Source organism: Xenopus laevis, chromosome 8L, assembly GCF_017654675.1.
Source record: "Xenopus laevis strain J_2021 chromosome 8L, Xenopus_laevis_v10.1, whole genome shotgun sequence".
Lineage (NCBI taxonomy): Eukaryota > Metazoa > Chordata > Amphibia > Anura > Pipidae > Xenopus > Xenopus laevis.
Window position 1 is genome coordinate 65,044,931 of NC_054385.1, and position 60,948 is coordinate 65,105,878.

General features: G+C 39.4%; 2 protein-coding genes and 1 long non-coding RNA gene across 7 annotated transcripts; 2 read left to right on the forward strand and 1 right to left on the reverse strand.

Annotated features, from left to right (window-relative positions):
• The first annotated feature begins 8,114 nt into the window (after positions 1 to 8,114).
• On the forward strand, positions 8,115 to 15,746 carry LOC121397048. The gene is made up of 6 exons (XR_005963385.1): positions 8,115 to 8,653; positions 8,780 to 8,870; positions 11,942 to 12,167; positions 12,281 to 12,483; positions 14,517 to 14,614; positions 14,811 to 15,746. It is a non-coding gene; the product is annotated as an uncharacterized LOC121397048 (long non-coding RNA).
• Positions 15,747 to 19,792: 4,046 nt separating this feature from the next.
• On the reverse strand, positions 19,793 to 33,836 carry LOC108698553. 3 transcript variants are annotated; one of them, XM_018230135.2, is made up of 5 exons: positions 33,686 to 33,836; positions 22,234 to 22,841; positions 21,999 to 22,125; positions 20,325 to 20,626; positions 19,793 to 20,175 (listed from the first exon to the last, which is right to left on the reverse strand). In XM_018230135.2, exons 2-5 carry the CDS (start codon positions 22,636 to 22,638, stop codon positions 20,032 to 20,034), a joined length of 978 nt encoding a protein of 325 aa, XP_018085624.1. In that variant the 5' UTR covers positions 22,639 to 22,841; positions 33,686 to 33,836; the 3' UTR covers positions 19,793 to 20,031. The 3 variants fall into 3 exon arrangements, with proteins under 3 accessions (XP_018085624.1, XP_018085623.1, XP_041428798.1); XM_018230134.2 differs by lacking the exon at positions 33,686 to 33,836 and adding an exon at positions 26,980 to 27,217; XM_041572864.1 differs by lacking the exon at positions 33,686 to 33,836 and adding an exon at positions 26,930 to 27,217.
• A 9,356-nt stretch (positions 33,837 to 43,192) lies between these two features.
• pbx2.L (pre-B-cell leukemia homeobox 2 L homeolog) lies at positions 43,193 to 60,677 on the forward strand. 3 transcript variants are annotated; one of them, XM_041572866.1, is made up of 9 exons: positions 43,193 to 43,949; positions 49,426 to 49,499; positions 53,414 to 53,658; positions 53,812 to 54,002; positions 54,159 to 54,294; positions 55,136 to 55,289; positions 55,892 to 55,951; positions 57,164 to 57,191; positions 57,730 to 57,976. In XM_041572866.1, the coding sequence occupies exons 1-9, from the start codon at positions 43,747 to 43,749 to the stop codon at positions 57,974 to 57,976; spliced, it is 1,338 nt and encodes a 445-aa protein (XP_041428800.1). In that variant the 5' UTR covers positions 43,193 to 43,746. The 3 variants fall into 3 exon arrangements, with proteins under 3 accessions (XP_041428800.1, XP_018084333.1, XP_018084332.1); XM_018228843.2 differs by having other exon boundaries at positions 43,212 to 43,949; positions 55,892 to 55,980; positions 57,108 to 57,191; positions 57,730 to 60,677; XM_018228844.2 differs by lacking the exon at positions 55,892 to 55,951 and having other exon boundaries at positions 43,209 to 43,949; positions 57,108 to 57,191; positions 57,730 to 57,870.
• The last annotated feature ends 271 nt before the right edge of the window (positions 60,678 to 60,948 follow it).

A 60,948-nucleotide genomic window follows, 5' to 3' on the forward strand; every position in this document is an offset into this window, starting at 1 on the left:
CACATTTGCATTTTGCCACATTTCACTTAAACCACAGCAACATTTTGGTTAAATTACAGCAAAAAATCATGATCAGGGTTTTTTTGTCGCAATAAAGTTTTTTTGTTGCAACAAAAAAATTATTGATTTTTTTTGCCACAATTTAAGCGATTGTTGAGCAAAACACAAACACTGAGAAATCTGCCCCTTACAGTAATGCACACTGAATATCTATTTTACAAGCAACTGCAAAGTTCAAAACTTCAAAACATGCACAGTAGCTCAATTCAAACATGTATTTGTGCAAATTCACCAATACCATTCAGCTCAACATTATGCAATTAAAACAATCCGCATAAAAATATTCACCCATACCCATATCACACCACATGGCAGTGTCTCCCCCCTGTCTGCATACCTCATGTCAGCCACTCCATCCTGATGCATTTTGAGCCATTGGGCACTTCATTAGAGAAGGTGTCAAAGTTCAAACTTGAATGCAATATAACATATTACTTCCTCACAATGCAACGTGTTGCCTGCAAAATAGAATTTTCCAATGCTGATACAAAACTGCCATTGATGTGTGTGTGAATTGCATGATTTCTCGGCTTGGCAAAGCTCAATGTGCCATTACATTTAGTAAATTAATTATTTTCTGCTACAAGCAAAAAAACTATTTAACAGATCAGCAAATCATCATTTGCTACGCTTAAAATAATGTAACTGTACACTTCACCAAGGGGCGCTTTGCCAATGAGGCAAGTTGAGGCTGTCGCCTGGTACTTTAAGAGGCGAATTTTCAGTTTTAAGAGCCGAATTTTCAATTTTCAGAAATTCGGCTCTTCTAGCGCAGAGAGCAGTTATGCTCTCTGCGCTAGTGTACTGGCCCTCTTTGCCACCCTTGTTGACCCCCCTGGACCCCCCCAGGTGCAAAAAAGTAAGTGCATGGGGGAGGGGGGCAGCAGCAACTGCTGCTGCCTCAGGCGGCAGAAGGGCCAGGATCGCCCCTGACTTCTCCTTAAATCCAGGTAGCTGTAGACTTTTGTTCTACTACTCCATGCCAAAATGGAGGGTCAGGTTCTCAAAGTGGGATTAGTTACAAGTGCCGCTGTGCTCCAGGGTGGATTGGGAGTCACTGTGAAACCCCACTGTTTGGTTGCAAGGTCAAAGCATCTCAAGATGGTAAATGTCAAAATCTCCTCTTTTGCTCTCTCTATCTTGCTTTCTGTTTGGAGGCAAGGAAATAATTAAAAAACACAGTACATGTTCAGCTCAGGTAGTTAAAGCACAACACAGCGAGAGAATCCTACCTATATCCTTAGACACACAGGTATAAGATATAACATTCAGTGTACCCAAAGGTTTCCAAGTATAGGGGTCTTTCCATACTCTCGAGCACCATCTATTAGAACATATTTAGATCTATAGGACACAGAGCTCATTGTAGACTTTTGTTCCATCATGTTTTTCATGAGCCTGGAAATGCCCCCTTATGCCATCCCACATGTGAGCACATTCTGCAGCACTGTATACACAACAGCAGAGATATACAGACAACCCCAGCCCACAAGTTCTTACAATCTAGAGGAATAAAAGCAAAATGCTTCCCAGTGCACCCAGGGGAATCTTAAGTACCAAGGGCTCAGTCACAATGAGAACATTAAATCGAGTCTCCAAATGATCTGTGAGTAGGAAGATGGCAATAACAATATTTGGAAAATGTTCCTCCACTGCCAGAAAGCAAAAGTATGTCTTTCATTTACACCCTATGTTACTCCAGCAACTTTTGCCTGCTAATCCTTTCCATGTTTCATCTATTTGCTCTATAAGTACATTTCTAATATTGCCTCTCTTTCTTCTCTGCTTTCATTCCCATGCTTTAAATTCCTTTTGTTAGGAGTCAACACCACAGCCCTCTGTAATGGGCATGGAATTTGTGTGTGTGGATTGTGGCCATTCCTACATCTGTCATTGCTTTCCTGGGTATACTGGGTCTCTGTGTGAAGTAAAGACTGGTTTCTGTCAGCCAAACCCATGCCAAAATGGTGCCCATTGTCAAGAGCAAGATGGATCATTCCTCTGCTAGGTAAGAGCATTCACATTTTTGGAATAAGTTCATAATAGATATGCAGAAAGCTGTATGTAAGGAGACAGGGCAAAATAAAGAACAAAGGCCAAGAAATGAATCAAATACTTTAAATTAATTCATTAATAACTAGTGAGACCTTGGTAATAAGTATAACATTGGACAAGCACATTAGGCTTCTATTTAAAAAAGGTAGTAGCAAGGTTCTGCACACCGGACTCGTTAGTTGAAAAGCCAAAATCTATATTTAGTCCAAATATAAAAAGCACACTACATGGCTAGCTTGACGCGTTTTGGGCACAGCTGCTCTTAATCATGAGCATAAAAACAACCACCGGGGTTACGATTTAAATAGTCATAACCCAAAGTGACACCCAATGGCAAGGATTGGTAATGAAATTACATAAAGGTTGAAAATAGCATTCAATGTATCCATAAGTTCAGACGGCTGAAACATCATTTCATATAAAATGAGAGATGTCAAAACTAGTGTTTAAACCAATCACCTGAAAATGAGGAAATAGTACTAGAGACCAGACTGGGCGATAACCTACTACCCAAAGTGGAAGATCTTCTAGAGGCCAACTTCAAATGACTGTTGGACAAAATCTTTTTCATTAGAGGGTCATTATACAGTACAGGAAGATGTCTGCATATTATTTTACAAATGTCATTAAACTCTAGACTATACTTTGTACTGAAATAAATTGAATTATTTTTATCCTTGTTATTACTGTTTTTACTATGTGACAAAGAAACATTATTTTTATTTTGTTTGTATTTTTGACGTGTTTCATACCTAAAAGAAGACTATTTCTATCACGTGAATGTCCTTTGAGATAGGCGGATTGAATTACATCCACATAATAGCCTCTATTAAAAAGCTTCTGTTTTAGCACAGTAGATTGTTCATCGTAGTCTTCCAAAGTAGAACAGTTGCGTCTGTACCGCAAAAATTGATCAAAGGGGATACTAGTTTTTGTATGCCTAGGGTGACAACTGTCAGCCTGTAAAATTGTATTGCCCGCTGATGGTTTAGTATAAACTTTAGTTTCAACCCTTTCCAGATCAGGCCTTCCTATAAGTAAAGTGTCCAAAAAGTCAATGCAATCTGGATTTTGATTGAAAGTAAACGTTAAATTCAAGGAATTAGTGTTAATATAATCCAAAAAAATGTTGAGACTAGTGGATGAGCCATTCCATATCAATATAAGATCATCAATGTAGAGACCGTACCAAACGATACAGTCGCTACAAGGATTATCATCTCCAAAAACATGGATGCGCTCCCACCAACCCATATAGAGGTTGGAGTAGGACAGTGAAAATGCAGCACCCTTGGCTGCTCCACGTTTTTGGAGATAATAAGATCAATTCCAAGCCAATTTGGAAAAACCACACACCTCACAAACCCCAGCAGAGTTTCCTGGTGCTCAGTGATGGGGGAATCGGCATGTTTGACAAAGGGGCGTGCCCCGAAACGTTGCACTGCATTCAATAAAATTGCAAGGGCTTGCCCTGCTTAACTAAACTCCTGTGTGCCGGTAATCCTTCTACGATAATAAGATCAATCAAAGTAAAAATAATTATGTGTCAAAAGAAATTCCAAAGCTGAAACTAAAAAGAAAATGCATTCATGAGAATAAAGACCTGAATCACGTAGCATGTTGTTAACAGCTTCTAAGCCCTATTTAAGAAATATCTGTGTTGGGGAAAATATCACCATTTTTTCAGCTTTTAACAAAAGTTCAACTGTGACAGAAACATCATCATTTTAATGCAACTTTGACACCACTTTATCCTAACCCTGTTTATAAATAACTCTGTCATCCTGTCCAGCTAAATAATTGCTGTTATTTGTTCTCCATCTCAGATCCGGTGATATCCCATCATTTCATATGGGAGGATGATGAACTCCTTCACCCCTTATTTGGCTATTTTACTGTTATATTTTACTATGTGTGGGTGTGTAATCAGGATATAACATAATTTAGGTTGCCACTGGTGGGACTGCTCTGAGTTAGATGTTATTTCCAATCCAGCCAAGCCAGAGACACACAATACACTCACAAATCTGTCAGTAGCAAAACACTGCTAATGTGACAATATGAGATGAAACACTGAAGCCAGAACTAGAACCTTTTCTACCAAAAGCAAAAACTCTTGTAGAAAAGCTGGCAAATTCAAAGCAAGGAAAGTAACAGAGCTATGGAACACAATTGGTGACTGGAGCCCAGGAGCAGGGGGAGATGTTAGGTCCATTTGTAGGTAATGGAGATAAAAAGAAACATGACAATACTTGGAAACTACAGTAAAGCATGATAAGACATGGTCTGTAATTCTGATAATTTCTAGCTTTTCTGCCTTAGACTTGTGCAACAAAAGTTGTAGTTGTGATAATATGTGTTAATGTCGGCACAACTAATTTCTGCTAACTCTCCAGAGCATGGTTGTTTTATTAATCAGATGGGTGTGTCTGAGATGCACAAGCACTTACATGTCCCAGATTGGACTGGATTGGACTGGAAAGACATTAGTTTTTGAACACTATAAAGATACACACTCCAAATAATTTCCTGTACCCTGTGACTTTTAAGGAACACTAATTTAATTGTAAATATAAATAATTAAACTACATTTCTTATTTTACCACGGTGCCTTCCGGGGTTTCTTGGGCAGACTTGTGCAGAGAGGGATCCATGCCTGTCAAGGACATGATTTCCACAATAGGGTGTATTTTCCTTCTCTGCTCAGCACTCACACGCCATACAGGTCATTGAGGTCCAAGGAACCATCCAGCATGTACAGACCCCACCACTACTCTTCTCTTCTGTGTGTTGTACTAACTAACTAACTAACTAGAGCATTGTGTCCTACAGTGTGTTTATTTGCAATGAATCTTGAATGTTTCTGTTTATTCTAAAGTCGTATCTGTTTATTACAGGAAACCACTGTGAGATTAATCCAGATGACTTTGCTACTATATCCTCTGAAGCAAAGTGCTTCTATGGTGGGGCATGTAGGGATGAAATTAGTGGCTTCTCCTGCATGTGCCTCCCAGGATTTGTTGGTAGGAGGTGGGAAGGAGATGTGAGTGAACGAGTGTTTCTTTCAATAGGAACAGAAATCTGTGTGCAACTGAATAATGCTTACAAGTGTGATCATCTATACACAGGAGAAAAACTTGCTGCTCAATTAAAGGAACTAAAATACTCTCTTCAAAATAAAAAAGGTTATTTGTGCATTAAAACAATTCATATTGTCTAGGAGAAAGGATAAAAAATGTGATTCAAAAGATTTAAATTTATATTAATTGTTATTAATATGACACTGCCTTTGACAAGCAGGAACAGGATAGAACTGAAGGACCAGTGATTTTCATGTTCTCCACTAGTTCCTCTGTGAAAATGAAACTGTACTATATAGGTCTGTTTACAATCATGGAACGGCTGCAGCAGGAGACACCCATTATTGCGCTAAAGATTGAGGAGGCGGAACGCAAAGTACAGGCTACAGTTTCGGCGGAACAGTATCAAGCTGCACAAGGTAAACTGAATGAGAGCCTACGGCAGTTCCGCCTCAAGCTAGAGTCGCGGAAACGGCAAAAGTTTCTCCGCGATGAATCCGACTATGCGGAGAACCGGGTCTACAGGTGGGCCCCGCGAGAGGGATATCGCACTAGGAACCAACGGAAGCCGGAACGGGGACCAGGCACAAACGTGGAAGGTACACGTGGAGACTCCCGGGCTGATCCAGAAGTTTCAGACACAGCGTCCTCTTCTTCTTCTTTTTTATATGGCTCTCAAGAAAGCATTGGTTCCAACAAGGCAGGCGGAGAAGGGGAGGCAGGAAGCACCACCAAAAGAAAGCAGCCATATCACAGGAAGAAACTGCGGTGGTAAACATCTCATCGATACAGCTTACACAAAATGAGACTAAGGTACTTTCTAAAGGGTTGGGCTTTGCAATTACTACATTCCCTGATTTTTTTCAAATAGATCTGGAGGCCTTCTTTCGGAGAATACGATTATCAGCCGAGCTAAATGACAATGTGGAGATGGCTAACACTGAAACAGATCACTATTGTAATACTTTTTTCTTACAGGATTGGGGCCTTTACAATTCAAGTACATATATGCCTGCAAAATCTAATGCTGTGGTTGAAACATATATTAAGGGGGTGAAATATGAGATGTCATTACTTGAAAATAGATATAAAAAGGGTGAAATAAAATTACCTAAAGAAAATATTACCCTAGAAGAAAGACGTGCACTTTTGTCTTTACAAAATAATAAAAGTTTGGTAATTAAACCAGCGGACAAGGGGGGAGCGGTGGTAGTGATGGATAAGGAATTTTATATAAATACAATTATTACAATGTTAGATGATACAACTACCTACCAGAAACTTACCACCAATCCCCTCTTCTCTATACAGAGGGCTATTAAAGATTGCGTTGAAAATGCCTTACAATTGGAGATCATTGATAATAAATTAGCGGCCTATTTGATACAAACTAATCCAATTACACCTGTTTTATACATACTCCCTAAGATACATAAAAACATGGACAAACCCCCGGGAAGGCCGATTGTAGCTGGGGTTGATTCAGTATTTTGTCCCCTAGCAAAATTTCTTTAACACAAAATCTTTTATTAGAGATACTGGAGATTTCATTAATAAGATCAATACGATTGATGGTTTAACAGCTGATGCCATTTTGGTTACCCTTGATGTTGAGAGCCTCTACACCTCCATCCCCCATGATGGAGGTGTGGAGGCTGTCGGCCACCATCTGGATAAGGATGAAACACTTGATGGGGCCCAGAAGAAATTTTTGTTGACACTATTACAAATTGTTCTGTGTAAAAATTATTTCCTGTTTCAGGATGTTTTTTTCCTACAAACCAAGGGCACAGCAATGGGCTCGAATGTCGCCCCGTCCTATCCAAATCTTTTTATGGATGTATTTGAAAACCATTTTGTATACAATAATTGCCAATTTTTGAAGAACTGTAAATGCTGGTATCGCTATATAGACGATATCTTCATGATTTGGACGGGTAGACATTCTGAGCTCATTGGTTTCATAGATGGATTGAATAAATGCTCCCCTTTTATTAGTTTCACTATGCATTGTGATATGATCAGTATACCCTATTTGGATGTGTTGGTCAAAAATACCATGAATGGCCGTTTAGATACCGATTTATTTGTTAAACAAACTGACAGGAATACGCTACTGCGATTTGATTCCTTTCATCCTTCACACATAAAAAAATCTTTACCTAAATCCCAAGTGATGAGAGTGAAACGCATTGTCCAAAATGAACAACAACAAGCAGATAGAGTTGAGGAAATGAAGGATAAATTTAGAACGAGGGGTTATCCATCTAAAATCCTGGATGGAATGGATAGGGTGACTGAAGGGGAATCAGCAAACAGTGAACGTCAAACAAAGCGAATTTCGAAAAGAATACCATTTGTTAATCAATATAATGTACTGAGTGGGGAAATCTCTAAGATAGTAAGGAAGGAATGGAGTTTATTAACCAGAAATTTTCCAGACAAAATGATATTCCGATCCCCACCGGTGATGTCCTATTCAAAGGCAGAAACAATAGGAACTAAGTTGGTAAAGGCAGATTTAGGTCCATCAACAAAATATGTACAGACCCACTTGAAAACCCCTAAAAATGGAACTTTTCCATGTTGTGGATGCAGTCATTGTAGCAATGTACTAAAAGGAGAATGGATTTATCATCCCTTACAAGGCACCCGCATTCCCATCAGGGTTTTTTTTACTTGTATGTCCACATTTGTGGTATACAGTATTAAATGCCCCTGTGGGAAAATATATGTGGGAAAAACTATTCGCTGTCTAAGGGATAGACTTACCGAGCACAAGTCAGCTATTAGGAATAAATTAAACCAGCCTATTGCGAAACATTTCAATGAAAGTGGCCACACTATTAGTCAGTTACGCTTCCAAGTCTTAGATACAGTTCCACGAAGGAGACGTGGGGGCAATCGGGACAAAGAATTATTACGTAAGGAAGCTCAGTGGATCAGGAGGTTGGGGACTCTATCCCCACATGGGTTGAACCATGAGTATGACCTGAACCCATTTTTATTGAAATAGTTTTTAATGTGCTACTGATCTTATTTATTTATAGGTTATTACATGGACATTTGTATCCGCTTCCTGGGAGTGGGATGTAACTACGATATTCTTCAATGATTTAGTGTTTGATGGATACATTGAAAGATAAGTACAGCTGGAAGTTATTTGGATACATATGAAAAGCTTTTAATCACTAAAAGTATGTTATGTATTTATGTCTTGACACAAGGGGGCACTGTGATACATTGTATTTAAGGTCAGGTGGTGATGTGTGTTTTTTATACTTGACAAAGAGTGGAGTGCCACTCGAAACGTTGTAATTTTATGCTGCTGTCCCATACACAATAAAGACGGTTTTACGAAAACTGGAGTGCTGTCTACTGGGAGAGAATTAATACAACAATGGAGCCTTGATGAACAGGCCATTTGACGTGCACCCGATGATACATTGGTCTATTCAGTAAGTGCGGTCTAATTGGAATTGTCTCTACAATTAGAATTTTATAAAGACAAAATGTGATATTTTTTCTATATTTCATTACATTTTCTATGGCCTGTTGCTAACTTTTTAATATTGTTTCCATAGGTCAGAAATGTGAGCAGCTAATTAATTTCTGTGTAAATAATGTGCAGTTACAGCCAATACCCCACTTGGGTTCACCTGCAGCTGTCCAAAGGTAATTATTTTAATAACATTGGCATAAGTTATGATTTTTAACAGTTGGTTCAATAAAATACTGGTCAGATAGACACATAGGTTGCTGCATCAGATTTGTTTATAGTATGCTATGATTATGGAGCCACCTAGTGGTCAATACCTGTAATGTAGCTTGCAGATTTCTAACTCATTAAGTCCACATTTACCCAAATATATATATGACAGAGGAACTGGAAATTCAATCATATTATTTGCAATTTACTGATCTGATCACCAACAGAAAATTACCATAATTTAAACCAGCATGAAGCACACAGAGTCTCTAAAAAAGTTTTAAAAGTTTATTGACATTGCAAAATGGTCTTTTGTATTTATTGCCTTAAGAGGCAGTAACGCATTGGCAAAGAGTTCACCCCAGAACCTTCTGTTCTTTAAAGGTATATGAATCAATAAATAGATACATTCTCAGGTATACTGGGCTGATTTGAAAGCAATCATGCTGGATACAGGTGTTCTACACTTCACTGCACCTTACACAGAACACCATTGAATTAAGTGGCAGAGGGGAAACTGGTGATTAGTTTTCAGGGTCCCCTGTTGGCTAAGCAGGAACTAAAGGCATCTTTAAGGGCAGTGAGTATGAAACTGACATACCACCAGCAAAACTTGAGAAATTGTACTTCACAATAAGAACCGGTAGCATTAGCAGGGATCAGTTTCACTCAACATTGTTATGACAAACATAAATGAAAAAAGGTGTATAATTCAACAGTGGTGTTCATTCTACCAGTGAAAACAGCTTACTGTGCCATGTCCTGATCTTTAGTTGAACAATAATCTAAAATAGGGTAGAAATGCAATCTTACAAAATTGGTTGGTGGGAGGGAAAACTTAACTGCTTCTGCATCTAAAGGATATAAGATAGATTTAGAACAGTTAATTGATAGACCTAAATATTCCCTAAAAAAAGCAATCTATAATATTTATTAAGGCAGAGCAACTTTGTGGGGAACACAGTTTCTCAATGAATTATAATCATGTATGTACTTAATCAGGAAAGTGCAGTTACATGCTTAAGTTTCCTTCCTTTCTGCAAAAAGTCCTGGCATTTTTAGTCTTTTCTTTTTCAAATTAGTAGAGACAACTGAAAGTGCCATGGGTGCCATCAGACATACATACATACATATATATAAGTATGAGAATATTTGGGGGCAAGTGAAGTGAATTAGAGGGAATTTTCGAAGTTAAAAGATTCAAAATTCAAAGTAATTTTTTTATTCGACCATCAAATAGGCCAAATTCCACTTCGACTTTGTTTCGAAGTAAAAACGTTCGACTATTCGACCATTTGATGATCGAAGTACTGTCTCTTTAAAAAAACTTCGACTTCAATACTTTGCCAAATTAAACCTGCTGAAGTGCTATGTTAGCCTATGGGGACCTTCTAGGGCATTTTTCTTCGTTTTTTGAATTCGAAGGAAAATCGTAAGATCGTACGATAAAATCGTTAGATTCGAAGTACGATAGTATAGATTGTACAGGAACAATTTTCTGCATACCGAACAGTTTTTCTGTTAGCATTTGTTATTATATTCTCCCAATAAAGAGCAATTTGATACATTTTTTTTTTTTTTAAAGATTTTATTTTTGCTTTTAACAGACAGGTAGATAGAAACAACAAAGAAGAACCATCACATTTTAATGAAGGCAAGACTAGAAAATTTCTTGAGCATTAATCATTCAGAAATGCAATAGAGCCTGGTCAGTGCAGCGCAGTGGGCGTTTAGTATAACCAGTGCAATTTGAGGGGGCATTGAATTGAACTAAGGGCTATAGATCACCCCAGCAGGGCTAGATCGCCAGATCCGCTGAGTTCACCTCCAACCACGGGGCCCAGATCTTCTCGAATTTCTGCGGGCATCCTCTTCCCTCATATGTGAGCTTGAACAAGGGCAGTATTTTGTTAATCATGTTTCTCCAAGCCTGGATCGTGGGAGGTTGGGCCGCCATCCATTTCATCATCAGCAGTTTCTTTGCATAAAATAATAGTATTCTGAGTAGCGATCTGGTTTTATTCAGGGGGAGGAGGTCATCCACTATGCCAAGAAGACAAACTTAATTTGATACATTTTTATCTTGGATGCGGGTGGGGTAAAAAAAAAAGAGGGTTTGAAATGAACAAAGATCACATTGGGGGGTCATAATTGAAGAGAAGTAGTGAGGTGCAGAAATAAAAAAAAGCTTAGTTAGACAAAAGAATCAACCCAATAGCAAAATTTATAAACTTGGATATGTTTGCAGGGCCGGAATTACATAGTGGGTGCCCCTAGGCCCACTACCATTCATCGCCCCTGTCCCCTCCAGGGGGACAGGAGCAATGGGGATTGGTGCACGGGAAATTTAAAAAATGAATTTATCTCTAGTGCATCCCCAGTGTTTCTGAACCAATGTGGGTGTGGTTGGGCAGCATGCCGCCCCCCTAAAATTCTGCCTAGATTACAGCTATTTTATGACAGTAACTGCCTCCTTCTTGTAAAACAAGTCATGTCTGCCAATAATCTGCAATTGTATAACTGATCCTGCTTATGAATGCATATATAATTCTTTAACTGGACAGCTTGTAACTGGTGTAGCAGGTATTTCTTGGTTAGAGAACATTGGGGAACCTTGCCCATTATTTTCCAATACATTCCTCTAGCCTAAGAACATCTATCCCTGCTCGGTAAATCTGTAAATATGAAAAAATATCTCCTTTATTGCAGATATTGCAGATAATTGCCTATCAGTAAAGAAATAATAATTGCAACATACAACCAACATAAATGTGTGCAAAACTAGTTGTACAATGTTCCTGGATTCACGTGTGCATCTCCCAGATTTCCCAGAAAATGATAAAATGTTCTTCCATAATTAGTAAAAGATAATATCCTGGCCTTCCCACCATGGCTGCAAATAATGGCACTGTTGAAATCCTTTAGATGGAAATGGAACAGATTTGGGTTACAATGAGCACATTTTCTCATTTTTGCCTATTTTTTTGTTATATTGATGCTGATAGCTGTTTCCTATAATTCTTCTTCTCTCCCATAGTCTCTTTATAACAATTATTGCCTGGATCACTTTGCCAATGGTCACTGTAAGAAAGGATGTCACAATGCTGAGTCTGGTTGGGATGGAGGAGATTGTTCAGATGAAGAAAGAAAGAAATCTCTGTGCTTTATCAAAGAGAAATAAACACTCTCCTACACAATCTGTCAATGCTAATGTGAGCACGAGTGAGACTTCAGAAAGACAGCAGTGGAAATATGTTGTTCAGGTACTGGAAAAGTGACAGCCTATCCTTTATTTTTTTATTTTTATCTTTGTGTCATTTGTTTAACTTACCATTTAATTTACTTCTTGTTTCTCACCGATATGAAAAACACACAGGTGGTCACTCAGCTGTAGTGGCCTTTGGTTTGGGCATCTGTTGCTGTTGCCGTGGCTCTGGTCTTAGGAGGATTTATTGGTGTCCAGCTCAGAAGAAAACATCAACATGGGGTAGTATGGCTTCCTTCAGGATTCAGTTGGCATAGATCAGGAGAGGGTATCAGGAGAAGGAAACCTGTAGGAGAAGATGCCACAGGACTCAGGTAGGTTCATTAGTTGTTACATTATATATACATAATATTAAACATAGGATAATGCAAAAAAATCAGCAAAGTCAAACAAAGGTCAGTTAGATTTGCTTGTGCTGCTAAACATTCTAGGAAAGATGAACCTACAGTCAGATTGCAACCACCACAATTGTGCCTGATGCGCAGAAACAAATGCGACTGCAGTGTGTTGTTTCAAATCGGTCACAAGTCCTTGAGTGGGAGTTGTACCATTTCTGTTTCTTGGTGTTAAAATGATGTATGTGTATGATTCACTGGGAGCAAATCTGTTGCCTATTAACTGTGGAAATGCTGGAAATACCACTGAAGTTAGTGTGATAGTAGCTCCAGGTCATATGCATCAATGGGAGCACTTGCACCAGATTCAGTAAAACAGACAGGATGGATGCAGTTTGTACTATATGTGTAAATGCCACTGTAGCAGCTATTCTACAAGAAAAAATGGAACATGAAGAACCATGCTAACCATGGCTGTTTTCCATATTGCTTATAATAGCTTTAGTCATCCTAGTTCTTCTGAAAGGATTTGCAGCAAAATCAGATTTAAATTACTTTCCATGTGATAAGCTGGACAAGGTTTATGCTGGAAAATTTCTAGGAGTTATTTTGGAATTCAGCATTTTTGCAGCATTGGGATTTAGTCAAAACCTTTGTATTGAGCTGAACTGAATAATGCAGCTTTATCTTATCAATATTCACTAGGTATATCCCTGAAATATCTTTCTGTTCCAAAATGATAAAATGATTAATAAATGCTTAGGCCCTCTAGTGTACCAATACAGCTGCTCCATCAGCCCAGCTATATCTGCCGCAGCTGGACACAGAGAATGGCATTATGGGCCAAACTGAGATATACTGAGTGTGTGTAGCATGATGAGATACAGCAAGATGAAATCTGGGTTAAATCATAGCAGCTTTTGTGTTTTGTCCTTAGTGATAACATTATGAAACTGTCACTGTTTCTGTCATGCATGTCTTTGAAGACCTTATTGAGGTGCTGTCAAACTGATGCTCGAATGAATTATGTATCTACTCCGCTTATGTTAGCGGCTCAGTTACCTGTACAGAACATGGTGGAGGAACTTGTGTCGTGTGGGGCTGACCTTGGAGCAGCAGATACCCGAGGCGGGTTCATCTATTGCTGTAGTCCCTCTAGTAACTAAAGTCATAACAGATTTGGCACTTTGAAATAAAAAAAATTAAAGGGATACTGTCATGGGAAAAAATGTTTTTTTCAAAACGCACCAGTTAATTGTGCTGCTCCAGAATTCTTCGCTGAAATCCATTTGATGTTTTTATATTTAATATTGAAATTTGTCATGGGGCTAGACATATTGTCAGTTTCCAGGAGCCCTCAGGTCATGTGACTTGTGCTCTGATAAACTTCAGTCACTCTTCACACTGCAAGATGGAGTGATATCACCCCCTCCCTACGCTCCCCAGCAGCCCATCAGCAGCCTGTCAACAGAACAATGGGCAGATAACCAGATAGCATCTAACTGACACCTCTGCTGAAGGATTTGCTTGCATTGCTAGCCCCACCAAATGGTAGACATGGGAATAGCACCACAACCCATGTCGTGCGTATACTAAAATGGGAAGGGGAGAAACAATAGCTGTCTCAGCAATTCTATCCTGAAGGGCTGGCTCTTTCTCAAAGCTCAGAATTAGGCACAGTGCGAATTAGGCACAGTGCACTGAGATTGCTGCCTCCACACCAGTATTACAGCTAAAAAAAAAACATATGTTGGTTCAAGAATAAAATTTTAAATACTGGAGTGAATTGTTTGCAATGTAAACAGTGTAATATAGACATACAAAGTAAACCATAATAATCATGACAAAATCCCTTTAAGTTTTTTTTTATGCGTGGCCTGTTGCACCCTGGTATTCAGAATTAAAAGTTGTGCCATCTTCTTTGCTTGATGAACCTGAATCCAAATATTGCTTGCTGTTGTTAGTCAGTTAGTTTAATACATTACATGCCTGTAATCTCTGTTGCTTTTCAGGTAAATCTGCACTACACTGGGCTGCAGCTATGAATAATGCAGCAGCTGTGAAACCCCTTCTCTGCAATGGGGCAAATAAGGACATTCAAGATAAGAGGGTAAGAGCAAGGCAACATGTTTAGATCTTGGGCTATCCCCTGCATTTACTAGAGTATCTACACATTTCTCTTTTGCATTCCATTTTTTGCATTTTATTTTATTTTGTGTTATTTCTTTACTTTTCTAAATCTTCCCTTTGTATAGCTGTATCATTGCCCTATAGGTAACCTTCTCATTATTTCTTATGTTAACCAGGATGAAACTCCCCTTTTCCTTGCTCCTTCTTGAGCACCAAGTAGATCAGGACCTCTGCAATCACACTGGATGACAGCCAAGACATTTAGCCCAAGAACGAGGCCACAGAGACATTTAGAGGCTTCTGGAAGAGTGTTGCCCTGCTGTTCCCAGGAATACATCTGTAGTAACTCCTTCTGCTGGGGCACAAGCTAAGCGGACCCACAGATCTCGGACCAAGGAACATGCAAAACCTACCCCTTATCTCACCATCCCCAGGCTCCAACATGCTAGACCCAACCATCTGGCTATTGTCCAACTCCAGCCTTGGAGCAGACTGCCCCCAAAGACCTGCCTTGTACACCCAATGACCAATTTGGGAACAGCATATATTTAACCCTTCCCCAGCTAGGCCAGAGGAAACATCTCAGACACAAACTTGCATGCACCACCACCCCTTCTGAGCCCCCTCTCCCGAGTCTAGGAACCCCGGCCCTGGGTGTTTGCATTTAGCTAAAGATTTTCAATTAATGTATATTAGACAGTTTTGTAGTTATGTTCCCTTCTGTATGCAAATTTGGGGTGTTTACACAAATAGTGCAAAATATGGAACAACTTACTAACAACTTCTATATAAGATTTCATTATTTGAATAAGCCATAATGCTCTTCCTATAAATGTGATTCAGTATGTTTGGTTTATATTTTGCAACTTACTTGGTTGTACAGTACTTGGTAAATCAGAACAGGAAACAATGAAAGTAAGAACACTAGTGTTTGCAGTCAGAATATTTCAGTTAATTTATGCAAAACATGTTTTGAAAACTCCACCATTTCATGAGCACGGTGCATTTTCTGGGAACTCTTTGTACCATATCATACTGTTGTGGTTGTTGGGCCCTGGGGATGCTTTCTAGGTGTGTGTAGACAATGTGAGCAGGCTATAGAGTGAAAGCAGTTCAGAACTGCTACGAGGTGAAGATTATGTGAATGTTATGAATTATAGGATAATGTATGTGTAATGAATACTGGTAGAGTGTGCTGTCAGCCTTTGATAGGGTGGAGGGATGTGTAACGGGAAAATATGTGATATATTAGGTTTAAGGCAGCAGTAGGTTTAAGTTAAAGGGATACTGTCATGGGAAAACATGTTTTTTTTCAAAACACATCAGTTAATAGTGCTACTCCAGCAGACTTCTGCACTGAAATCCAATTCTCAAAAGAGCAAACAGATTTTTTTATATTAAATTTTGAAATCTGACATGGGGCTAGACATATTGTCAGTTTCCCAGCTGCCCCAGTCATGTGGCTTGTGCCTGCACTTTAGTATGGAACTACTTTCTGGCAGGCTGTTATTTCTCCTAATGTAACTGAATCAGTCTCAGTGTGACTTGGCTTTTACTATTGAGTGCTGTTCTTAGATCTACCAGGGACCTGTTGTCTTGTGTTAGGGAGCTGCTATCTTGTTACCTTTCCATTGTTCTTTTGTTAAGCTGCTGGGGGTGAAAGGGAGGAGGGTGATATCACTCCAACTTTAAGTACAGTAGTAAAGAGTGACTGAAGTTGATCAGAGCACAAAAAAATCAAACGAATTTGATTCCACCAAGGCCAACTAGAACCCAGAGAAGCTCCCAGCTTTTTGATTGAAAACATTTTGCTGTAAATATGTGTGAAAAACAGGTAACTGGAAATAAGACTATTTTCAGGTTAACTACAGTGTTGTGAATTTCTCTTGCAGTTTAATCAATAAACCCCACTGGGCTACAAATCTATTCATGAGAGTGCATAAGCCACTCAACTATGCAGCGATCACACCTAGGGGCACATTTACTTTGCTCTAGTGAAGGATTAGAATGAAAAATACTTTGAATTTCGAAGTTTTTTTTGGCTACTTCGACCATCGAATTGGCTACTTCGACCTTCGACTACGATTTTGAATCGAACGGTTCGAACTAAAAATCATTCGACTATTCTACCATTCGATAGTCGAAGTACTGTCTCTTTAAAAAAAACTCTGACCACCTACTTCGCCACCTAAAACCTACCGAGCACCAATGTTAGCCTATGGGGAAGGTCAAAAATTTTTCCTTCGATCGTTAGATCACACGAATTGCGGTAAATCCTTTCGACTTCAATAGTCGAATATCGAAGGTTAATTAACCCTCGATATTCGACCCATAGTAAATGTGCCCCCTACTGTCTGTATCAATTTTCAAGCGTGTGACCATCTTTTAGGATTAGGCTAAAAATTGTATCCTTTATGCAGTATAAATATATATGTACTCACTTGGAATCTATGGCCCCTTGCTGGAGACATAACTGGCCTTGAACAGAGTACTGATTTTCAGTGGAGCATACCAACATCAGCACAGATCATATAGCACAGATTATAAATTGGGTTGCCACCTGCCCAGTATTTTACCGGCCTGGCCGGTAAAAATTAAGCTTGATCCTAATGTTATTGATAGGGGAAATGCATAAAGGAAGGCCGGTATGTTTTTGGAAGAAAATGTGGCAACCCTTATCATAAGAGCAATGTGTAGTGCCACCAGCAGCCACTAGAGAGCCCACAATGAACAGGAAGATGCAAGACTCTTTGCAGTCAATACTATATACCGTATATATATATATATATATATATATATATATATATATATATATATATATAATATATATCTCGTAATATTCAAGAGAACCATATATGAAAAAATTCTCATTTATTTCTGTTGTATCAATGTCCAACATTTCGGTCCATTACGTTATATATATCCTAACCGTGCACCCCAGCTGTACAAGCCACAACAGTGTGTGCCTTGGAGTGCGAATACTCATTGGTCTGTTTTCCATAGTATATATACCTCTCCCCTTTTCCCCATGCCATAGGAAAAAGTTAGGTAATAATAATCATTAATAAGAAAGTATGGCCAATAAATAATGTGAGAAAAACAAAATATAAATAATTCAAACACAATTCTTCCCCAAAATGCAGAGGCAGCACCCCCAAATCCCTTTGTCCAGCATTGCACATCAAAGTATTGTGGCTCCTGCCAGTAGGTGGCACTGTGGGTCATTGAAGCCAGGACTCGAACACTGGTTAACACATCTTAACACTGGTTAAATTTGCAGCTACTCACTAATGGCTTACCATGAGTTATTGGCCAGATGCAAACTTGATCTTGGTCACACCACTTAAGGTGGCCATACACAGGGCAATAAAAGCTGCCGACAGACCGTGTCGGCAGCTTATTGGCCCGTGTATGGGGCCCCCCGACGGGCTTCACTGATCGAGATCTGGCCGAAAGTCGGCCAGATCTCGATCGGATGGGACAGAAAATCCCGTCGGATCGCGGCCGCATCTATTCGTTGATGCGGTCCCACGATCCAACCGCCCATTTAGGCATCGTTAGAATCCAATCTTTGGGCCCTAGGGCCACGATCGGATCAACCCGATATTGCCCACCTCAAGGTGGGCATATCGGAGGGAGATCCGCTCGTTTGGTGACATCGCCAAACGAGCAGATCTCTCCATGTATGGGCACCTTTACTTGAGAATTCTCAAAGGACCAGGAGGAAAAAGTATTGGGTCTTTTGGCATCAAGAACACATTGGTGTCTGATTTGCTCAATTTGTACAATTCAGTTACTCCCTAGGGGAACCATTTAATTCAACACAGGTACAGGCTGGCAAAGAATAATTAATTCATTTTCATTTTTTATTATTTGTGGTTATTTAGCTTTTTATTCAGCAGCTCTCCAGATTGCAATTTCAGTAATCTGGTTGCTAGGGTCCAAATTACCTTAGCAACCATGCACTGATTTAAATAATAAACTGGAATATGAATAGGAAGATAACTAAAGAAAGATAACTAATAAAATGTAACAATAACTACACATTTTCAGCCTTACAGACCATTTTTTATTTTGATGGGGTCAGTGACCCCCATTTGAAAGCTGGAAAGAGTCAGAAGAGGAAAGCAAATAATTAAAAAACTTTAAAAAAGAAATAATGATGACCAATTGAAAAGTTGCTTAGAATTGGCCATTCTATAACATACAAAAAGTTAACTTAAAGGTGGACCGCCTGTTTCATCCATGACAAACAAACTGCTAATTTAATAAAGTTAAATAGCAGAACACTTTTAAGCTTGTGTAAACCAATAAATGGGGGACCTACTGTATGTGACGAGTTTATTCAGCTTTTCTACAAAACTGGAACCTTGCTCCCTGTGACACGCAGCATTGGACTTCTTTGTATTTGTGCAATAAGTGTTTTGTCTCCATAACAGAAGTGTCTTCTGTCTAGCAAAAAGGGAAAGTGCTTGTATTGGACATACTTTCTGCCTATTATTATAAATACATTTTCAACTCAAAATGTATTTATTTAACATACTATAAGCATAAATATAGTCCTTAAAGTGGGAATTTGATCTCTTTCATTCTCCCTGAGATGACTGTGGGAATCACAACACCAAAGTACCCTCTCTGTTTTATGGAACCAATAAAAGTTCATGTTGCAGTTTTCAGTATAATATGAATAGTACTCATGGAAAAATGAAAAAAAAAAAAACACCTTACCGTTGTACACGATTATTGTTTCCACTGGAATCAATAAGTAAACTAAGGACATATGCATACAATATCGTTATGTAGCCAACTTTAAATATATTTTTTGCTGATTATCTCAATTCAAGGGAAATAAGGCAACATGTAACCGTGCTAACAAGCACATTTTAAAGCTAGAGTTTTTGATAAAGAATTTTAAGATATTTCATTTAAAACAAGGTTTATAAAAAACAATGCAGCAAAAGGTGCCACTGCAGGAAAGAGATTTTACAGCAGTAAAAAATTGTGTCAAATCACATGTCCTCTTAGGGGCAATGGCACTTACTACAAGGCAACGATTCCTTGATGGCATCCTGCACACCCACTTCCCCTTCACATCATTGATTCACTAAACCTAAATTGAAACCACTTTTGCTGACAAGAAAATCAGCTCTATTATGAATTAACATACTGAGTAATGTATTTATTATACAATTCATCCGTAATGGGAAATTGTATAAAACAGTTATTCTATTCAATATATCATCCTGTTTATCTGTATCCTCACATCAGTTCTTATTAATTTTCCAACATTCTGTATTTAATGATTTATTTCTTTCCAGAGCCCTATCTTGCAGACAGGCTAGGGAATGCTGCCAGAAGGAAAAATGGGGAAGCATAAGTTTCATTCATCTTTACTGATCAGCAGGCACCCCCAAGTGGTGAAGGCATTTCCACTCTCTGTTCATCCAAACGATTCCCTTGAACACGAAATAACATCTCAAATAGGTCAGCAGCCCCCTGTGGGAGTGGAGGAGAACAACGCTGGTCTTCCATCCTCTGAGCCTAAAATTAAACAGGATTGCGGGATCATTAATAAACTTTCAGGAAAGTATCATATCATTAGGCCACTAAGTTTAATATGTACAAATTTATTTTCAAATGATAATTTTTCTTAAAACAAATATTGATTAATGAAAAGAATATCCCCTGACCTGATGCCCTATAATGGTGGTGTACAACTCCTCTTGAGCTGGTATTTTTAAAGGTGCTGGCTTTTTTCTGAGACTCCGCCCAGTCCATGATCCCCTCCTCCTGCGGTGGAGCTCTAAGAGTAGCCCTTTTTCATCTGAAAGAAGGGATAGGTTACGTGTTGTGGGCAAAGAAAAGTGGCGCTTGGCCCGGGGACGTGATGGAGGCAGCTCTGCTCTCTGTTCTTCTAAGCGCCTTGTTTGGGCAGTGGAGAGAAGGTCAAGGAATTGTTCAGTGTGGAGAGACAGAAGTGACGCAGATAAACCTGGAGGGAGATAAAGAAAATTAAGAAATAAAAAACCATAAAGCAAGAGGAAGCACAAGAGGGAACAGTAGATACCATATGGGAAAAGGGAAGTAGGGACATTTGCCCAGGAGGAATATCAGATTGCCTGGCTTGTGCAAAAGTCAAACTTTTATGAAAATACAGCTTTTTCACTCTACTGTGCATGTATTGGCCCTGGTGCTATCGAAGAAAGAAGAAGAGGATGGCTCTGTTATGTTCACTCAGAAGTATACTGGGCAGGTGCAGTTTTCTAATGGGAGCACTGGCCCAGGGTATCGGGTAAGTGATTATTATCACTGGGGGGTGCCTAACATTTAACTGGCCTTCTCCTTTAGGTGTAATATGTGTAATAGATATGTTGCCAATTCCCAGCCAAACTGTGATCAGGAAAGCTGATGTTTTGACCATTAACCAATAAGCTGCAGACTCTCTATGGTGTGCCATGTTGGAAGTGGGTGTTGGCTTGTGTAAGACCTGTGTTAATCCAAGATCACTGCTATGAGTTCATCTAACAGGGGAATCAAACACAATTGGTTTGAGGCATTGCTGCTAAATGGCATATTAAAGCAGAATGCTCTTTAAAATTTAACATGTTTTTTAAACTTGATGCCATACCAGGCAAATAAACATTTAACAATGTAGGAGGTAAAATGAATATGACACAAAAGTGGCAGAGAATTTTCTTAAAAACAAATCTGATACTATGAAATAAAAACAGAATGCAGTTATTTAGCAAGCACAGAGATTGGAAAGGGCTCTTAAAGTCCAAGTCCTACCACAATATGATAACCGGGTGCTAAGCCTAAAGCTGGCCATAGATGCAAAGATCCGATTGTTCGAATCCTCGAATAATGGACTTCCCCATCTCCCGACCTGCCACTAACCATTCCGATCAAATAAAGAAGAAAAGAACGATGTTCTGCCCCTGACAGCAATCGTATGAAAGTTTATGTCGACAAAGCTAGTGACAGTCTCCCACTGAAAATCGTCAGATCGGCAATACATGCAGAGATATTATCGGCAGCCGACAGAAATCTTTTAACCTGTCTGATTGACCAAACGACAGATCTCCGTGGGATGAAAAATGTCGGGACTCTTCACACACGGTCTGAAAAATGTACGAATCAAGGATTCGTACAATCAGATCTTTGCGTCTATGGCCAGCTTAAGGCAATGGATCAGGAAGCTTCTAACAATATCCTTTATTAAATTATTAATTATTTGTTTAACTGGAAGTCCTTTATCTCTATTGCTCTATCTCACTTTTAATCAATATGACTTCAGAGAGATATTGGACAAAAGCTGGACTGAGGTTTATATACTGTTTTAAAGAAAATAATATGTATACAACCTCGTCTCTCACTGATAGGTGAAGGAGGAGCAGATCTCCAGGTTCTGGACCTCCCCTCTAGACCATCTGTAGGTGCTTCTGCATTATCTTGAAAAACACCTTCATTTTCAGCAGCCATAGGAAGTTCCTAAAGACAAAGATCCAAGTCAACTAGAAATAGATGAAATGTTGCTTAATGATGCAGACAATGCCACCCCCTCATCCACTGACCTGTCCCTCTATGTCATGAACTCACCTGGTCATGTGGCTCTTTGTTCCCTGGTTCAGATGCTTCATCTTGCACAAAGTATGCCTCCCCTGTCACTTTTTCTGTGTCCATCTGATCTGATGTCTCATCTCGCACAGTGAATGTCTCTTCTGATGTCTCATCTCGCAAAGTGAATGTCTCTTCTGATGTCTCATCTGGCCCAATAAATGTCCCTACAAACACTTTTGCTGTGTCTCGCTGTTCTGATGTCTCATATCGTGCACTAAATGTTTCTGCAGTCTGATTTTCTGAATTAGTTCTTTCTAAGCTTCGACCCTGCACAATGAATGTTTCTGTAGACTCTTCCCCTGCACATCTGTGTTCTGATGTCTCACTTTGCACATGGAATGCCCCTTCAGACTCTCTCCTGGTAGTTTGATCTTGATCAGTCATCCTGTTCCCACTCCCAACTCGTTAATTTTCCTCTACATATATATATGTTTTGTGACTTATATCTTCTTGTGCTTTCTTTCTTCTCTTCACTCGTATTCTCTCAGCAGCACAGTCTCTTTAGCTTTCCCACACTATTATATTCTCACTTTGGCTTCCTGTCCTAGCTTCCTTGTTTTGGCTTCTCCTGTTCCTTGTTTTTCAACCTGTGAAAATAAAAGGAATAACAAGAAGCAGGTGACGTATGTGTATGAATTTGTATAGTGCCACCAAATCTTAACAACGTCTAGCAAAGCCAACAGTTAGATTAAAGTAAAATCAACCTGTAAAAGAAAGGGAAATTGCTGATTTTTGTAATTATTAAAATGGATACAAAGCATGTAATAGTACAGTGTAATTTAAGATACTGTGAAATATGAATATTATTGATAAACATCTTTAAAGATTTTTCTTTCATCCTAACATGGGCACTAATCTGCACAATTGCTGTAGATCATAGCAATAATCTGACATTTAGGGGGTAATTTACTAAACTCCGGTCTGGCTTTTTGGGGAAAACTCAAATTTTGTTTTTGTTTTTTTTAAAACACTAAATTTTTGAAATGCATTTAAGTCCAATGCAGCAAAAAGCTCAATTCCGAAAATCTGCCATCTCTGACCTGCCAAGGTTGTGTATAAGTCAATGGCAGAGGTCCCTATCCTATTTTGACGTTTCTGTGGTCTGTTCTGGATTTAGCCTGAAAACCGACCTCTTCTGGGGTTTCGGGGAAAAATTTTTAAAAAGAAAATCGAAATATTTACTGGGTTTTTACCATACCAATTAAATAGATCAAATTGTGGGTCTTAGTTTGGTTGGACTTTTTTTTATATAAATAATGAGAAAAAAATTGACTTTAGTAAATAACCCTCTAAATTATCATCTTGCAAGGTTGTCCTTTTAGAGGTCTAAAGCATAGTAAAAGAACTCATCAGATTCATTTGAACACTGTAATACAAATTATTGACAAAGTAGCCTGTTCACTCAAAAGATCATACAGTTCTTTTTTAAGGGCTCCAAAACTTTGCAAAAGGTGACCTGTTTCACCAACTCTAATGCCTAACACAGGGGGGCAGATTTATCAAAGGTCAAAGTGAATTTTCTATTTAAAAAAACTTTGAATTTTTAAGTAATTTTTAGGTACTTTGACCATCGAATAGGCCAAATTCGACTTTGATTCAAATTGAAAATACTTTCTCTTTAAAAAAACTTCGACACTTCGCCACCTTAAATCTGCCAAATTACTGGGTTAGCCTATGGGGACCTCCTAGAGCCTAGAAGTTTTGAGAAGTCAATCTTTTTTGTAAAATTGTACGATCATATGATTAAATCGTACAATTCGAAGTATGATTGTATGATCTTAAAAATCCTTAGACTTCGACTTCAAATGTCGGACTACCCTATTCGATGGTTGAATTTTGAAGTTTTTTTCACTTCGCAATTCGACCCTTGATAAATCTGCCCCAGTGTGTGTCCCATTGAAAGAAATTATATAAGCAGCAGGCTGCCCTTTATTTTTTTATCACTAAATTGCATCTGGCTCTGTGGGAAAATCTGGAATTGAATTAGGAGATAAGTCTTTGAATTTGGCCCATTGTGTGAAGACCACGGGGCTTATTTATCAAAATCCCATTTTATCTCAACATTTTCTGCTACAAACTCAAATCCGCTCTGTTTTTTTTACGCTTATTTACTATTACACTTTCCAGAAAATTAATTTTGCGGGGAAAACGTTGATTTCTTTTTTGCCCGAAAACTTCGGGGTATTGCAAAACACGCAGCGCACATCAAAAAATCATTGGGACTTCTCCCATTGAGTTATATGCAATCTCGACAGGTCTGAGATGCAGGATTTTCTTATTTGGACTTTTCCATCCTCTGGGTTTCTGAAAAATTTGTAAAATTTTTTTGAGTCAATTCTTAACATAGGTATGAGACCTGTTATCCAGAAGGCTTGGGGCCTGGGGGTTTCCTTTCATTTAAAGTTATGAAGTAGAAAGTATTGTTTTATTATTACTGAGAAATAATTAAGTCTTTTTTTTAAAAAAACAGATGGCCTATACCTGTACTTACAAATTTAGGTTAAATTTGCATACACACTTAGGGGCAGATTTATCAAGGGTCGAATTTCGAAGTTAAAAATACTTCGAAATCCAACCATCGAATTAAAATACTTTGAATTTGAATATCGAATTTGAACTTTTTTTCATCGAATTTGTGTATTCTGCGGTCGAAGTAAAATCGTTCGATCGAAAGATTAAATACTTTGAATCAAACGATTCTAACGGTTTTAACGTACGATCGAACGATTTTACTTAGACTTCAAAAAACTTAGAAAAATGCTGTAGAAGGTCCCCATAGGCTAACATAGCACTTCGGCATGTTTAATGTGGCGAAGTATTGAAGTCAAAGTTTTTTTTAAAGAGACAGTACTTCGATTATCGAATGGTTGAATTTTCAGACTATTTTACTTCGAAGTAAATTTGAAGTCGTATCCTATTTGCGAAGACCAAAAAATTGCTTTGCTTTCGAATTTTTTTGTAAAAAATTCCTCAAAATAACTTCCGACCTTGATAATCTGCCCCTTATACTATAGAATATATAGAATAGATAGATTTTAGCACATAAAAAAGTGCTCAGAGGTGCAGTTGTACATTTTTTACTTCAAATCTATTCTATATTCTCCTACCTATGCTTCCACTTTCTTTACGTCATCTACGTTGCATAAACTTATCACACATCGCGCGAGCTCACCGATACTGCTTTATCAACAACAGGATATACCTCGCGAGCATCTCCAGCAATAGACATAGAATTACTGAGCAGCTCATCACAACAACGCCATACAGCAATACAGAACCACGAACGTAATCGCAATAAACTCGCTCTACCAATTTCACTCGAGCATCCAGTATTCACGACCAGCGCTGGGTGCACTGTATCCAGATTCATAAAGCGCATATCAATACATTTCACGATTACATCTCAGTGACCACGCATAAATCTCCATAATATGCATCCGCTATCCAATTCTCTTATGACTGACTCCTACTTACTGTATGTGTATCACCACCTTGACTATGACTAAACCTGTCGCACATACCTTACCATGTACACACACATACTAGAACACATCTACACCAGCCCTACATAGAATATCTAGCTTCGATGTCTTATCCACAGCTAGGTATTCGGATCTATCGCATTTACAATCACGATATCCATATTCCATTATAGCGATAAACTTCATAATGTCAGATCAGTCTACTGGATCTTGTTGACCATAATGTTATCAAAAACATCGTATAGTCAACTTACATCTCGCAGACTCTCCAATCATTATCACCAGAGAGTAGATAAGATAACATGTGTCATACTGTATAAACAGATCAGTGTCTCGAGCGCTGTCATAAAACTAGTATTCTTCCGACATTCGCTGCCATATATAATCATCCGCGCTTGATACTATGCACTATCAATTATCCCGGCGTCAATACTTCTCACCCAAGCCGGGCACTACACAATATCTAATAATATACGATCTGGCGGACCCTTACCAACCTTCAATGCTATATAACTCCCTCCTGTACAACAAAGATCATAACTAAGAAATGCTGCTTACATATATTGAACTGATAAGCAATCAGGCATTGTGGAGAGCTAACTACGAATACAGTGTTGGGATGGTATTCAAAGCAAGAAAAGGAAAGAATTGTATATTCTGCTTTTAGTAGCAATAGCAATTACAAAATAACTTTAAAATCATGAAACTTTTCTTAATGAATGTATACCGAAAAGTAGCTTATATTTTCTTTCATTATGCAAAAACAATATTTTCTGTGGAGTTTCCCATAATGCAAACTATGAAATACGTTTCCTTACTGAATTGTGGGTTCCAATATTATTTTCCTGTGTGCTAATTCAAAGTAGGAACTAAGTAAGATTGCTGCATATGTTTATATTCCCTTGCATGGAGCCTTGTACTAATATAGTGCAAATCTCCTCCCATTATTAAAAGGGGAAGAAGAGTGTATGGTGATCTAGGGAGGGGGCTTGTGTTCTTTCCCACCTTCAGCTAGCTGCAAGCCTTCCATATATACAGTATGAAGATTTCTGAGTTCCACTAACATATGCATATCTTGGTACTACTTTGACAGCCTTGTGTCAAACACAAACAGAGGATGGAGTTACTCTAGTTACCCCAGCAATGCAGCAAGAGTTCAGTAATAGGAAACCAAAATTGACATAAATGGTTACCTGGCAGCTTCATGGCTTTCCCAGTGATAAACAGGTAAAAGTCTGCTCACCTTATATTCTGTATCTGTCGATCAGTTTGGGAGCTGTCCCGCTCTCACTCTCTAAACTGTATGTAAGCTGTCACTTCCCCTCACCGCCTCTCCTTCCGTTCATTCTCTTCCTCTTTTCTTCCTCTCTATGCTTCTCTTTCTATGCCCTGTCACTCTCACTGACCCCCACTTCTGTAACTACCTCTTGGCTATACACCTCTCTCCAACCAACTCCCCGCTTTTTTCAGAGTTCTGTTTCCCCCACTGACACTATTGCCTAAGTAACTTCTACCTTCTTATGTGAATATTGATATTATAACTATATATATATATATATATATAATATATATATATTATATATATATATCTATATATATATATATATATATATATATATATATAACTACTTAATGGCTTTATTTTTACTAGTTAAACCTTTTACTTTTTTCTGCTTAGAGTTCCCATCTCCACTATTAAACCCATTTCTTAGAATTTCCATCTATTTTCCACTTCATTCTCATTTATATTCTTGTAATCCTTTCTGATTTCTAAATATATAACCCCCACCACACACACACACTAAAACAAACACATACACAAACCCACACTCTGCTTGTTCCTGTCACTGTCAGGTCTTCGCAGGTTTATTGGTAGCACTGAATCTGCCACTTCCTGCCTACAGCTGAAGGCACATAACATTTCAAAGAAATCTAACCATATGACTAACGGACGCCCACAATAACGTTTCGTATACAATGATCAGAATGCTGACTATTACATTCACCGCCTCGCAACTTCATTTCATGCTACCATACGACAACCAATACTCTCTGTATTTAAAATCAGTTAACACCATCAACGAGCATAGACTTAGATGCCCACTAGTGAAATATCTTCTCTACCTATAAACTGCTCCGATCTAGTTTACGCAATAGTTATAAGTCTCCGCGTTATGCCTACATCACACGCGTAGTGTTACATACTATGCGCGAGTCGGCATGACCTCAGTCATGCGCAACCGAACGTACTCCTGCACTCGTCACATCAACTCGTGACATCAAATGAATCAATGCATGTACGATACCTAGATATGAAGCACTCGCTCGTCTTAAGTAACAAGACATATCAGCATCGTAGATGAAATGAATCTACCGACCTCGTCACGTGGCTCCTCATGTCACCGCGATCACCTTACTTTACAAGGCTGTGGATATCTGCATTGCTACAAGTGCTATTCGTACGCACCCATATTCTCCAGTAGGAATATGACATATAGTAACATCTATTGAATTAAAATCCACAACTTATCTCCACGAACGACATTGCCGAATTAAAAGGTTAAATAATAGCACATCTAAATAATGCCTTGTCCATCGATTTTCCGTCTACTAATCTTAGAGCTAAACTACCTGCAACATAGTACATATCCTCTACAGTGCGATCTCGCTACTTCTCTCACATACAAGAAAGACACCACATACCTAGTCGCAATTATACTATCTTTGTCCCTCTACTCCACAGCCCGACCATATAGCACAATAATACATCATTCTCTCATCCGATATACGCGCAAGCTGACTCACATCTCCTGCATCTGCGAGATAGAGACGTTATCACTCTGAACAAACGACTAATGCACACTACTCAGATCGAATTCAGACCACGTGAAGGTAAACATCGTCACTCTTTTCCGCTCACTCGTCGTCTCCTCACGATTCTATAGCCTGAACGAAGGCATCTCTCATCTACACGTGCCCAGAATCGATACGTCCAAGCATGCATATATGTACATTATCAACTGCATCGAATCGCCTCTACATCACTATCATACACAACAGACTACAGAGAACGATCGCATATGTAACTGAGCCCGTACAATAGCGACTCCATAGCAAATCATCCCTTCTGCCACCCCTTCGCTTCCTTATATAATATGATTTCTTTATTGGATCAGTGCGAGTGACGTAATCTGTACAATAACTCACTCCACTCTCTCGATCGAATAGGGTGTCATGCACTATCAGATCAGTCACTCACACTCATAATGAGTCCTTTTAGCGCATTCAGCGTCCATCCTCATCTCTATCCTGATCGACCACCCAGCACATCATATAGTGCAGTCGATCTAGTATTTATCGTCACATTCCTACATATCATAAAAGCGAAGACCATGTTTAGTGCTCATAATCTCTGCTAGATAGTCAACTAACATAGAGGCGAACCAGCAAGGATCTCCGAGTAAACTCGTCGATTCACCAAGTCAGTCATCTTTACAAAAATATGTGAACTAATAGTCTAATGCCAGCTTAGATATCATTACACATTGTATACATTTTATGCAGACCAATGGACTGATGTCCACTCGACCACTTCTTATGACCAATGACCGCACTGCCTTAAGGATTACACTGATCAAACGATTGTACAATGCAACACCCGCCACCAGCCAGCCACACCTCACGTCACATGAATATCCCCTGAATCTATATCCTTATCCTCAACATCCACATAAATCGCTAGCTGCACTATGTGTCCTGCTGCTTATATGCTTTATGTACAGCTACTCTTTATATGGTTTCTGATACATCTGCCGAGTGACAAGTATAGTAGAGAACTATATTAATCTTGATCAAAGTAGGCCACTCTACTGACTGCAAATTCGTATATATGAGAGTCTACCACCATCACTCTTATCAAGTTATCCAATGTCCTTAGCGCTCGACAAGCTGCAGATACAGTTAGAAACTGCAGAAGCATCAATGTACTAGCACCTCTCCCTACGACCGATCTCAGCAGACATCGCAGTCCTGCCGCGTCCAGCCCATATAATAGCACGCACGCCTATAGACATCTGAATATCGGAAGATATACAGCTAGAATATTTTGAGAGCTAACTGTGCTAGATGCCGCACTCAACTGTGACAGCACATGCACAGCGATACCACTCATGCTCACACAAACAGATTACACAGCAAGCACACACCTCCACTGCGTACGAATACACCATAACTGCGTCCGATCTAAACTAACGATACATACGTATGTCGGAAGCGCTCGACTGCGCACTATGACTCATCAACTGCCCCATCCTTCTACGTCGCTCGTCACAAATATCCAGACCTACCGCATATCAACAACTCGACAGTGAGAGATTACCAACATAGACAGTATGATAATCACACACTGTAACTACATCCTATATACAAAACATAAACTATATAACACCCTGTGTGCCTATACACACGAAATCTATCTACCGGCAATAGACGATCACCGCAACAATCCGTGTAACGGTTTTATCTGCTGGAGAATAAAGATTACGTTTTTTGATTTTACACCGATTTGATCCGTGGAGTCTGTGAGTGCTTGCCTAAAGCAGCTCTGCCAACGAGATATCTAGTGACGAGCTCCAGCGCGTGCGCATCAATCCGACACCTCATCCAGAGTAACTTTTTCCCCAAGCTACGGGTTCCCAGAGATATATTATGACCTGAGCCTCGTCTCGATCTATCACGCTCTCCTACACGAGCCACGAGCTGTCACACTCACACATGCACGACACATCTGGAGAAGGTCCGACCCCTGCTACTATGGAGTATCGTGATAACGTCCTTGAGCCTTATTCCACATAATCTACACATTACATCCACTCTGCGGCACACGCTCGAACGGCCACGCTTCTTGGCGAGTGCGATGTCACTCGACGCAACACCTCACCTAAGCATCCAGTTAGACACAACTGACAGACTTGACCACGCCTACTTGCTATGCATGCATATACCGCTGTTCTCTTACATCTCGCAGGCACGGCCTCGTACACATACGACACTACGGGTACCGTATCCTCAGTTAATACTTTCAGGCCACAACAAAAGAACTGGATGGTCACGCAATCATTATCGCATCGCGCACGCAGAGAGGGTCCCCTCGCAGAGTATCGCAGTCTGCTTCAATCGTGAGCATGGGCTGCAGACGCGTCTGAATCCTAACCCTCTGCCCGCCCCTTCTATTCTCGAACATAAGTAAGGTATCGTCGCGCCCGACTGCATGAGTTATATACCTCGTCGAATGCTAGAATTACAAATGGGTCAGACATACAACGCCTAACTCGCTGCCAAAGAATAGGAAGGAAGCGTATCCGTTACATCTCATCGTAGATCCAGCGCCTTACAACGTGCAACAATCGTCTTAATGCACCTCAACATGAACCCCTACAATCTACCGCAGCGAAGGGACAATGTATCTATAGCGACCACTCCATACCTGACGTGACAGATGATCAGTGACCGAGTAGACGATCCAACCTCACTCCTAGGCTAACCTCGCGAATGCATCTCTACAACGGAACCCGACGACACCGCTCTCCACTTGAGACCTGCTCATGAACCGCAATCGACAAGCCATTCCCATGCTGCATCGAGTTACGACGTGGATGCCAAGCCAGTCCGTATGTATCAAGGCAACGTCCAGACGTGGTGGCTCGGACATACTCCGTGCCAGGCACCTATGTACAGACAAGTCTCTAGTATTCGACTCTCACCCTAGACCTGCTTAGCCATCACAGCGTCGGACTCACTCGCATATGTACGACTAAGTTCGATGGGAGATCTTAATCGCGCTCGACTACTACGGGATACTATAAGTACAGCGTATACGCTCCTTCTTGTTGTAGCTTCTCTGCACAACCGTGCCAACATCTTCATGTATTCCCTCAAATTTCACCAGCAGATAAATATGTGTCACGCCAACTGTCCATAAGGTATGAATGCTCGTACGTAATCGAGTCAGTCACGACCACACCAACGCTCCAACAGACGACCGTCCTGCCCCAAAGGTTCCAGTCTACACTGCATCGTTAATAACTCTCGATGGCGAATACTCGCATCATCAGATACTACATTACTCAATAGACACTACTCCAACTAGAACTATAAAAGAAGTTTAAACCAGTCAGCCCCAACGAGCAGAGAGTCTCAACATGTAATATACCAAAAATACAATAACACTAAGCACCCACGCTATTCTAAAGCATAAGTCACTGATCTCATCCGACATAATCACATCCATGAGCACGTAGTAGACACAATGCACCGCTGCGCTCAACGAGATCGAGATATCGATACATGTCGCGACATTTCATACCTAGGCATTCGCATACGATCTCTCAACTTGCCAGCCATCATACACTGTGGAAAAACACAGAATACTGCATGATACAACCACATGTGGCTCATGTCATTAACTTCAATGCCATCCATCACTGCACACGAGATTGATATTGAACTGAAAATGCTAACTTGCAAAATGCTGGCGGAGAAAATGGCACAACTGAAACGCCCCCACACTGGTGTGGCTAGCTTGTAGAGAGCTTGTAAATTTAAAATTGCAATTTCAGATATTACTTTGCCACATATTTTAAGATTACAGTTTTGAGAAGCATTCACATGATTAGTATGGTCTGTAACAGCATGGACAGGATGGTTTTCCAATAATACCCATTTTGGGGGGTGGGAATATATATATATATATATATATATATATATATATATATATATATATACACACACAAAACATATAGTAAAAACATTAGGGAATTTCCAATAGAAACTGTATATATAATGGAACAATATAGCAGAAGCCAGCTGGACAGACCTCGAGGAACAACTTCTGCTATATTGTTTCGAAAATCCGAACCAAAGAAAAGAAAAGTATAAATACATACATTTATAGTTGAACCCCGTTTTTAAAAAAAAGAATGTTTGTATACCTGAAATTTGCTTAGAATTAGATTTTATTTTATTATGGCAAAATAATCTTTAAAGAGTAGTTTAAAAACAGATGCAAGAAAAACATGAAAAGAAAAAGGCAAGATGCACAAAGTAGCATAATAAAAACGACCACAAAAATGAAAGAGGTTGGTATCATCTCCCCATTTATCTTTGGGTAATTAGAGCCTAATTAAATGTCTGCTCCATTTAATTAGACATGCAGAAATAGAGAGCCCCCTCCTTCCCTGCTAATTAATATCTCAGCTTCAGCAAGGTGGCTAATGAAGTGTGCCAAGGGGGGGCGAAGAGTAAGAGTTAATGGAGCGAAGCTCTGCAGGATCTCTTTGAGCTCATGTGTAAATGGGACAAAGCTCCGTCAGGGCTCTCTGTAGGGAAAGGACTAATATATTGACACTTATCTCATGTATCTATTTAAAAGGGATGGATTTAAAACTGTCATTTTCTGCCATTTTCTTTCCAGGGTAACAATATAAAACAAGTCTTTTGTGCACTGATAGGTTAATATTTAGCTTATCCTTCCAAAAAGTGGTACATGGAATGAAAAATTTCGAAAGGGTTAATATTTTTGCTGCCAGAGCTTCTCTGCAGATCATTGCCTCTTTATCGTTTTCACTGCCAGAAATGACACAATGCTCAACAAAGGCTGTAGGGCATAGGAAGAGTTAATGCATATACTCATTTGCAAACTAAGCTCTGCACAATGTTTCAGGCATGGGAAAGGTTAAACATGAGTGTTTTGCAGGGTGTTCCTGGCTGGGGGTGAGATAATGAAGGACTGTTTTCTGAGGAAATGGGGGGATATTTAAAATAAATTGTCTGGGGATCTGAAACAGGGAATAATACTCAAGTAAATTACTTTAAGAGATGCTTTTGGCATTGATATGTTTAATGAAGCTATCCTTAGCAGTGGTTTTAGATTGTTTTTTTTACTAATTTACCTTTTTTTGAACACTGTTCATCCTCCCTTGTTGCCTTCCTCCTCCTCTTCACCTTTTTCTAATATGGGCCTTTGTTAGGTCAGCATCCCCCACGCAGTTAGTTTCTGCTGCTATCTCCTAATACATATTGCATCTCCCCTCCCCCTCCCTCTCATTACCTCTTTGTATAATATACCCAACTCCCTCCCCCACTCCTCAGGGGGCTCTACACTGAAGGCCAGGGGTCTTGAAAAGGACATATTGTGTGTGTGTGTATTCTACATGTACATATGCAAATATATCCAGGCACAGGCAGAACACATACAGACACACACAAAGGCCTATCTATTCTGCGTCCATAGAAATGTTGGCCATGGAAATGCATTTAGCCTTAGTTAATTGTAATTTACCCAAAACATAAGCAAATTAGATATCTTCTAAATGAAAGAAGATGGTTAAACTGAAAACTCGTTTAAATTGCAAGGACTCCAAGGTTGTCTTAAGTGGCAGTAGTAGCGACACTGCAAACCAAATATAATTTACGAAAAATGTAACATAACATCTTAAGTTTAAATCTTTATATGGCATTGGCTACATACACCTGGGCTCATGTAATTTGTTTTAAACAAGAAGGTTGAGTGTACAGCAATAATGGCATGGAACCTTTTGTATTCATTACTTAGGACAGGGTATAAATGTAGCTGTTGTGCCATACGTATAAAGGCTCTGACTTGATTTACATCATATCAAATACCCAAAACTAAGCTTTTAATTTTGGTTTTGTTTTTGAAAACTGTAAAAGAGAGAAAAGGAGGCAATAAAACAAAAATAAACAGAAGGAACGAACAGGTACAAGAAAGAAACTATTTCACTAGGACCTTTAGGACATTATTTTATGTTTTATGCCAACTGGAGCTTCCACTTTTTCTTGAAAAAAAAAGAAATAATTTGTTTTATCTCTTCTCTTTCTTCCCCGTGAATAAGATTTGCATCCAGCATAATTTTAACCTTTTGATTTGGTAAAATACCAGCCAAGCAGTAACCCTAATGGCAACTGTACAATTGTCAAGCAGTAAAAGGAGGAAACATTTTCACTGAAATGCAAATATAACCTTTGGTCTCATTATTCTATGGGAACTAAAGTTGTAGAAAAAGGCAGATTTCTTAACCCTTTAGTCCACATGCCACAGCATACACAGTTAAACCCTGGGTACTCTGCTGTATGCATCTGTGCTTATATATTGGCCGTGCTGCATGGGGCCAGTATTAATGAGGTGAGGTGGCAACCATTATGTCTTTATATATCTAGAATTCAACTTGCAGATATGGATTTTCCTTTGTCTCCTGTCTAACTGCACAGTTCTATTATCTGTTTACAGGTAAAGTTAATCAGCTGCTCCTTTAAAGGAGAACTAAAGCCTCATTAAAGAAGTAGAGAAGAAATGTTGTACATTATGTTCTGAGCTTCTGTACCAGCCCAAGGCAACCACAGCCCTTTAGCAGTAAAGATATGTGCCTTTGAATATGTCCCAGTAGCTCCCCATCTTCTTTTCTGCTGATGCCCTCACATGCTCTCTGCTGCTGTCACTTACTGAGCTTAGGGACCCTCTCACAATATACATTACATACAGAATATACATGTCAAATGTCACAGTATTAGGCCAATTAGTAATTAGTGTATTAGTAATTAATACAGATAATAACTACATGGCAGCACAGAAATCAGTGCAATTAGCATCACAATTTAATAATCAATCCTGTAGCATCACCTTAGATTACAGGCCAACCTCACTTTCTGCATGATATTTTGCAATGACCCCTAAGCTTAGCTTCTCAACAGCTGCTCAAAGGCCACTGAGCATGTGAGTGTCAGACACTTTCCATGATGGTGACCCCCTGTTTGAAGTCCTGGATCATTGCTGCTATTGATAAGCTGAAAATTTAAGCTGGTATCATAAGTTTAGTATAAAGAATATGGTGTTTTTAGCCATATTAATTTTAAGGGTTTAGTTCTCCTTTGACCAAAATTAAAAGATACAATGCATTAATTTAAGTGTTTTATATATAATGCTCAAAAACTCAAAATGATTCTATAGCAATCAGTGGCGTAACTAGATATTACTGGGCCCCACAGCAAATTATTTTTCAGGGCCCCAAAATGTTTACAGGTTGACTTGTTTCTCCAATATTTATTGAAATTGTATATGAATTAGGGCCTCATGGGGCCCCTATACCTCCTGGGCCCCCCTGCAGCTGCAGGGTCTGCTTCCTCTATAGTTACGCCCCTGATAGCAATTATAAATAGTAAACTTTTGTCAGACTGCTTGCAAACCCTGATGAGCAGAGATGACAGTTATCCAGAATGCCACAGAGGCAGTGGAGTTCTGCTAGAAAAGCTGCGACATTGGTTAAATGTTCACATCTGGCATAAACTTACAGGTATATAAAGGCTAACAGCAAGTAGAGATGACACTGAATGCTCCTCCAATGTTGACACTGTAGTGGTGAAATCAATTATACCCCACAATGTCGTTTGAACAGCAGGAATTGCAGTGTAAAATGCAGCATATTTATCACACTGTGTATTGATTTTATCCAATTGCAAAGTTAAGAATATTACAGGGCAAAAAGGAGAGGTCGCTTGAAAAATATGTAAAAATCACAATAATATTCTTAATGCTGTTTTTTATGCTGCTTCTTACACTGCACAATTTTTGCTGCTCGTTTATCGTAAACCTATGTCTGAGCTGGTGCAAAAAATTTATTTAACTAACAGCAACACAGTGGAATCAAAAAAATGAAACACACGTTTATAAATACTTCTGTTTTGTAATGTATTTCATAACGGATAGGTAAAATCATGTGTAGGGAGAAATATACAAATATATAAATATGCCATTTATTTTACAACACAGAGCATTTGTTTCTGCACTACCCTGCGGTGGAACACAGGAAGGATCAACTGCCGGGGGACGCAAGAACAAACGGTGTGCGCTGGTGGTCCTTACACTGTTTTCTGGTGTCCAAAATTTTGCACAAATGATCTATGTCAGAAAAGCCCCTCTATCTAAATCTGGTCATAGAAGCAAAGATAAAGTTTTGGATTGTGTGTGGATCGTCCCAACATTTTTCAGGCCATGGCAATTGGTCGTTGAGTCAATTGGACAGGTTAGATTTCTGTCGGCTAACCATAATGTCCCTGCATGTATTTGTAACTGACGACATCAATGGGTAACAATGGGTGACTGTCACTACTAATACTACCAATAGGAAAATTGTTCAAACTCTTGGAAAAGCACTATTTTTACTTTAAAGTTCTGTGGGAAAACCATGTTGAATATTAGTAAATCTGCCACTTGGCATTTTGGTCAAAATGCCTAGTTTCCCTTTTAGTTTTAGCCAAAATGCCTGCTCCTTGTACATTGTACCTAGCACCATTCCGCTAGTCAGCCTGCTCTAGGGATGTGTGGTTCAGGAAAAACTCAACCCACACCTGACCCAAATGCACATAACCTCAACTCGTGCCCTACCCTAACCCACGATGCACTTCTGATTCCTAGACAGGTAATCTTTGAGAGCAGAGGAGAAGTTCACTTCCCCATTCTGACCTGCACCAAACCTGAACACTACAACTATCTAACTGGAATGCTGGTTACGTGCACCGCGTGGTGTAGTGTGAGTATGTGCAGCTTTGCCCTTACCAACTGCTTCCCCCTGCCTTCACTTCTTGGGTAGAGAGCTGCACAATGCAGTCCAAAACAGTGCAGAGGCCTGTGGCAGCTGACACCGATGCAGGACATAATGTGCAACATGCAAAAAATAGTTTTTTTTTTCAAATTTGCATACTGTATCCTGCATTGATAACGACCCCTATAATATTCTTATATATTACAATAGGGGGTAGGTTATTCTCTCTCTCATATTGAAATTGCACATCAGTAAGGACCCCTGCTAGGACCCCCATACTCCTTGATCCCCAGCTGCCACTGAACCTCTGTTGTTTTGTCCCTGACTGTTTGGTCTCCCCAGGTTTTAACACAGATTCCTGAACAAGCTAGGGAGATGCCTTTCTCTCCCGCCTTTTCGTTTTCATTTGCCCTCCCCCTCGATCTGTTTTATTTCAAGTGTAAATCAGCAGTTGTGAGGGTCACTTCCCCCCTTCACACCACGACTGATTAAGCTAACATCTTGAAACCCTAAGGAAAATAAATGAGGAGATAACAGGGTTGACAGAGGGGAAAACTTATCTTCTAGATCATGCTCCGTCCTGTTAAGGAATAATCCAACAAACAAACAGCACTAATTCTGCCAATAGCCAATCATTACCTTATCATTATACAATAATCCTATATCTATTAGCAAAGAAAGAATAAACATGGTGGCATAGACAACAGAAAACAATATATGCGGATGTAAAGAACCAAACAAGGAAATTGCTGATATATTGAGCTCTAGCCGAAATTGTGAGGTTCTTTCAAAAGAATCAAACCAAAAAGTGGTTAAAAATCCAAATACATTTATTCGCTAGGCTTAACGCATTTCGTGCCTGTTGGGGCATTTACTCATAGGCTGAGCTCTACTACATTACAAATCTTATATCACTGATGGAATGTTTATATGGCAAAATCCTGTAAGACGTTCATTCATTTGTATAAAAGTATGTATATTTTAGGACCACAAGTGCACACAAGCCTAGCATCACCATGTGCAATCCTTAACACTAGGTGAAGAACTATTGCCATTGGACACTGTAGAACTCTAACTGCCTAAATGCATAATGCCAACTGTAATATCTGGTAGAGGACACATAATGGTCTAGGGACTGTATTTTTGTGGTTTGATCTAGAGGATAGATCCTTTACACTGAAACCAAGGTTCAACAGACACTGATTACACTGAATGCTACTATGCAGTAAGACTTTTTATACTATGGCCGAAAGGCAAACAAGTTAGGGACCGCCATGAGGGGTTTACCTTGATGTGGTATGGTGGCTTTTCAACTTTATGATCATAACTTTGTAACTAAAAACCCCTTGTTTTGTAAACTTTGAGACAGGGGACTAGGGAATGTGCATTAAAACTAGCACTTCAATTATACTTAAATATACTACTACTTAGCCTTTAGAGTGCTTCCACATCTTCATTTTTTTCATTTTTTTATGACCGGATTATGGCACTGAAATGCATGCTCACATGGTCCACTCCATGTACACAGTGTTTCCAGGTACAATCACCTTAGTCCTTTAAACAGGCATATTCACTGTGCAGTCCCTGCTGCCATAAACTCATTACAATGTAATTCCCATAAACTGCACAGGAATCGGGCTGTACACAGTGGAATTCCAAGACATATAGCAGGGGCTAACCGTTTACTTATCTTACAGTACAAAATCATGCAATTATTATTCAGTTTATTTTTGTCAAATAGTATATTTGTATTAAAGGCATAAAGCAACTTTAGAATTAAACACTTTTTACTGGTCAGACAATATGCATCAATTGGTTGTTTTTTGTGTTACTATGTACTTTGGGGAACAGTGCTGTTTGTTATTGTCAAGGATATTAGAAGTCACCTTGAATATCTATGACCCACATTAGGGAATTAATCTACTATGGCCTTGTGTATTGGAAAGGTCATCTGAAACTTTTGACTGCCTTATAATTTACTGTGAGATATACATGCCACATATACGGATACTATGAAATTCATTCTAGATTATATGGTGTTCTGCTAGAGGTTTTTTTTTAATACATGGTAATACTGTTTATAATATATACAATAATGTTAAAAAATGTTTTGTATATTGCACATAACAGAGCTAAATTATACAATTGACAGTTTACTTTTTTAGGCTTTGGAGATTTTCTGGAAAAGTTTGGTATCTTGTGTAAATATCACATTTTTATGTTCCAGTTAATTTGCTGCTCACTCCATTTATAATTCTAGTCTGTTGCAACATATGAAACTATACAAGGTAACTGTGACTGTCCCCAATACATGAAATCAATCTGTTACATTGTATTTGGAAAATGAGTGGAAAGAACAGAGGACTGTTCAGAGTTGGGCAGGATGCAGAGGGTAGGTGAATGAATGCAAAGGCAAAATAAAAAAGGAGTCAGAGAAATGCGTTGGTAGGGTCATACAATACAAAGCTGCAACAATCACAATTCTGGTAAGTGGTGAATGTTTTGATTCCTTTGCCTTAAATGAAGCGAGGTGGGCGGAGGTCATGGTAAATGATCACATTTCCAGAATGAACACCTGCTCTTTGCTACAATAGACCACTAGGCAGATGGAGCACATCATGGAAGTATGCCCCAGAGGCTCAACTGTTTACATTTGTAGGCCAAAGATGCTTTTTGTTGAAACAAATAGTAGCCATGTAACAAAGTCTTTGGATATTGTGCAAAGGCAATGATACAATGCTCTCAAATACTTTGGAGCCGTCTCCAAACAGGAGCAAAGCTGATAATCCAGCATGCTTCGTAATGTTATCTCTTACTGACTGCCCCAATAAAGCAAGGGAAGAAAGCTGTGCTGTGTAGGGGAGGCCTGAAATCCACACAACCCCTACATTTAATAACAGCCTAAAGCAAAATAAGTATAGGATATAGTAAAACTATATTTACCTTACAACTATACTGCATATTTTAACTACTTTATACCTTAACTACATATGTATATGTGGGATTCTATGCATGCCAATATCCTAATTATCAGTTTACCACCCTAAGGTGAAGGTCTGGAGTATGTGCACCTAGATCCCATGCCATACTTAGCATTCAAACACTAAGACCAGCATAATACTAAATAGGTATGGGATCCATTATCTGGAAACCCCTTATTCAGAAAGCTCCAAATTACAGAACGGCCAACTCCCATTATTTCCAAATAATCCAGATTTTCTTTTTCTCTGTAATTATAAAACAGTACCTTGTACTTGATCCAATCTAAGATATAATTAATTCTTATTGGAAGCAAAACCAGTTAATTGGGTTTGTTTTTCTAAGAGATTTAAGGTATGAAGATTCAAATTACGGAAATATACATTATTCAGAAAACCCCAGGTCCCAAGCATTCTGGATAACAGGTCCCATACCTGTATATGCTTATATATTTGCTCAGAATATAGCCCTATATATTCATATTAGCATTAGGACTCCAAGTCTACAAAGTTTTTTCTACACATCTAACACTTACATTGTAAAATAGTGCTCTATGAGGCCCAATGTGATCAGGGGTCATCTAGATTTTTTTCAATTATTATTTTTTCATATTTATTTTTATTTTCATTGCTGGGTCTGGTCTAGTGCATCTGCTGGTACATGAACCAGACCCAGTGTAGAGAGCTCAGGTGCACTCATGACTGGATCTGCACGCATTCCAACCCAGCAGTCGCCTAGAAGGGAGACCTGTGTGGATATAGCTAAGGACCCCACATGCAATTAATCCGCCAATGAATAGTGCTATCCAGCTGGAAGCATTTGGGCTGGATTTGGCATTCCAAGGGGCACTGGAATCATACATTTCTTCATATTTTATCAAAATCCTGGCCATGAACATTAGCCCGTATACTATATCACTCTACCACACATATATTCTTGCAAAAAGTTGGGGAGCACTAATTTTATATTTATAATCTATATTCTCATAAAATTGCAATTTCCAATGTCTTACTTTACTCTGTAAAATGTAGCCAAGTATGAGGGCAAATATGCCCATTTGCCATATTATCTATTCTGAGTAGGCTACCCAGGTCTATTCACACAGATGCACAAGATTTACTAATGTCACACGGACAGGAAGAAAAGTCACCCTGGAGGTAAGGACACAGATAAGAACATACTTTTTGCTCACCAGGATCTCTTTACCCAGTGCTTATTGTGGAGGGTCACTAGTCTTGCTTGACTTACTCTCCTACTACCAATTATTGTAGGTCAGGCTGTTCATACTTGCTTAGCTGCCTTAGCCTTCTAGAACCACTAGCATATTTCATGTTCCATAGTGCATGCAATAATAATACATGTTTGTGTCTGAGGCACAGATGTATTAATGGACTTGCTCAAGGCCACAAGGAGGAGCTGCAAGGATTACATATGGATTCCCTCTAGCCAGTGATTTGTCCAGAAAGGCAATCCATGTGGATGTCAAATTTGTGTATCACCCTGCAACTAGACTGACCACCCTAGGATTTGGGCAAATCTGCTGGCACAAGTTAGTAATACTATCACGATACACACGATGCATGCTGCACCCATTTGCTTTAGTGAGAAAAAATTAAGATGCTTATGCTTAATGCTTTGGTTATTCTGCTCCATTTATATCCTGCAGAATTGCATTACAAGAACAATATGTAGTTGTATGAGCAAAGTTTTCACTGTTAAATAGCTCAGTAAGACCAATCACATTGTGGTACTAGGCCAGATCATACTTGTGCACTGCAACTAGAACTGGGAGAAACTAGCCATACACGTCATTAACCATAGAAAGACCTCACCAGACTTTATTTATAAGATGTCACAAGTACAGTAGGGATTTGTATTGGTGTTCTATATGTGATTATAATTTACATAATATATACATTGTATATATTATGTACATTTTTAATTACTCCGCTGTGCTGACCTCAACTCAAACAAAGTGTATCCAAACAAATTGTATGCCACCAGAAACAAATGTATCAATATAATAACATTTTAAGGGCAGTTAAAGCTTGCAATGAACGATTCTTGTTTAATGTAAATCAGTTATGATCTACTGGGCACAGGCCTAGACTGGCAAACTGTGTAACAAAAAAAGTTGCATGAGTACAATATGTCGCACGTGTAAAATGTGTAGCGCATCAAAATAATTTTTGACGCCCACTGACTTTAATGCTTTTTGCAAATTTTTCGATGTCCTGCTAATTTTTGATTTGAATTTTTCAGAGAAGCGAAACGAGACAGATTCACTCATCACTAGTCAGCATGTTAGTGTTCTCAGTTGGCACCTATGGCAGTTCAGTGCACTGATCTCTACAGTAAGAATAGGCCAGAGTTAGAAATGCAGAGATATAGGGATTACAGTCAGAGGGGCATTTTCCACTTGGCCCCTGGAACTAGTGATCCATACATATAGGACAACAAGGAATAACAGGAATGCTACTCGTGGCCAGGTATTGGCAACTCCATGCATGCTGCTGCTGCTGCTCTTACCTATAAACTACACATGATGCTGGGAATTTAGTATATTCTTGTGGAGCAATAATGATGAATGGAGTATGTAGCTGTGAACAAGGCCCATCCACATAGATGAGATACAGTAGACAAAATAAACATTTATGTGACACTTGTAGTTTAAATCACTCAATTAAAACTTCACTGGACAATGGCCGGGTGGATCTTGTGAATGTCATTCATGTGAATAGATGACACAAGTAGGTAGCACGTGACACTGAGGCTGAAAGGGATTTGTGGGAGTTGTAGTTCAACATCGAAAGGGCCACGGGGGGTGCAAAGCGGCAAAAGGCAGTAAAAGACGAGGGAGTTGCTGAGAGGGGGCAGCAGTGAGCTATGATTCCCTAAGAAAGGGGAGAGGCAGGACAAGAACGTTTCTCCCTCCTCCTTCCCTTTCCCTCCCCCTCCCTAGTAATTCACCATTTTACACTCCTCTTTCCCAGCCTCAATACAGCGCTACTGGCTCTTTTTAGGGATCCCAGGAAAAAAGCGAAGCAGGATTGATCCCCATCCGGATAGAGGTGTCCGAGCTCTAGCGATTTAGCGGCCCAGCGCTGTGGAGAGCGCAACACAGAGCGATCTATCCGAGGAGCAGCCACTCGAGGAGAAAGGAAGCCTGGGCGCGAGGAGGGGAGCGATCTGTAGTCACTGGCCACAATCAGGGATTCATTGGCGCTGCTGGGAGACGAGGCGATTTCCTTGCGAGCAAATCGCATGTTGGAAGCAAAAAGCGATCAGTAGAGCAGGACGGGACTCGGAGGAGGAGAGTTCTATGAAGGACAGGGGGAGTTGTACAAGGAGACACAGCTGAGGGGACAACTGAGAAACACATAAAAACAGCAGAGCGATCCCTCGCTGCTGCTCAGATGGATGAACAAGGAAGGCTGATGCAGGCCAGGGGGGTGGGGATTCCAGGTCTCCCCATCCATGGGGGACCCCAAACTCTGACTCCTCATCCTATGCACGAGCCCCCGACGGACAATGGGGAGCCCAGGAAGCAGGATATCGGCGACATATTGCAACAGATCATGACTATCACTGACCAGAGCCTTGACGAAGCCCAAGCAAAGTGAGTACAAGAGGGAGGGGGGAACTCTAGGTGCTGGAGAAGAGGCCTTTGTGTGTGTGAGAGACTGCTCCTTGTGTCTGAGAGACTGCTCAAGTACAAAAGTATTTTAGTTCATTTAATAGAAAACCTTTTACTTGATTCTGTATAAAGTGGACATGTTATATCTTTATGGGCAACACAAGTTACTATAGAAGTGTAACCTTTATACACACTTCCTGCAGATTTCTCTAGCAGTCCTTTAAATCCCCTCTGTGATACTATGTATTAGGCCCAAACAACATCTATTCCTGCTGTAAAAGCACAGGCATTTACATGTTAGTTTCCAAAGTACAGCACGAGTTACATTGAATCATTCAGGCCTTGCCATTGCTTAGCACTAAACGCATGTAATAATGTGTCCAAAATGATTACAAACATTCTCTGTAGGCTTTAGCTTTGTGTTTGACAAATCCAAGCAGCTCCCATACCAGAGCTACTAGAATCTCTCTCCTGGCTATTTACATTAAAGATAGATATTTGTGTGCATGTATCTTTATGTTTATTTACAAGCTCCTCCCCCTTAGGCTGTTAAACAAGTATGTCTGCCTCCTAACTTTCTTCAAAAATGTATTCACTTATTTTAGCAACAGCTCCCTTTAAAATGTAAGCTCTTGTGAATAATTCATTCTGAGGCCATTGACTGTTTATATTATAAGGCACCTTTATGGTTTAAGTATACCACTGTGCTCTATAAATAGATGTCACTTGTATATACATCCTGGTGATTCCAATTTATAAATAGTCAATGGAAAAATATTGTATAATTTAATTTTTTAGTCTTTGTGAACAAATCTTGCATGCCCATAGGTGTCCTTGTTTGTTCAATGTGGTTTCTTTAACTTTTTGTAGACCGGAACCAAATTTTATATCTTTTAATTACAGCTGGTTTTCAGTGTAACCGTGGGGACTATGGAGACACACATACTGACTGACCCACTATTGTGTCCTAAACAGTGCTTTAAGAACCAGAGTATTGTCATAATTGTCAGTGTTGCTGTGTAGGGTAGGCCTAAATATATGCAGCCCACTTGTACTTTGTGTCCTATAATTCATTGTATGTACTACAACACTCAGAATGATGTGCTATGCTTTTTATTATTTATCCCACTTATAAATGAACAATTCTTACAGTATCACATGTCCATTTAAGTTTAGTTATTTCTAAAATAATCGGTAACCTTTGCAACATTAATTTTTTATTTCTCTCCATGTGCATTTGAAAAGTCTCTGCAATGTGCTGGATTCCCAGACCACTAACTTATCAGCAGCTGCAAAGCATTAGGCCCTTCATGGCACAGCTCTGGTTAAATAAACTCCTTTGTCTGCTTTAAGAATTCATAAGAGCACTTTGTACCTTCCTTTCTGCACTACTATATTCCCCCTGCATCACTTATAAATACAAAGCATAATCACTGCACCTAATCTACCCTATAAGATGCATCTTAATAAGAACATTGATTAGCTCATGACATGACCAGAATGATGTTATTTGCCCCATGCTGCTCACTAGGCCTTGCACTTCCATTACTCATAAGCTTGGATATATTTATTGTGTAATTGTACTTTATAAGTATAATACAAGCCAATAATTGAATCCTTTGCAATGCAAAAGGCTAAGTGTACAAATTGCCTGACTTTTAGGCTCTGTTGTTGACATTACACGAATAGAGAAAACATAGGCTTTTGTTATAATCTGCAATGTGCTTTTAAGGCTTTTGTGATTCTAATTGCACTGTGTGCTGCACACTGGGTATAATTTCATTTCTATTCTCCCTCTGAAAACAGAAAAGTTCAAAGGCCCTACAATTTGCTTTTTCTTCATGCATCCATCTTGCTACTCTGGTATTTACCACTCTGTCAGCCTATAAAATGTACAATTGCATGGATATTTGTTTTGCATTTTATGTAATGGTACAGTCATACTAATCCAATTAACTTCCTAGGAAAATGAAAAAAAAAAAACAGCCTATGCACCCTGTGCATGCCAACATACATTTACCATAACGGATATTTCTTGTATATTATAGCTGACATTTTTTGTTAATGGTTTCTATGATTTTCCCTTGAAATAGAGAAAAATGCATTGTCCTCTATCTGACTGTGTGCACAAAATTGCTCTTCTATTTTAATAGTTAATAGTACATGTATAATAACCTTTATCCATGCATTCCCCATAGACTTCAATTAAAGAGCATCATTGGTGCTCATGCAAAGATTATCGGTTTTAATGATTTATGTATAAAATGCGTGAGCTGAGGATATCAAGTGTGGTTGCTTTTTCCATTCATTTGAAGAAAACCTAGATACATAATTTAAAAAAAAAAATGTAGGCGTAAGGTAAAAAAAATACAGGTGCAAAGCTTCCCTCCTTCCATTATGCTTAGGGTAACGTTGAGTCATCCAAAAGATCTTGCTATTTAGCAACATTGTTACAAATGTATCATATTTGTTCTAATAGTTTAGAAGTAGTTGAAGAGGGGTGGATACAATCTTTTCTATTGGTTCTCAAAGTCCCTTGTCAAGGGAGCACATTATTTAAGCTGAGCTGCTGTACTTTGTATTCTGTTGTATGTCATGTTAACTGACATTGTTCCTTTCAGTTTCACCATGCACCAAGGCTCATTTCACGCAGGGCATGTATCTCTACCAGTGTACTGTAGTTGTTGGACAAATGTCCCACACTACTCAATTCATTGTTTTAAATAGGAACTGTTGTACAGAACCAGTAGTTTGTGACCTATAACTGCAACTGAGAAGTGCTCAGTGGTTTCCTAATTAAAGGAAGATTGCATTGAAGTGGCATTGTGGGATGTCGCCAGCTGAAATACTGACCTGTTTGACATGTGCCGTGGCACAAAGTGTTTTGGATGTCTGGTCACTGGTTTTGCATAGTGGCACTATTGCCAAAATTGCCTCCATCACCTTTGTTTCTTCTTATATTGATTGTGGGAAATTGCCAATACAATTTTTGTTTATGTTGTCATAACCATTTCCTTTCACAAATAAAGAGTGTACTGAATCTGTTTAGAGAGTAGGGCTGCTATAAGTGTGACCTATGTTTTATGTTGGCGAAAGGCTTACAGATATTGCTCTCTATCCTGATTGGTAACATTTTTTCCTGTATCGCTACTGGTAACCTATAAACAATATATACATATTTGGAAAGTGGTTTCAGCTGCATGTCTATGCTAAACACATGATGATACATGGGTGTGAATGTGTTTCTGAATGTTTGTGCTTGTAAAAGTTTATTAGGCTGGCAGACATTGGATGTGCCACTTCATCTTTATGGTGTTGTCATGGGTGTAGGTTTTATGATCACCAGTGTGAACAAGCAAGAACGAAAGGGAGATTTAATTCACACATGTTGGTGCTGAGCATACAGAAACAGTATATGAAATTAATGTCTGTATACTAAGCAAATGTCCCGAGTAAAATGTTGTCTATGTCAAAGCCAAACCTATGGGGTGTAACTACAGAGGAAGCAGACCATGCAGTTTCAGGGGAAGGCCCAGAAGTTAAAAGGACCCATTAAAGGAACCGTTCAGTTTGAAAATAAAAACTGGGTAAATAGGCTTGGTAAAATAAAAAATGTTCCTAATATAGTTAGTTAGGCAAAAATGTAATGTATACAGGCTGGAGTGACTGGATGTCTAACATAATAGCCACAACACAACTTCCTGCTTTTCAGCTGAGTTAGTCAGCGACTTGAAGGGGGCCACATGGTACATTTCTGTTCAGTGAGTTTGCAATTGATCCTCAGCATTCAGCTAAGATTCAAAAGCAACAGATGTGACCCATGTGGCCCCCTAAAGTTTCTGATTGGTTATGTTCTGGTTACCAGGGCAGCAAGTCAGTGGAAACCAAGAGAGCTGAAAAGCAGGAAGTAGAGCTCTGGCTATTATGTTACACATCCAGTCACTCCAGCCTTTATACATTACATTTTTGCCTAACTAACTATATTAGAAACATTTTTTATTTTGCACAGCCTATTTACCCAATTTTTATTTTTTCACTGAACAATTCCTTTAAGCCCCTAATTTATGAGCAATTTCTATATATCTTGTTAAAGTAGGTCAATTTACCTATGTTTTGGGGCCCTAACTTGAATTTGCTGTGGGGCCAAGTAACTTCTAGTTACACTTTAATCCCACCTCTTTTTCTGGCTCTGCAACATTTTAGCGGTGTCTGTGGCTTTGTTGGCATAGAGCTATCGTGCCCAGAGCCATAAAGGTGTTAGTGCATTCTTGCTGCTTATACTTAATTGTAATGCATGAGTTTCTACATAAGGGGCCCGTGCAGCACTTTGCCTTTAACCTATAAAGATGACAACCCAATAGAATTCTTTTGCCATCAACATAGCTCTTTGCTGGCTTTGTTACAAACAATTGTAAGCTATTTGAGTAATGGATTTAAATAACAGACTCTACCTGTACTACCTCCCTCAGTTGCTTGGTGAAGTTGCTGTAAATACAGTTTATTAAAATTCCTCTTCTCTTGAGGAAGGCCCCCCCTGCCTGTGTTGTAAAGATAAAACATGTAGGTGCGCTCATGTTGGGTGAACATTACGACATGCCCTTTCATGTTGGAACAAGTTGTATATTAGCATTCCTGCCTATTTCATACATTAATGGTGAATTTGAGACTATATGGTTTCATGTTATCACAATGCTCAATGGATCTCACTTAGTTTTTGCAGTCCTTACCTGTTTCCTAACTGAAAGCATTTATGGCCTACCCCTAACTGTGCCACCAGTAAGTGTAATGGTTGTACCCCAAGGGTACACCAAGGATAGAAAGAAACCTTTACAGATGGTCTCATAAGCCCCATGTATCAGACAACCAAAGTACTTTATATGATCATATACTTAATAGTAGTCAGATTGCTCAAACGTGCGCTCCTACTGTTTTCATGTGTGTTTACATCTTTTTTTTTTCCTTATGGAAAAACTTACTTTTGGATTTCCTAGATCATTGCACGTTGTCTACAGTTTGCATGGGCAGTTCAGTGTCCATAATTCTCTTACAGATATTTTCCCTACAACTTGAGCTTGGCTCACTTAATTGTCATGTGATCATTTAATTGCTCGCTGATATTTGTATGAAATTGTAATTATGCCCCTTAGAAATGCTGGGAGCTTGGCACCATAGCTCTCCCTGGCATATAAATGTGTTAAATACATATCACAGTAAGTGTTAATCACTGCTCACAATTTTCATAATTGCAGATTAGACCAACTTTGCTGGAATCAGAGGGGTGTCCTACAGCGCACACTGATAATAAACATGCTGGGCTGGATAATGAGTATCTATAATGATGTAGAGTATTCATACATTAATAACTGCAGCTCAACTCTATTATGATACAGTGATGTACATGTGGTATACTGTTCTCAGCTGAATTATTAAATACATGATTTCTCTTTCTTTTTTATAGGAAACATGCTTTAAACTGCCACAGGATGAAACCTGCACTTTTCAGCGTTCTTTGTGAAATTAAAGAGAAAACCGGTAGGTTTTCTGGATTAAAAGGGCTGTACACCTTCACATCTCTCTTATAGTTTTTGTTGAGAAAGGCAAGTAATGCTGTAGCCAGGTCCAGACTGAGAATTAAAATAGGCCCTGGCATTTCAGGTACACAGAAGCACAATCAGCCCACACAGCCCCCACCAGCCCACTAAATACTGACTTTCTATGGCACCTTATAGCCGCCCCTCTGGCATTTGCCAGAACCCACAGATTGCCAGTCCGGGCCTGGCTGTAGAATTGTTCAGGTGATGTATAAAAAACAGTTTTTCTGTTTCAAACCGTTTAATTTGGTATATGCTTGTGTATACATTCAAACCCCAATTTTACATTTTCCAAGAGACCAAGGGAAAAAACTAAAATCTGCAAACGGTAAAATGGGAATTTTCTGTAAAAACAGGGTCAACTACAGAAAAGCCTTTTAGGGCTAGTCCACACGGGGAGATAGCCATGCGTTTGCGGTCGTGGCGACAAAGCGCCGCGCCAGTCGCCGCGACCGGCGCAGGCGACAGTTTTGTATGGGCGCCTATGTAAAAACGCCTGTGCTAACCACACGAGGCGATGCGCTTTTCAACAGTCGCCTGAAAATGCCTCGCCAGGCTTTTTCAGGCGACTGTTGAAAAGCGCATCGCCTCGTGTGGTTAGCACAGGCGTTTTTACATAGGCGCCCATACAAAACTGTCGCCTGCGCCGGTCGCGGCGACTGGCGCGGCGCTTTGTCGCCGCGACCGCAAACGCGTGGCTATCTCCCCGTGTGGAATAGCCCTTAAGATACAGGAAAAGCCACATTCATAGGGAAAAGCAGGGGGCATAATTTGCCATTGTTTATATGCTGATTGCAATAGCATTACCATTTGCTTATCTGCTCAAAGGGTGTAAAGTGGGTTTGTATATAAATATATGTAGGGTATAGCTGAACGAAGGTTCCAGAGTAACATTTGAGTGGTTCTGTGTTAGCCGAGGACTTTTTAGCTGTAGTTTAAAGAGCACAAAGGTGGCATGTAGCTTTTGCAAGAGTATGGCAACAATGAAGAGGCAAACATATTCAGTGGAGTAGAAATAAAGGATTTTGTCTTGTGATTCTTTCTCCTTTAATAAGTATACACCCCCCCATCTCTCAGTGCGCGCGTGCATACACACACACACACACACACAGTGGCTGCTAATGGAAAGGGGGAGGAGGGCAGTGGCGGATCAAATGTCTGACACTGCACACACATACCATGGCTTCTGCATTCCATTTTGCTCTTCCTTCATTCTACTGTTTAGAACGTTCTCTTTTCTGCCGCTTTTTTTCCCTCCTTTTGTTTTTAATGAAGTTTCTCTTTAGTTCTGTGCAAGCTCCCTTCTCACCTTCTTCCCAGAACCCCCTTGCACAAGTCCCATGCTTAAATGTTATTCCCAGAAATCCTTTATGCCTGTCCCTGCTTTAGTGGGTGTATGTTTGTCTTGTTGCTATTTTAGTAATGGAAACCGCAAATCTCATTCTTTGGCAACTTGGTTTTGTTATCCCAAAGGCTGGTAGACTATACCGACCTGACCGAATCTTACAGAGAGGCCCAAGGCGCATAGCTGATGTGGTTTTTCCTTACCCTGCAGAATTTTTCTCTAGGGAGAACAATGTTGAGCTATTTGCTTGTGGCAAGTCGATCTTCCCTTTAATAAAACCGTTAGAATGGCTTTATTTGTTATATTTGTTAGCTCACAGAGCTGTGTGTCACACCACTGCCCAGCTTCCTCGTTAATATCTCTGTGTTAATTACATAGTTGTGATAGTGTTTGGCATAGAGGAGGAGGCTGGGGGGCAATGTAATTAGCTCATGAATCTGGTTCACCTAGGAGTGTAAACAACGAGGCTCGTTAATCACTGCTCATTAAGCAGAGGACAGCCCCTTGAATATTCAACAAAACCTTTACTGGAGGGTCACGGTCTTATAAGGCAAAAGAATATTGGTGGCAGTGACATGTCAGTCCCATTTGGAGCATTTATAAAATGTAGTCTCTTAATGAAGACATTCTAATGTCTGTGAAATAGTATTTTTAAAGACAAAGTAAAATTCAGTGTATGTTGTCACAGTTAACCCTTTAAGTTTTGCTTCCAGTAGATCCTGGCTTTTCAGGCAATTGGACGCGGCAGTAATTACTATTATATATTGCAGATTTATTATAGGGCATTTCATTGAATTCACAGATATACATATTTTAATACATGGATTGCATGTAAAGAAAATATATGCCTGCTTTGTTTTAGCAAGCTGCATGATTACAACTATTTGATTAAAAATACATTGCCAAAATAAATGTATAATTATACTATATTATCTTTGGTGCAAGTGTGGCTGCAGTTGCCCCCCCCCCCCATTGCCTATATTTGGTCATCACATGATCAATAACCTTCCGTGTCCACAATCCTGTGAAGTGATTCAATTGATCAGCCAGGAGACCATTTCAATAAATGGATGTACTTTAGCCATCTTTATGATATGCATGACCACATTACTGATATGTACGTTGTGTGTCTCATGTAACCTTCACTTACTGAAAATCAGAATTGTTGGATCAACATCCCAACTACAAACCTTATTCTATAGAATAAAAGTAAGCCAATTGATGGCTAAAATGATTCTTGGCGACTGTAATTTTGTGACTTTTGCAGAGTCCATAGCAGTATGACCACTCCATTTCTTTTGAACCAGAGTACTGTACATGTGTAAACAAAGAAAGCTATGCCTTCACACTTTTCAGGCTATTTAAAGAAAATATGTACTGTTTATCTTTCTCAAAATAGACAAAGGCCATGCAGCTTTGGCCCTCCAGCTGTTCAGCTTTATCTCTCAGCAGGTTTTGTTTCAACTGTATTTTCTTTTCCAACAATTTGGGCTTTTTCATTGTGTTTATTTTGTGAATGTAACGTTGGCCTTAATGTAGGCGTGGCCTTGGTAAGATAGTATGACGGAATGTTCTACTCTGACACACGTGCTGAACATCTTGTATTAAGTGTTACAGTATTGTAATATTATTGGTTTGCCTCGGCAGGAACTGCTCAGCCACATCCCTCTGTTTCTTTGTTAGCTACAGTTCCCAGCAGCCTGAGGCAGCCCAAGGAATCACAAGTCTCCCTTTATAATGCTAAATGTGCACGTGGGGGCTCTTGTCCATTGATATCAGACAGTTAGGAGTTTTCTACTTTAATTTTGAAGGTATAATCCAGTATATGGCCCATTCATGTGTATTGAATCACTCATGCTTTGCCCCTCTCCATTTGATCATTACTATCCACCCTCTTTCTCCCCCAATTTCTCTCTTATTTTCTCCCTCCCTCGTTGCTATGGCAGCCATGTTTCCTCTGTTGTTGCTGTGGCGGGAGAAAAGGTCGTCACTAGGTCATCTCCATGACGACAGTGGCTGGGAGCCTCTGCTTGTCTAAGGCTGTCCATTGGTGGAGAGGGGGAGGGGCTGGGTAAAGCGGGACTGGATAAAGAGGGAAATATGGAAATTTATATTAAGTGGCTCACATTTCTGCTAATCATTTTTCTTTACCATTATGTGTTTTTTTTTACTGTATTAGTCTCCATTTTACTGATTTTATTTCACATATATGTACTTTTTTTCTAAAGTAAACTCCCAAAAATCCTTTCTTTCTCTACCTCAAACCCATTTACACACAAGCTCCATAAAGGGTTTTACCAGTAACTAGAGCAAAAGCAGTAAAGTTCACCAGTAATTAGCCATAGAGCCACTGCACTACATAGATGCAGAATTCCCACACTCTATGCCTGTCCTCTCCATGCAATTACATTCCACCAAGCTTTTTCCATGTCGCCCTCTGGTTTCTGCTACCACTCCTTCATGTGTCTAAACTTGCTGTCAATTTCATATTTGCCTATTTACTCTTTCAGGATTGAGTATTCGTAACTCCCAAGAGGAAGAGCCTGTTGACCCTCAGCTAATGCGCTTAGACAACATGCTACTAGCAGAAGGTGTCGCAGGACCAGAGAAAGGTGGTGGATCAGCGGCAGCTGCTGCAGCAGCAGCTGCTTCAGGTGGAGTCTCTCCTGATAATTCCATTGAGCACTCAGATTACAGAAACAAACTTTCCCAAATCCGACAGATTTATCATGCTGAACTGGAGAAGTACGAGCAGGTAAGAGCTGGGAGAATGTGTTAAAAAGAAATTGTTAAAAGAATGTTTAAGAAATTGTAACATTGTATCTCTTTCTCCATTATTCCATGCTACTTTCTTCTCTCATTTATTCTTTCTCTCTGTTCCTCATTCTATCACCTTATAAAAAAAAAGGCCTGTAATGAGTTCACAACCCATGTAATGAACCTCCTGAGAGAGCAGAGCCGAACCAGACCTATCTCACCAAAGGAAATTGAGCGAATGGTTGGGATCATTCACCGAAAATTTAGCTCCATTCAGATGCAGCTCAAGCAGAGCACCTGTGAGGCCGTCATGATCCTTCGCTCCCGATTTCTGGATGCACGGTACGTAGTGTTTTTGATTTTTTGTTTGACACCAAAGTGGGGGTCCTTGCAAAGTGCAGTCTTTGTCAAAAAATAACCTTTTGTGTTCTTCATAACTTATATCCCATGTATATGTACTTAAGACTGATTATAAAATACATTCTGTTTACCTTGCAGGAGGAAGAGAAGAAATTTCAGTAAACAAGCTACTGAAGTCTTGAATGAATATTTCTACTCACATCTGAGTAACCCATACCCTAGTGAGGAGGCAAAGGAGGAGCTGGCAAAGAAGTGCAGCATAACGGTGTCACAGGTAATAACGTGCCCCCTGGGAATCTATTTCTTACTATCGGTGCCAACCTACAAAATGAGATACAAATTACATTGCCCCTTGTATTGTAATTTCTAGAAATGAACACTGGTCTTGACTGTATTATTTGACTTTGTACTGCTTTCCTGCAAGACGAGACAAAGATGCTGCAAAAGTGTTGGTGGATACTAGAGCTTATTTAAATATTTCCTAGACGTGTATGGGTTGGCCCTCACAATTACATTGGTTGTAATGATTGATCAAATGAGTAATTGTAATAATCTTGAACTATGCTCTATGTATGTTCCCTGAGTTTTGTTTTCACAAAGGGGGCCTTACATCTAAGGTGAATCTACAAGTGCTCTTTGACACTTTGTCAGAATGACCAAATCATTCAATATCTTCCTATGTATAGGTCTAAAGCGAGGTGCTGTGTGTATGGTCACCCTTAGTAGAAGGAAACTCTTTAACAAGAGCATTACTTCACAAGTTTAGTTCCCTATCTCCTTATTTATAATATGGTTCTTGTGTGTGCTTTGCTATACATAGGCATGTGTAGTGTATTACTGTGTTTTATCACTGCTATTAAAGGGGATGTCTTGAAAAAGGATCTGTTGTATCCGAAACGTCGCTATGTTATTGTTGGAATAAAAGCGGTTTTAATACCAAATTGGAGTGCTGCAATGGGATGTCCTCAGCGAGGATCACAGGGTTAAGTTATCTTTTTGCAATGTCCTATCATTCTGGTAGGACTTGGCAAAAATTTGGACAACCCTTTTAATACATTTGTGCATATTTAATGCCAAATATAAAAACGTGCATTCAAATATTTCTGACCCATCAGGTTTCAAACTGGTTTGGAAACAAGAGAATTCGGTACAAGAAGAACATTGGAAAGTTCCAGGAAGAGGCAAATATCTATGCTGTGAAGACGGCTGTTAGTGTGACACAGGGAGGACACAGCGGGGCCAATTCACCAACAACCCCTACCTCTGCAGGTAAATAACCTTCTGTACTGAAACAGAGCCACATTGACTATTCTTCTGACTCCTTACTCAGAGCTGCCAACCCATTCCCCAACTTACCCCAGCATAGTTATCTAACATCCTCCATCCGCTGCTGAATTATTAATTAATGTATCTCTAAGGGCAACTACCCTGTCTAATGGCTTTCTTCCTTTCTTCCTCCCCATCTCTTATTTTCTCCCTCCTTCTGTGTCTCAATGCTCCAATCTCTATCCTGTGTCCCTTTTCAATACACTTTTTTTTTTTTTTTTTTTTACAAAATTGCCCTTTATCTCTCCAATTCCTATACATTTCTTTGACTTTTCCTCTCGTGCCCGCTATGTGACAACTGTGCTTTCTCTAAATCTGTCTCCAACCCATTAACACTTGTCTTTTTTTCTCACACTTTTCCTGCTCTTTTCCTGCTCTCTTTCTGCCTTTTTTTGCTGATCCACTTGTCCACCTCTCACACACTCCGTTTTATTTTATATTTTTCCGTTTCTGTTATTAACCTCACTTTAATATCATTATTTTCCTCTTTTCACTATCTGCTCCATCCTTTTCGACTATCTTTCTCTCTTACCTCTCTCTCTCAGGTTCTGGTGGTTCATTCAACCTCTCTGGATCTAATGATATGTTCATGGCGATGCAGGGCTTAAATGGGGATTCTTATCCCCCTTCACAGGTCAGTTTCCCCTACTTCACACAGTTCTCTATTCTGTTGCATTTTAATTCCTTTTTTTTTTCAACTCTTCAACATTATTGCTCTTCAAGCTTAGTGATGCAACTTTCTGCCCTTTCTTTCTCAACTCCTATCCTTCTGGCATGCACTTTAAAATGTTCCACTTTCACCCGTCTTTCTTGCACTTCAAACAACTTCCCTTTCCTCTATTTTTGTTAAACATATACTTAACTAGTGGTGAGACGCCAGATCATAGAAATTCACCTTGCCGTTAACTTTAATAAATCCTGCCGGTCACTAGTAGTGACAGGAGGATCACTGCCTGAAAACAAACCATTGTTTGGCTCTCTTTGCCATTGGCTAAAAGTGGCAAACTGTAACCTCTGTTGGACATTGATTGTTTATATTTTGAGGATAAAAAAGCAAATGCCAAATTAGGACATAGATGTGATACTTGTGCAAAAGTATGACAATCCTAAAAACCTATATAAAGAAAAAAGGGCAGGCACTTGCAGACCAGTATTCTAGGCAGGCTTGTCAAAACATATAGTACAGTAGTTTATTGTAGAACTTAAGGATACAACTTTACCGCCTTACGTGTTTCATATCTCTCAGATACTTAATCATAGGCCGTTCATTTTAAATGTGCCCTCAATTACAGCACTGATTTTTATCTGATTGCATTCAGACCAGCTGCCAGTGCTGTCTGTCTTATCCAGCTGCTCTAGTGTTGGTAAACAATCACAACAATGAATCAAACTATATGGCCTGGATTCTCTTATTAAAGTTCTAGCACCTGCATCTAAAGAAGGTCTATGTGGTTGTGTCAAATACACTGAGAAGGTGGATCTCCTTGGGAGTACAGACAGCTGGTCCTGATTCTATCAGACCAACATCTATATTGTGAATTGTACCTGTAGAAGAGAGTTTGTGAGGAACTTTCTTACATTTATAGAATAAATGTAACTTTGCAGTGAGGACAGCCTGTGTATATTGAATGAGATTTGTAGAACAACATTATTGTTATAAAATATTACTTCATCTTATTACATTTTCGAACATTTTCTTGTCCTTCTTGTAACTGTTTTTCTTTTTTTTTTCTTCTTCTTCTCGTTTCCTTGGTTTCTCAGGTGGAGTCCTTGCGCCACACGATGGGCCCTGGCTACAGTGATAGTTTGTCAGCAAATCAGATGTACAGCCCGCGGGAGATCCGGGTATGAAACAAAGCTTTGTGTATGCCTATGTCTTTAGTATTGCTTTTGGTGTATGCCCATATTTTATATTCGCATAATGTTCTATTCTACTGTTACTGTATCCTGGCTAATGTATTATATGCTCCACAGTCTGGGTTTGGCACATACGTGTAAATACTATTCATAATCACAGAGTTATGTCACAAGATATTATGATCATTTATCATTTAATGTGTACCAGTGGGTGATGCAACACCATTATCTACCTTTCAGTCACTGGTAATAGGTCTTATTCCAAACAACTGCTATATTTGGGATTTTAGAAAAGTACATTTTTTTTGTTATTGTAAAAAACACTTGATTTGTAAAAATAAGTTGGCAATTAATGGGATGGTGACTAAACCAAGTCAGCCAATTATAGATACAAGTACCTGTATAGAAGATCCAAATCCTTTTTGATTTTTTTTTAATTCATAAAATATTGAGGGCATGTCTTTCTCTTTGACTGTTTTCTACATATAAAGAAATTAATAAAAAGTATATCCTTATTGCTTCATAGGCAAATGGAGGGTGGCAAGAAGCTGTCACCCCTTCGTCTGTCACCTCGCCCACAGAAGGACCTGGCAGTGTCCACTCTGACACCTCGAACTGAGCTCTTTATTCTCTGTGCTCCATCTGTCTACCAAACCAGGCTCTTTACATGGACTAAACCCCTTCCTCGACTAACTCCCATACTCTGGAACTATCAGGGAGAAGGATTGTGGAAGTCCACTCTCCCCTTACCACCCTCTCTTCCCTCAAACTGATCCTTTTAAAAAGCCCTTGGTTCTTCCATCTTTTGGAATGGCTGACAAATGGACAGTAAAGGTCTGCATTTTTTTTTTTAAAGAAAATAATGGGTTGAGGGCATAACACCCTATCCCTGTTTTAAGGGCAGAGACTATTGCCCAAATACTCCCAACCAAAGGATAGTAATTGACCACCATCAAGAAAAAATCCAAATGAATATCTTGTAAAGTTCAAGATGGATGCCTAAAGTGGTATTTTCTATATGGAACCAAGGAAGAAGATAATCATTCTGCTCACTAGAGAAAAAAGTGGCTTGCCCATAAGCGATTATCCTTTAGCACAATAAGAATCATATGTGATGACATGGATATGCTTGAAGGAGAAAAAATATAAAATACAGAATTAACAGGGAATAATAAATAAACCTTATTTCGCATTAAGGGGGTGGCTTTGAAAACACTTTCTGTTTGTAGAACAGGGGAAGAAGAGAGGGAGAGTGTTTTGAGAGGTGTGAAGAGGACATATGTTAAAAGGAGGGGCAAGCTAGGCAGCAGAAAAAAAGGAAATGGGGGATCCAGGGAAAAGAAGGAGGAGAGAAAAGGAAAGAATGTAAAAGCCAAAATGAAGAGCTACAAATAAGAGGAACTGTAAAAGTCAATGAAAGCCCAAATCTCCTCACCCACCAGAGTCCACCCAAAATCCTTTGAGGCTCAGCCAATCAAAGAACAGCGTTATTACCTCATAGCGGCTCACATAACCAATAGAGAAGACTCTTTTCTTTGTCTTTTTTCCTTTCTTTTACTGAGTTTTCTTTTTGTTCACGCGTTCACAAGTTTGACTACCTCCAAAGGGAAAATAAAATATATATAAATATATATTAAAAAAAACTTTCTCTCACTCCTGCACGGGGGCGCAGCAAAATGTGTGGGGAATTTTTCTCTAACTTGATCTGCTTCCCCCTTCACTCCCCTTTTTTCTTTTGGGAAGTTGGGTTATGAATAGGGTTGGTTTTTAGAGTTTTGTGTTTAGGGAAGTCTTCTAAGGGGGCATTTTTATTCTTATTTTATGTTTGGTGTGTGTTGTTGGAGAGGAAGTTACAGAAATGAAGTAGCAAGGCTGTGTGGGTAACGCTCCGTGTCTAACCAATACAATCCAGCATTTGGTGCACCCCTTAAATTTTATACCATTAAATATTGTTTATACGTCATAGAAATTTGCAACATATACCATTCTTATTCAGGAACATGTGTATTTATATATACATATATACTGTATGTGCTTTTATACAAACACCACAAATCTAAATTAATAAATTCTTTGGTATTTGTATCTATGCGGAGGCAGTACCATGCCGATGTATAAATTTATTAAAGGACAGCTTTGAATGAAATCCTCACACTTTAGGGTAAGGGCACACGGGGAGATAAGTCGCCCCGGTGACAAATCTCCTCTTCGTTGGGGCGACAATCTGTCTGAACTGCCTTCCCACCGACTATAATGAAAAATCACCAGTGGGATCGCACTTGCGGCACTTCATTTTACGAAGTCGGGTGAAGTTTCCTCGTGAGGCGACTTCGGAAAGCGAAGCGATGCGAGTGCCATCCCGCTGCCGATTTTTCATTATAGCCGGTGGGAATGTAGGGGAAGGCAGTTCAGGGAGATTGTTGCCCTGATGAAGAGATGATTTGTCGCCGGGGCCCGTGTGCCCTTACACTTACTGGTCTTTAGTAGGGTCATTCTGCAGTCGCGGTTTAGCGCAGGAATATAATCCCATGTACATGCACAGACTTGTTCCACATCTAAAAGTTGTATCATTTTTTTGTCTGATATACACATTTATTATTTATCATGCATCAAAGCTGATTTGCATATTACAGGTTGCCTAAATAATTAACATGTATCAGCCATCAATATATCGACTCCTTGACCACATGGGTCATATTCACACAAAAAAAAAAATTAAGGTTTAGATATAGGTCAAAGAATCCTTAAACATCAGTGGTGGTCTCAGAATCTAGCTAAATCTGAATTTAGAGAGTGTCTTCTATTTATAGGGATGCACCTTTATTTGTTTCTCTAAACTCAAGTGTATGTTTGAATTTTAAAGATAATGAGCACACATGTTATAGTCTGAACAGACTTGCCCAACATTCATTTGTATGTGCACCCAAATCCACTAGAAATATTTTGGGTATTGGTACTGGATATTTTGAAAGACCTGTTTGGCTGATGATCGCGTATGTTAACAAATGCAGCTAATGGCAGAGCAGCCTGCTACAATAGTCACTCTGATCTATTTGTTTGTTTGGATTGCTTTATATAAAGCCAGTTTAACTCTCAGTGTAAGTGAAACACTAAACTGACCACTGATGTTATCTGGCTGCATTTGCTTTTTTGTGCCCATCTGAGGACTTATGAAATATAAGGGAAAACACATTGATTGTTGGATATTTATAAATGTCTATGATTTAGGCACACTTGAGCGCCCAGCCTTCCTCTTCTGATCTAGCGGCCTGGCCCTGAATGCTAGACTTTACTGAGATGTGTGAGATTAAGCAAGACCTTTTCATATGTGTATATTATACTTTTTGTTTTTTTTTTTTGTTTTTTTCTCTGCCCCATTTAGTTGAGGGAAACCTGTTTATGAACTGTTATTTTGGGGTTCTTAGAATCATTATTTTTCTTTCACAATTATTAAAATGAATCACTGACAAACCATTTCCCTTGTGCCTTGTCTGTTTTTTGGGGGAGACTGCCTGCAGTGTTGTTCTTTGTGTCTGTGGGAGACGGAGAGGGTGCGACTGTTCACCTTCCTATTGTTTTTAGACAGATCTCTGGTACATATCCTACAAAACTCTTCCTGCCTTTGTTTTAAGAAACAAAATCTCTTCAGTTTTCTTACATTTCATCCAACTAACAGCACGTCCATCATGTTTTATGCCTGTTTTTCCCTCTTTCCATTGTCTTTCAGTGCATGTTCCATCTCTGT

Coding starts and splice junctions, on each gene's coding strand:
- pbx2.L (XM_041572866.1), top strand. CDS start 43,747: ATGGATGAACAAGGAAGGCTGATGCAGGCCAGGGGGGTGGGGATTCCA. Junction 43,950..49,425: donor CTTGACGAAGCCCAAGCAAA/GTGAGTACAAGA, acceptor TCTTTTTTATAG/GAAACATGCTTTAAACTGCC. Junction 49,500..53,413: donor TGAAATTAAAGAGAAAACCG/GTAGGTTTTCTG, acceptor TTACTCTTTCAG/GATTGAGTATTCGTAACTCC.
- LOC108698553 (XM_018230135.2), bottom strand. CDS start 22,638: ATGACTGATCAAGATCAAACTACCAGGAGAGAGTCTGAAGGGGCATTC. Junction 22,126..22,233: donor ACAAAGAGCCACATGACCAG/GTGAGTTCATGA, acceptor CTTTGTCTTTAG/GAACTTCCTATGGCTGCTGA. Junction 20,627..21,998: donor ACCTATCAGTGAGAGACGAG/GTTGTATACATA, acceptor ATCTCCCTCCAG/GTTTATCTGCGTCACTTCTG.